This window comes from Chenopodium quinoa, unplaced genomic scaffold (genome assembly GCF_001683475.1).
Source record: "Chenopodium quinoa cultivar QQ74 unplaced genomic scaffold, ASM168347v1, whole genome shotgun sequence".
NCBI classification, from domain to species: Eukaryota; Viridiplantae; Streptophyta; class Magnoliopsida; order Caryophyllales; family Amaranthaceae; genus Chenopodium; species Chenopodium quinoa.
Window position 1 is genome coordinate 1,083,713 of NW_018742441.1, and position 72,089 is coordinate 1,155,801.

At 36.7% G+C, this 72,089-nt stretch overlaps 4 protein-coding genes and 1 long non-coding RNA gene across 9 annotated transcripts; 4 read left to right on the top strand and 1 right to left on the bottom strand.

Moving 5' to 3' along the window:
* The first annotated feature begins 14,902 nt into the window (after positions 1-14,902).
* LOC110716416 (U-box domain-containing protein 44-like) lies at positions 14,903-19,320 on the top strand. The gene is made up of 3 exons (XM_021895031.1): positions 14,903-15,937; positions 16,049-16,349; positions 17,674-19,320. Exons 1-3 carry the CDS (start codon positions 15,158-15,160, stop codon positions 19,119-19,121), a joined length of 2,529 nt encoding a protein of 842 aa, XP_021750723.1. The 5' UTR covers positions 14,903-15,157; the 3' UTR covers positions 19,122-19,320.
* A 4,642-nt stretch (positions 19,321-23,962) lies between these two features.
* LOC110716834 (mitochondrial import receptor subunit TOM9-2-like) lies at positions 23,963-24,286 on the top strand. The gene has a single exon (XM_021895483.1). The coding sequence runs from the start codon at positions 23,963-23,965 to the stop codon at positions 24,284-24,286; it is 324 nt and encodes a 107-aa protein (XP_021751175.1).
* A 5,451-nt stretch (positions 24,287-29,737) lies between these two features.
* On the top strand, positions 29,738-35,929 carry LOC110716440 (U3 small nucleolar ribonucleoprotein protein IMP4-like). The gene is made up of 9 exons (XM_021895059.1): positions 29,738-29,999; positions 30,118-30,201; positions 31,037-31,146; positions 31,250-31,300; positions 32,019-32,162; positions 32,255-32,344; positions 33,387-33,493; positions 34,823-34,907; positions 35,587-35,929. Exons 1-9 carry the CDS (start codon positions 29,888-29,890, stop codon positions 35,683-35,685), a joined length of 882 nt encoding a protein of 293 aa, XP_021750751.1. The 5' UTR covers positions 29,738-29,887; the 3' UTR covers positions 35,686-35,929.
* Positions 35,930-38,323: 2,394 nt separating this feature from the next.
* LOC110716425 (intron-binding protein aquarius-like) lies at positions 38,324-51,202 on the bottom strand. Its single transcript, XM_021895037.1, has 14 exons — positions 50,512-51,202; positions 50,332-50,424; positions 48,790-48,852; positions 48,300-48,386; positions 48,052-48,204; positions 47,769-47,923; positions 45,850-46,084; positions 45,629-45,739; positions 44,450-45,508; positions 44,075-44,326; positions 41,574-41,759; positions 40,313-41,467; positions 39,605-39,955; positions 38,324-39,286 (listed from the first exon to the last, which is right to left on the bottom strand). Exons 1-14 carry the CDS (start codon positions 50,935-50,937, stop codon positions 38,975-38,977), a joined length of 4,638 nt encoding a protein of 1,545 aa, XP_021750729.1. The 5' UTR covers positions 50,938-51,202; the 3' UTR covers positions 38,324-38,974.
* Positions 51,203-65,559: 14,357 nt separating this feature from the next.
* Positions 65,560-69,290, top strand: LOC110716454. Of its 5 annotated transcripts, none has more exons than XR_002510499.1 (3): positions 65,560-66,991; positions 67,436-67,547; positions 68,994-69,290. It is a non-coding gene; the product is annotated as an uncharacterized LOC110716454 (long non-coding RNA). The 5 variants fall into 5 exon arrangements; XR_002510498.1 differs by having other exon boundaries at positions 68,943-68,999; XR_002510501.1 differs by lacking the exon at positions 68,994-69,290 and adding an exon at positions 67,276-67,360 and having other exon boundaries at positions 67,436-68,898.
* Positions 69,291-72,089: the final 2,799 nt, after the last annotated feature.

Genomic DNA, 72,089 nt, shown 5'->3' on the forward strand with positions numbered 1-72,089 from the left:
ACTAGAAATCATATCATATAAATGGATTTTTCAAAAATTCAAAAAAAAAAGAAAGAAAATTAAAAATAAGAAAACATACCTTTTAAACCAAAAATGGCCTTGAATTTCATCTCGAATTTGGTTTAAAACGGTCAAATTCGTTAATGAAAACTCTAGATCTAGAGTTTTCATGGTCGAATTCGACCATTAAAACCTTCGTTTTGGCCAAATTCCGCAAATTTTGTACGAAAACCTTCGTTTTGACCATAAAAATATTTGCTTTGATATAAAAACCTTTGTTTTGGCCAAAATAAGCAGAATTTGTGACGTTGTGCTAGTTTTGATAGACAAAGAGTAAGGTGAGGAGAAAGACAAGAAAAAGGAAAAGAAAAGTGGAGATATATAGAAGAAGAGAGAGTAAGAGGACATCGAAGAAGAGAGTTAGACTCTCAGAGAGCGAAGAGGAGAGAGAAAGAGCAAAGATGAGAAGAGGAAAGGAGAGAAGAATGGCGGAAGGAGGCTGAAAAAAAAATTAGGTTTTTTTTTTCTTTATATACTTTGTAGAATTGGACTAGGGTTTTTTATGGTTGGCCCGAAAATTCGGTTCGGTTTCGGTTTTTAATTTTTCCAAAACCGTAAGCGAACCATATAATTTCGGTTTCTTCATTTTGCAAATTGAAACTGAACCTCTCGAAAAAAACCGAACCATATTTGTTATTCGGTTCGGTTTTCGGTTTGGTTTGGTTTTAAAACGAGTTTGTTTCACCCCTACGTCAACGATGACATCTTAATTATGGCTTAATCGGGTAGCCATTTGAGTTTCTACTAGCTAGTACCCCCGGAGCTCAACGCCGAAAGGCCGAGATCCATTTGGCCATTAAGCATGTCGTATGCAAACAAATTTTCCCCATTTTGAGGAATAAATAACCTCCACGCTACCCATCCATTACCTATATTGGTTAATTAATGGCCATGCACCAATGAATTAATCAATTGAAAACAAATTCAACAAGATCGATCACATCCTCTAAGTATTTTTTATCTATGATAATTTGAAAAAGATGATTAAATAATAGAAAAATGGTACGTTAGATTTGAAAACCTTATTATAGGTGAAGAGAACAAGTCATCAATTTGTACGCCCACTCCTTTTTGTCCTTGTTTTAAAATTTGATCTACTTGACTAGTGCTTTAATTTCTTGATATCATCAAGTTCACCCCAAACTAGAAAACCTTTGCAACTTTTAGCCTCAGCCTGAGGGTTTACATGAACAAAATTTGGCTTAAAATTCACTGTGCATGCATAAAATTAGTAACTCAAAAGTCATGAATTTTTTCCACCACTTCACGTATATGGATGAGGATTTGATTAAAAAAGGAAATTGTTGTATGTTTAGGGTAATTTTACCCTGCCACGTGGCCCAATCAGAAGGTGACACGTGTCACCCCCAGATTGGTCTAAAATGGACCAATCCCTGCAAAACACTTGTCATTCCCGAAATCAAGGGAAAAGGCAGCCTTCAGGCCCAAATCCCGAGAATGCCGCCAAACGGCGCAGCCCACCAATGATTAGGGTTCAGTAACCTAATCAGGGGCACAATTCCCAAAGACCCTATAAATAGGGAGATGTCCCTCATTTTGAGGGCACGTTTTTATCATTTATTACACATTTACTATTTGATAGAGACATCTTGAGCTTGGAATCCTAGCAGATCCCTACCTAAATTTCCGCACCTTTTTTCTCCCTTCAAGTTTCTAATTTGTGCGTCGGAGGCGGAGCACCACCCAACTGGTGTCTCCGTTTGTTTTGCAGGTACAGCTCACCCCGGATCAGCCTTCGTGTTGTAACTCTCCCGAGGGACAAAAACACTCAAAACATTTGGCGCCATCTGTGGGGAGAGTACCTCGAAGATGGTTCAAGAGTTTGTACCACCCCCTAACCGTCTGGGCGAAGACCCAGAAGTCTTTACAGACCATGAGGAGGATGAGGATCCTCAGGTCGAAACCTCTACAGCCGAAGACGGCTCTCTTAGAGTCAAGCGCATCCGGCCCAGAGAGACTCTGGAGCGGGGCGCCTCCCAGGCGGGCCCGAGCAGACCCCCTGGGCAGCCGGAAGGGGCAACCCAAACGGCAGCTGGATCAGCCCCTATCACCCGAGACAAACTCATGAGGTTCATGACGAGTTTTAAGGGTGAAATTAAAGAGCTGATCACCAAAAGCAGGGTTGGCCCAAGTAAAGGTCAGTCGGCGAAGAAGACTCCTCTAGAGAAGGGAACGTCAGTCAGAAACCGGCAGCCCACTCCCCATCCAAAGGAGAAGGCAGCCGGGACCATTGATTGGTCAAAAATTCTCCTTCTTGGGGGGAACACCAATAACACTCGCCGGCCTCAGAAGCCGGTGAGAAGTAAAAAATCAACTCTTGATGCCCGGGAGATTATTAACCGGAAGAGAAACCAATCGCTGTCTAAGTCGGCTTCAACGTCGAACTTTCCAGACAGCTTCAACAACATCTCTGCGGGGAGTGCACCCTCCTTGCATGAGAGCCAGACAGGCGGTAATACCGTCCATTCTGGCCCTCATATGATTGGAGCCGTCCCGTATATGCCTACTCAGGCTTACGGGCAGTATCCTCCTCACTTCATGCAGCCGACCTTCTTTGGGGGTCAGGCAGCATATCCAAATGTCCAGCCATTGGACTGGCAGCTTCGTCTGCTGCGCCTGGGTGAACAACCTTCTGCGTTCACTCGGGAGATAACCGAGGCGGCACAGCCGGCCAAGGTTAAGAATGTGATGGTTGGTACCTATGATGGTACCACCAATCCGGAAGATCACCTCATGGCTTACACCAACCTCATGTATCTGCAGGGGTTGGACGATGCCACTTGGTGTCGATGCTTCCCGGCTATATTGAAGGGCATTGCCCAACAATGGTTTGGCAATCTGCCAGCCGGGTCCATAGATAGCTTCAGGAAGCTTGCCTTCCTGTTTGCTTCCAACTTCTCAATGAACATCCCTGCTAAGAAAACAAGCCTTGATTTGAGCACTGTTAAGCAGGGAGAGAGAGAAGGGCTGCGCTCATATGTTAGGCGGTTCAACCTGATCAGAATTCAGATTCAGGGGTTGTCTGATGAGGTAGCCTTTACAGACTTTTTTAAGGGTCTAAGAGACGGGTCGACCTTTAAGTTCGACCTAGTCAGAAAAGGGGCTTTCACCCTACAGGCGGCCCTGAGGGAGGCGGAAAGCTACATTCAAGCTACCGACCTCTACTCGCCTGGTAGCCAGTCAGACTCCAAGAAGTCTGACAAACAGAAAGACAGCCGGTCAGCTCAGCCGGCTAAAAACAAAGAAGAGAGCAAGAAAAGAAAAGAAGGTTGGGCAGTTACTGATTCTGACCAGCCGTCCCAGAAGAAAAAGAAAGAGTTTAAGTCGTACGTCCCCAAGTACAAGTTTAACAAAGATTGCAACTCCATCCTCATGGAGGTAAAGGACCGGCTATCCATTGAGAAGCCGAATCCTATGAAGAGTTCTGTCCAGTCACGGAACAAAAATAAATTTTGTCAGTTCCATGAGGAGGTCGGCCATGACACCAACGACTGCTTCAGTCTTCAGCGGGCGTTGGACCGTCTGGCTGACAAAGGGCTGTTGAAGTCCTACATTTCCAAGTCCCCAGCCGGGGCAAAAAAGAAAAACAAGGGTCAGTCCTCCAAGACTACCCCCCAGCCTACTAGTAGCTCGGATACCGATAAGGAGCCGGTCTACACTATAGCAGGCGGGTTCTCATGTGGTGGCCCTACCATCCGGGGCACCAAGAGTCATCTTCGAAAGATGGACAAAGATGATGATGAACAGGCGGAAGCCAGCTCCTCCTTCCCAGACGTCTTGATCACTGAGAAGGATAGGGGCAGCGTTCGCCGCCCGCATGATGACCCGGTGGTCATTGAATGTAAGGTTGCCAATCAGCTGGTTGGACGGATCCTTATAGACAGCGGCAGCTCATCAGACATCATCAGTCTCCGCTGCCTGCAAAAGCTGAAATACAACGTCAGCAGCATGCATCCGGTCACCCACCCCTTGGTTGGTTTTGGGGGTGGGATGGTCTACCCAGCCGGGAGAATTGACTTACCCATCCGGTTGGGAGAGAAAGGTCAGGGACGGCATATTGTCGTCAGATTCTTGGTTGTTGAGGAGTTGACCGCCTATAACATCATTCTTAGCAGGCCAACCCTCAACGTAGCCAAGGCAGTAATCATCCCGTCCCTCATGCTCATCAAGTATGAGAGGGATGACGGCTCTGTTGGTTCCTTGAATGGGGATCAGAAGACGGCCCGAGAGTGCTATCTCTCAGCCGTCCGAGATACCGTGGCCCCAGGCGGTCAGGAACCAATAGACCTTGACAATGTCAAGGATGCCGACCTAGCTCCTGCCCCACCCGTAGCCGGAAAGAAAAGAAAGGCTCCTCTGCTAGTGGATGTGAAAAAAGAGAAAAAATAGCAATCACTGACCGGTGAACGGTCAGATGAGCTCCGTCCCCAACCGGCTGGCGAAAGCATTGATCTCGTTCTGGACGAGAGCCGTCCAGAACGTACTGTTAAGGTTGGGATGGTTGCTCATGCTACCTTGGGTGCAAGCTTGCATCTTCTGTTGAAGGAATTCAAAGACATTTTTGCCTTTGAAGTGGAAGAGATGCCAGGCGTCAGACCGGATCTTGCTGTCCACAAACTCGTCGTGGACCCCAAAAAGAAGCCCATCCGGCAAAAGAAAAGAAACCACGGTGAGGAAAGAAGTCAGGCGGCAGCTGCCGAAGTCAAAAAGCTGCTAGACGCCAGGTTCATTCGGCCTTGTAATTTCCCCGACTGGGTGGCCAATGTGGTCCTTGTGAAGAAACCGAATGGGACCTGGCGCATGTGTGTTGATTACACAGACCTCAACAAGGCGTGTCCAAAGGACAGTTATCCGCTTCCAAAGATCGACAGTCTGGTCGATTCTACAGCCAGTCACGCCTTGATGAGCTTTATGGATGCCTACTCCGGCTTCCATCAGATACCCCTGTGGAAGAAAGATCAAGAGAAGACGGCCTTCGTCACTGATCAGGGGCTATTCTGTTATACTGTGATGTCGTTTGGCTTGAAAAATGCGCCTGCCACTTTCCAACGGATGATTAATACAGTCTTCATTAATCATATTGGGAGGAATGTGGAGGCGTACATTGATGAAATGATAGTCAAATCCAAGCTACAGATGGATCACCTTGCTGATCTGCAAGAAACATTCACCCCTCAGGCGGCATAAGGTTATGTTAAATCCTAAGAAATGCGTCTTTGGTGTTGAGTCTGGGAATTTTCTCGGATTCTTGATTAATCAAAGGGGGATAGAGGCTAACCCCGAAAAGATACAGGTGGTGATTGACATGAAGTCACCCCGCTCTGTTAAGGAAGTTTAGAGACTCACCGGTTATCTGGCCGCCCTGGGGAGATTCCTCAGCCGGTCAGGTGACAAATGCCTCTACTTCTTCCAAGCAATCAGGAAGAAGACCAGATTTGAATGGGGGGATGATGCTGAGGCGGCGTTCCAGAGGTTGAAAGAGCATTTACATTCTCTGCCTAGGTTGGTCAGTCCTTTGCCTAGGGAGACGTTTTACATGTATTTAGCCGTCTCAGACCATGCCCTCAGTGTCGTTCTCCTTGCTGAGCGAGACGGTGTGCAGCTCCCGGTTTACTTCATTAGCCATGTTCTTAAAAATGCTGAACTCCGGTACCCCATGGTTGAAAATTTTGGCCTTGCTTTGTATATGGCATTCAAAAAATTGAAGCCTTACTTTTTGGCACATCCGGTGGTGATTTACACGGACCAACCACTCAAGCGGCCAATGTCTACCTTGGACTTATCCGGGAGAATGTTGAAATGGGCTATTGAAATGCAGAGCCTTGAAATCACTTACGAACCAAGAAAGGCAGTGAAAGGTCAGGCGTTTGCCGATTTCATTGTGGAAATGACTCGTCCGGTGGCTCCGGATAATCTTGATCAAGTTTGGAAAGTGTACGTAGACGGGAGCTCTACAAAGAACGGTTGTGGTGCAGGCGTAATTTATGAGTCTCCTGAAGGAGACAGATTTGAATATGCACTACGCTTCAAGTTTCAAGCCTCTAACAATGAGGCGGAATATGAAGCCCTGCTAGCCGGCATACGCATGTGTAAGGCGGCAGGGGCCATGAAAATTAACGCCTACTCTGATTCTCAATTGGTTGTTAGCCAGTATGAGGGAAGTTATGAGGCTACCCATCCGGCTATGATTAAATATCTTCAGCCAATCAAAGAAGAGACCAAGGCACTTGAGGAATTCCGGCTGAATCAGGTACCTAGGTCGGAAAACAACCAGGCGGATGCATTGTCAAAGCTGGCATCTTCCGCCTGCCATGATACGCCTCGGTCAGTCTTCTGGGAAGTTCTTGAAAAGAGAAGCATCTATGAGGATCCCGTTGGAATTCTGGACCAAAGCTCTACCTGGATGGATGGAATCCGAGCCTATCTCTCAGACGGCACACTTCCTGATTCGCCACAGGAAGCAGCCGTCCTGAAAAAGCGAGCTGCAAGATTCGAGTTGAAAAATTGAGAACTCTTCAAGGCGGGGTTTCTGAAGCCTTTGTTGAAGTGTGTCACCCCAGAAAAGGGGAAAGAAGTTCTCGAAGACTTGCACTCGGGATTCTGCGCCTCTCACATAGGCGCCAGGTCCCTAGCCGTCAGAGCCAGACGACATTACTTTTGGCCCACTCTTGAGGCAGACGCCAAGGAGTTGGTGAAGAAATGTGACAAGTGCCAAAAATTTGGCAAACTCATTCACCGTCCGGCTACTGATCTGACGGCCATCCACAGCCCAATCCCGTTTGCAAAATGGGGCATGGACATTCTAGGTCCTTACACGCCTGCTCCAGGCGGAAAGCGCTACATCTTGGTGGCTGTGGATTACTTCACCAAGTGGGTGGAGGCTGAGGCGGTTAAAAACATCAAGACCTCAGACGTAATTTCCTTCATCTGGAAGAATGTTATCACCCGGTACGGGGTACCCATGTCTATGGTGTTTGATAATGGTCCTCAGTTTGAGACACCTCAGCTAAAATCTTGGTTGGGAGATCAGGGGATCTCAAGCTATTTCGCATATGTTGGCCGGCCCCAAGCAAACGGCCAAGTTGAAGCTTTCAACAAACTCATCTCAGACGGCATTAAAAAGAAAATAGAAAGAGCCGGTGGCTTATGGGCAGAAGAATTAATCCATGTCCTGTGGGCCATCCAGACAACAGCGAAAGGGGCAACCGGTGAAACCCCATTTCTCATAGTTTACGGTGCTGAAGCCGTCTTGCCCATCGAACATTACGAGCCGACTCTCAGAGTCATGCTGTATGATGAAGAGGCAAACTGGGATGCAATGCGCCTGGCATTGGATTCACTCCCAGAACGCAGGGGCAATGCCACCTTGAGTCATGAGATTTACCGTCTGAGAAGGACGAGAGCCTACAACAAAAAAGTACACAAGCGTCCTTTGAAAGTTGACGACTTAGTGTTACGAAAAATGGAGGCAACCGGTAGGGCCAATGAGCTGGGAAAGCTAACCCCAAATTGGGAAGGCCCCTACCGGATCTATGAAGAAGTAAGGGACGGCACCTACCGCCTGGAAACTCCAGACGGCAGGCGCCTGCCTAGAACTTGAAATGTAGACAATCTAAAAAAGTACTACTTCTGAGAATGTAAACTTTTTGTAAACAGTGAGTCAGTTAATGAAGATTCAGACTTTGTTTACAAAATTATCGTTTGATTATCCATCCGGGTAATATCCAGGCGGATTCCCCATTTACCTAACTAAGTTCGATACTTAGTGAAGGTTACATTTGTTTTTCCGCCTGGGTAATACTCGGATCTCTTGTTTATTTAAGTTTGATACTTTGTTTATTCAACTGCTTGACTATCCGCCTGGGTAATACTCAGACGGATTCTCCATTTATCTAACTAAGTTTGATACTTAGTACGATCAAATTTTTGCCTGTCCGTCTGGATATTACCCAGACAGACTCGTATGCTTAAAAAACTAAGTTCGATACTTAGTGTAAATTCAACACTGATTAAGAAACTAAGCACAAAAACGTTTAGTGGCTACACAACCGGTCTCAAACAGGATCAGAGGCTAAAATGGCCGGATGGTTGCTATTTTTATAAAATCGCCTGTCCCAACATGGACAAAGGCGTCCGGCGACACCCCTCCGGGTGCAATCGTCGCAGAGAACAGATTATCTGTCGGTTCTGTGTATCCATGGAGACGGCAAAAATTGAACGACCAAATTGGTCAACTCATAGCCGTCTGACTAAAATAACCTACGAAGAACGAATAAGTTCCTAAATACCAGATGCCCATAGGCATCAGTCGGTAACCAGCTGAAGTTCTCACTTAGGTTATTTATTTTAAAATTGCACCTCACCCCAATTGGGGCAAGAGTTCAATGGCTATGAAATCTCTACCAAGACGGGCATAAGCCGTCTGTGTAGTGACCGAAACGCCTGTTGGTGTACGGCTGTGCACTTAGTTTGGGGCAATCACTACTGTGATTGATTGACTTACAAACATATCATGCTCTTTGCAGCATTAGACGTTTTCAAGTCAATCAACCAGCTCCAATTGAAACCAATCACACAGCCGTCCAGGGGCAAGGACAGCCGGACTACTGTCTAGTTAGGCAAGAAATCGCCGCATGCTTTTGATAAGATAGGCAAAAATTAAAAATTCAAATGCAAAATATTCAAAATCGACTTAGTCGGTGCAATTCATAAAAATTCGTCCAACCAAACAGTTGTAATGGATCAAATGTTAACCAGATCCCGTCCAGGAGAAAGAAATTGTTAATTAACACGGCTCCACAGCCGGTAAATACAAGAATACTCGGCACGCAGGCCGGAAAAAGCAAGTTTTGGCATACATCCGCTGAATAAAAAGGAATTAAAAAAGCAAAGACTGGCATACTGCCGCTGAGGGGTTACTTCTAGCTTGCAGACGGAGCCTCCTGGTTCTCCCCCTTCTCCTCATCATCTGAGGGAATTTGGTGCGCTTCGCCGGGACCAGGAAGCTCAGGCGCGGTTGGCTCATTGTTGCTGAGCCAGGCTTCAAAGGAGGCAGGCTCTGGCTCACCTTGCTCTCTCAAGTGCACCACGTACTCGGCATAGCTGTGTGCCATTGCCCAGATGCTATAATCAGCGTCTAGGTACAAGGCAGTCCAAGCAATCTTCATACGGGCGTCGTTGTCAGCATCACTCTCAGCAACAAGGCGGTTTTGCTCCGCCTCCAGGGTTGCTGCAAAGTTTTTCTGAGCTTGAGCAACATCCTTCTCCAGCCTCTCAACCTTGGATTTCAGTTTGCCAAGGTCCGCCTGGGTCTTCTTGAGCGCCTCTTCAGCCTGTTTGGCGCTCTCGTCTGCTTTCTTCTAGGCCTCCTCCGCCCCCTTCTTGGCCGTCTCAGCATCCGTTACCCGCTGGTCGGCCGCCTTCAGATCTAGCTCCAGCTGCTGGATTTTAGACGCCTGTGTCATAATTATTGCTTTAGTTTCAAGTTCATTTACGATAGTTGAGTGGAAAGCAATATTATCAGCGTCTATGGCGGACTTCTTGGCCCTTTTTACCTCTTCCCGTTTACGGGAATAAGGACGTTTGAGCCCGTCCACCCGCAGCATGGCCTGCAAAAAGCAGGCGGTATAAGAATTAAAGGCGGGATAATTACTTGAAAAAAACAACATTGAATTGACAAGTTTCTTACCTCAGCCAGAAGGGATAGAATGCGTTCAAGATTGAACGTCTCTATCCCAGGGATATTGTCCTTATCCCTCTTCCGGACGGCATCCAGCATGGCCTTGGCGTGCTTCTGGACGTCTGGCCAGCGGGGAGATTGATCTGCACCACAATCAATACGCGATGAGTGCGAAACTAAGGCAGCACCTATCTGTTGTCGACCGTCTGAGGATGACGTCTGTTGGGAGAGGGATTTCACCCGTAAAGGCCACCCCAGCTCAAGCGGGGATTCAAAAGGGTTCTTACCTTCAGAGCCGGCCAAGCGGGAAACGCTTGTAGGCGTGGTGAACCCCGCGGCTGCTGAGGGGTTGGCAAGATCAAGGCACAGGCTGCCGCCTACCTTCTCGAGTCGCCCCGCTATCCGCATCGTCTTAGCCCCGGCTGAGGCGCCAGGAGTTGACGCAGAGGCAGACTTTTTTATTTTATTGAGGACGGCTGGGGCCTCCTCTCTAGCCCGTTTGAGATTCTTCTCAAACGATTTCCCAACTTCTCCCCCCTGTGAAAATAAACAAGTAAAGGTTAGTATCCGGGCAAGACAGTTTATAAAATAAACTTAAGAAAGGGTCAGGCGCTAAATACCTTGGCCCTTAGCTCGGCCGCAGCTTTCTCCGCAAGATCTTTGCGGATGGTCGCAGAAGACCGCTTGGGAGTTTTCTCCGACTGCAACATGTTTAGCGCTTCTTCTGCAAAAATAAAGAAATTGATCAGAATCATAAATCAATTCCGATAGAAAAATACTACAGACGGTGTGAACCCAGGCGCATACGTTTATTAAACATGTGCCCTAGCCCGCAAGCGGCTAAGAAACATTCATCCCTGAACCAGGCGCTCTTGGGAATCCAATTCTTAGGGACTTTTATTGTTTCCCCGGTTGACAGAGTTGCGTCTGTGAGGCCGAAAAAGTCTGCCTCGATTATTTTGTCAAAGTCTTCCTCTCGGATCCGGGGAAGAGCGCACTTCCTTCCTAACAAGTCGGGCTTCTTATTGTACAGACGGAATTCATAATTTTCCCGTCTGGTTGGGGCTGACATCAGGTAGAACCTGTGCTTCCAGCCATCGAACTTGGAGACCTTGTCCAAGGTCATCATGTATTGCGGCTGTGTGGTTAGAGTATACCACGCCCTCCAGCCGCCTGGGCTTCTGCTGAGGTAATGCATGCTTGCAAAGGCCTCCCAGCCGGGGTTAAGTCCTTGGAACTCGCAGGCGGCAACATACCCCAGAATGTTGGTCCAGGAGTTGGGGGTAAGTTGCCAGACCCCAAGGCCGTAGCCTCTCAAAATTGCCTTCACCGCCTGGTGAAGGGGGAAGCGAACGCCGGCTTTGAACGCCGCCTCATAACAGCCAAAATAGATGTTGGCGTTCTCTTGATCATCCCCCCAAGCGACGGTGCCCAGCTCAGGCGGCACCCGGATCTTATACCCGTCTCCAAGCGGGTGCATTTTCTTAAAGTTCTCTAAGTTCTCCCCCATCTGGATTTGGTCCTTGGAGGAGACGTGGATGCTGAAGGGATTGTCCTTCTCACTCCACTTTTTCATTTCTTCCTCCTCGCTATCCGGAAGAGGGGGCAAGTCATCGCTGCTCTCGGAGGTAGAGGCGGAGCTGCCGCTCTCCGTCTCCCCCTCACTTTGGTCCATGGGGGCAGAGGCGGCCTCGTCGCCGCCTTGGTCACACTCTTCCAAAAAAGAGTCTGCAGGGGTTGAAGGGGCGCGCAGAGGGGATCTCTCCAGAGCGGTCTGGTTTCCCTGACCAGACGTTTCTCCCTCAGGCGTTTGGCCGCCTGAGCCTTCGCTTTTGTAATTCGGGTCCGTGGCCGTCTGCATTATCCGAGCCATGGTGTCCTGCACAGACACATAACTGGTCAGAATCCATGGCAAAGGGTGGTCCCAACACCCCGAGCCGGCACTCCCGTCCTAGACTCAGCCGACCCTGGTGACCGGCTGGACTCTAACCTAGGTTGTGTCGTGTGTGTTGGTGATGCATCCATTTATTGCAAGAAATATGTACAAGCGGTGAAAAAAGAAAAGAGCTGAGAGAGACAGAGACGGTACCTTTTGATTTGGTATCTGAACGTAGACGGGACCGGCTGTATTGCTGAAGAACAAACTTTCTTGCTCGCGTCTGCCTCAAACAAGTGACTTCTGCTCTCTCAGATTTTTTCTCTCTAGAAAATTTTTGTAAACGTACAAAATTATGAGGGTAAAAGGCTATATATAGAGGGTAAATTTGGGGACATTTCCGTAATTTACCCGGAAGGTGAACGGTTACTCTGTAACGGTAAAATCACCGCCAACCGGAGCGTGACATGTGTCACAGATGCCACGTGGCGTGCCACGTCACATCTGTGAGGGGCAAATGTTTAGGGTAATTTTACCCTGCCACGTGGCCCAATCAGAAGGTGACACGTGTCACCCCCAGATTGGTCTAAAATGGACCAATCCCTGCAAAACACTTGTCATTCCCGAAATCAAGGGAAAAGGCGGCCTTCAGGCCCAAATCCCGAGAATGCCGCCAAACGGCGCAACCCACCAATGATTAGGGTTCAGTAACCTAATCAGGGGCACAATTCCCAAAGACCCTATAAATAGGGAGATGTCCCTCATTTTGAGGGCACGTTTTTATCATTTATTACACATTTACTCTTTCATAGAGACCTCCTGAGCTTGGAATCCGAGCAGATCCCTACCTAAATTTCTGCACCTTTTTTCTCCCTTCAAGTTTCTAACTTGTGCGTCGGAGGCGGAGCACCACCCAACTGGTGTCTCCGTTTGTTTTGCAGGTACAGCTCACCCCGGATCAGTTTTCGTGTTGTAACTCTCCCGAGGGATAAAAACACCCAAAACATTATACATAGCCCTTAGGGCTACATATAAGCATTAAATTTACACTTGAAAATCGTAAAAAGTTAGGAAATCATCAAAATATGAATACTAATAACACTAATTTACGCGTGTTCTTAAAAAAATATAGTATAACTTTAGTACAACGTTATTTAAAAAAAAAAAAAAATTCTTTTTTATTTTTACGACAGGACAAAAAAAATTAGGGATTAAGAGAGTAGTTATCTTGCTATGCATACGATGTCCAATGGGCCGAGGGAGTGAGGGCCATATGTAATACAGTACAAGGGTGGCCAGTCTGGCCACAAATCCATTATGGCATTGATTTCTATTGGGGGAAGGTACAAACAAAATTGCAATCGATAGATGAAAATTAAATACTACGTATAATTGAAGCAATCAAGGAATTTACATTTAATATGGATGCATTTTTATTTTTATTTTTTTTGTCCAAAAAAAAAATGTATGGCTGCGTTATGAAAGTGACTTGGTGATTGTGACTTAGCCTATGACTTGGTCTTCCAACACTACCTCGAACTTCACGACAATATTGGACCATTTTTACAATGTTACGGAGTCGAATTTTACAATTATTCCATTACATGTAACTTTTCCACTCAATTTGATTGTATATTCCTCTCTAATCCGAAATTCAACCCCCAAATTCCACATTCTAATTGGTCGTAACTCGTAAGGGTGCCAAAATCTTTGTTCTTCCTTTTTTTTTTCTTTAATCATCTGCATAAAAAAAAAAAAAAAATGATATTATATTATAGGATAATTTCGCTACAAAAGTTTGGACATAAAATTCTACATGGAATATCGCTATATTAGATTAACAATTCTAGGAGAACAACAAAAATAGAATTAAATATTGTAACAATTGTTGAAGGACTAACTCAATCAAAAGGTTAAGTTGATGGTTGAGACCCAAAAATATGTTTTATACTCTATCACTTCCCCTCACATAAAAGACCCTTTGAGTTTGAATGTGGATGCTGTTGTTGGTAAAATAACTGTTGAAATCAATAACAAACAAAAAGATTAGAACTTTCCTGCATTGAAGATCTCAAACTCACAGTCGCGCCGTGGAACAAAATCAACTGCCTTAGAAGCGAAATACGCCACCACCGGTACAAGTTTCCTAGTGACGCACGCCCCCCAAGTTTAACGCAACTCTCTCCGTAATCCGTGCACCCGAACTCGAAGAGTGGAATTGCTCAAGAACTGTTCAGATCTCAAAAGGTAGGTTTGTGTTTTCGGCTAGAAAAGTGAATAATAATCATGAAAAGGCAAGACTCGTATTTATATGAGTCCCGGAAAAGGAAACACGCAAAGCAAACCGACCTAGGAAAAAAGGCGGGCCCGATCGGGCGAGCTCTCGCCCGATCGGGCGCGAGATCGAATTTCTCCAGACGCTGTGTCGCGCCCGATTGGGCGGACACCGCCCGGTCGGGCGATCTGAAAACCCCATCCCGGGCGAGCCATCGGGCGAAGCCGCCCGATCGGGCTCGTCAAAAACTCGAGTCCGCCGCCCGGTCAGGCGGGCAGCGAAGCCCGCCCAATCGGGCGCGAGAGTTCTCGTAGAAAAACTCTTGTCCGCCGCCCGGTCGGGTGAAGCCCGCCCGATCGGGCGCGAGAGTTCTCGTAGAAAAACTCTTGTCCGCCGCCCGGTCGGGCGAAGCCCGCTCGATCGGGCGCGAGAGTTCCCTAATTTTCCTTGACCATCTCCGCCCGATCAGGCGAGAGCCGGCCGATCGGACGCGAGTCATCCGTTTGCATTACCTATTTCCAACAGCTGCACAGGCCCTTCCTTACTAGATGCGAATTAATTTCACTTTGAAAACCAATTAAGGATTCCATATGTGTGTAGAGATCAATTGTCCCACGTCAAAAGAGTGGTAGGGAGGTGACTATCTTATAAATTTTGTAAAATTGTAGGTCTTTTTTTTTTATCGTCATGTGGTTTTAGAATACAATCTTCTTATCTTGTGCGTTAGTGGTCTCTCATACTATCCCTTGTACATGACTAAAGCCAAATGTCATATAAAAAGAACCCGTAACATAAGATTGAATCTCTTCCACCGTTCCATGCGATTCCCTTTACTTCACTATAAACCAAGAAAAACATGTTGAATCCCCAAGACTTCAGTAATTTTAGTGGAGTCAAAAATTTCTACCACACTTGATACGCAACATACTTGGAAAGGAATAAAGAATTGATACTCTTATAGTCTTATAGACTAACTTACCAAAAGAAAGAGTCCAAGGTAGGCCCTTTCTTACCATTCCACTTCATTTCTTGGCCACAACAGTCAACTTAATCTAACAAAACAGAGTTATACCATTCAATTTTCCTGGAATTTCATTTTAGTCTTGTTTCTTCATCACTCGTTTTCTTCTTCTTCTTCTTCTGTTCTTCATACCAGAATTTTCATTCATCAGCCAAAAATAATACTATAAATAGTTGAAAAAATTAAAAGGGTGATCCCAAAAAACCCAAAAAAAATTTTAAAAAAATGAAGAAGATTAAGCAAGTTAAAATGGAGACTACAAGAAGTTTCTCAGAGCTAGTGTTAGAGCTTGTTGCATCAGCAGATGAAGTGGTTTCTCTAGCAAAAGACTCTGAAATCGACACGGAAGTTTTAAATGAGTTTGCTATCTACATTGAGAAGCTTTCGCCGATCTTAGACACTCTAAGAGAAGATAAGATGATTATGGACACTCCAAGTATAAGGTCAGCCATAGGGTCCGTAGAAGCCGAGCTTCAACGAGCTCGTAATTGCATTGTCAACAAGAATACATGCTCGAATGATCATCGTTTCGATGTCATCCAACAATTGACTCATGATCTTGGGAGATCATTAGGCCTTTTATTGTTTGCTAGCATTGGGGTGTCCTTAGACTTAAAGGACAAACTTGGGATTTTGCATAAGGAGATGATGAGTGCTAAGTTTGATCATCATTCTTATTGTTGTTCGTCGAGTGAGAGTACTAGCAGGGAGATTGTTGAGGAGATCATGAATGAAGAACAGAGTTACCGCGAAAAGGAAGAGATTATGATCATAGAAAGAGAGGATGTTGCATTACAACTTAAGTATGGAAATGATGATGAGTTTAAGAATTCTCTTTTGGGATTAGAGATAATGATTAGGGATAAAATCGTTGATTGCGAGTGGATTACTGATGAGGGTATTATCCCCATTTTGTTTAATCGAATGGGTTCGAGCAAATGCATTGATAGATTAAGTATAATCAAGGTGCTAAGAAGCATTGCACATGAAAATCCTCAAACCAAGGTACTTACTCTCTTCTATTAAATTTGTTAAACTGTTTTTTTTTTTTTTTTGTTTTTTTGTTTCCTAGTGTACTTAAGCACAATTAGGTATTGTACTAACTAAGTTTAACAGGAAAAAATGGCAGATATTAATTCCCTAACAACATTGGTGAAGTCCTTGGCTCGAGATGAGATGGAACGAAGAGAAGCAGTTGGATTGCTGATGGATCTTTCTCAGTTATCTTCAGTTCGACGAAGAGTTGGGAGGATCCAAGGGTGTATAATTATGTTGGTGGCTATATTAAACGGGAATGATCCAATTTCTTCAAATGATGCAGGGAAATTGTTAGCTGGTCTTTCATGTAATACTCAAAATGCTCTTCTTATGGCTGAGGCTGGTTATTTTCATCCTCTAATCCAGCATCTTAAGGAAGGTATAATATACTACTATTCTTTTCCTTAACTTACTTCTTTTGAGGTAAAAGATTAATGCATTAGTTAATCAAGAGACAACTTCTCCATGAGTACATTCGAGGATACATCTCTAGGACCGTGATTTTCCCAAACCTACTACTCGTGTTTTACTAGCTGCTTTACTTCCTTTTCTTCTTTGTTCTTTGTTCTTTTTCCCCCCTAAATCTTTTTTAAATTTTAAGGTTGCTTTAATTTTTAAGATAAGATTGATTTTAAGGTTTTTAATTATATATAAAGGGCTGAGTTACTTGTAACTTGGGCGGTCTGATTTATGACTGAGATACATTACAAATTACATATCAAGGGTTCTAATTTGATATTCAGGGGAAAATACAGGAATTATCAATGTTTAGGCAAATTTTGAAGATCTAGATTATAAAATCAAGTTGTCAAGAACTTTGGCAAAGTTAGTAAAGTAAAGCAACTTGTGAAGACATTTTTTTTAATAAAGGCATGTTTTACACCTTTGTATTGTGGCCAAATTAGCTGTTTTATGAATTTTTCATCTAAAAGATTCAAATGGATATCATTTAACTGAGATACTTTTCTTTCAAAAGAAGCTTAGGGAAGAATCACTGGATTTGAATCAAACTTTAAACTTTGGAAGGTGGGGATGAGATCAAGCTACTTCACTGCTTTATAGAGCGAGTACCATATAACTTTACTGCAGTATGACTACTCTTTTTAGGATCTAGGGATCAAGTTAGATTGAACAAACTTTATAAAATAAGGATTGCATATAGTTGTATACTAACACTTTCGGTTTATCAAAAGTTATTTTCGGCTGTGTTCAGTTTAGAGAAAACATTCTATACTGATTTTATTTTCTACTTAAGATATACTTTGATGGAAACTCACTGAAGGTAAAGGCTCCGTTTGTTTTGACTGAAAATATTTTCCAGCATACCATCCTCTATTCATTAGGTTGCAAATTATGGAAAACGATATACATTGTAGAAAATATATTTCATCACAGAAAAGCTACTATCAATTTGAAATTATATATTCCACCCCTTCAAAATTGAAAATAGAAAAATGGATTCGCTCCTAGGAAAACGTATCCTTCCAGCCAAATAAAATCATAATTGGTTAACAGTCTGACTTAGGTGGAAGGCTTCTTGTTCTGCTGAACTTAACAATAGTAAATAAAAAGGACTATTGATTGCAGTATTAATTTGAAAGGCTCTACTTGCTGTTATGAATTGGTAGTATGAATCTGTAGTTTGAGTGACTGTAAGTAAGCAAATCATACACCAATATGATGACAGTCATATATTCTTGCAGGTTCAGAAATGAGTAAAATTCTAATGGCAACTGCACTTTCAAGGATGGTATTGACAGAAAAATCTCGAGACTCACTTGGAGAAGACGGTGCAATTCAACCATTAGTCATCATGTTTAAGACAGGAAAGCTTGAAGCAAAGCTTTCAGCCTTAAATGCTTTACAAAATGTTTCCCTCACAACCAAAAATATATCGTACATAGTTGATTCCGGTATTCTTCCTCCTCTGCTTCAGCTCCTTTTCTCTGTTACTTCTTCTCTCATGAGCCTCCGGGAACCTGCATCTGCTATCCTTGCAACCATATCATGTTCGGATTCTGTTCTTGAACATAGGGATTTGCCTGATCAACTTCTGTCACTTATAAACTTGTCTAGTCCAAAAATCAAGTGCAATATCCTTCTAGCTTTAAACAACATTCTTTCTCAGCCTAATGTAGCTGAAGTTACAAGCAAAACAACCCAAAATGGCGCTGTGCAGCTTTTGCTTCCTCTTATCAATGAAACTGACACCAAAATAAGAGTGGCAGCCCTGAATCTGTTATTTACCATATCGAATAATGTATCCATTGAAGAAAATTATCTTCCAAACATAGTGAATATAATCTCATCTTCATCGTCAGAGGCTGAAAAGGCAGCTGCAATTGGTTTGTTGAGCAACATTCCTCTTTCTGATAAAAAGGCAACTGATACACTCAAAAGGATGAATTTGTTACCTATGCTAGTCTTGTTAATTGGTTCTTTGTGCTCTTCAAGTTCAACCACCACTACTCAATGCTTAGAAGAAAGTATTGCAGGTATTTTTATCAGGTTTACACTACCTTCAGACAAGAAACTACAAGTCTATGCAGCAGAAATGGGAGTTATACCTATTCTAATAAAGATCCTCTCACATGGATCAATTAAAGCCAAATCAAGAGCTGCAACATCGCTAACTCAACTATCACAAAATACCCTTTCCTCTAGAAGGCTAAGGAATTTGCGGTGGGGTTATTGTGTTCCTACGCCTTCTGCAGATGGATTCTGTAAAATCCACAGTGGATATTGCAGTGTGAAAGGAAACTTTTGCCTAGTAAAATCTGGTGCTATTCCTCCTTTGATCCGTATTTTGGAGGGTGATAAAAGAGAAGCTGATGAAGCAGTGTTAAATACCATTGCCACTCTATTGCAGGATGAAATTTGGGAAGATGGAAGCAATTTCATAGCTACAATATCAGGTGGAGTGATGGCTATTATTAAGGTTTTAGAAGTAGGAAGTGTAAAGGCTAAAGAAACGGCATTATGGATATTGGATAGAGTTCTTCGGATTGAAGAATTTAGATCGAAGTATGGAGGTTCAACTCAAGTGGTGTTAATCGATCTTGCTCACAAAGGGGAGCCTTCTTTGAGACCCCTGGTGGCTAACATATTGATGCAGCTTGAATTGCTACAAGATCAATCCAGCTACTTCTAGTCAATGCTTTGATAGGATACATCATGTAATATTTATACTCTTTATTACTCCTGTATAAATGTTTTGTGCAGTGGATTGGATCATTTAGGCTTGTGAGCATATATAATAGAGGAAATGTAAGGAATGGTATTTATCAATGGATGTAAATTATGTGCGAAATCAGTCTATGAAAGAAAATGACACGATTTGGAACCTTTTATTGATCTTACTAATACTTGTATATTTATCAGTGTACGACTTTATGATACACAAAACAGCAGCATCAAGCACCAGTGCAAGCACCTTTTATCTTCCAAAGAAAGAAGAAAAGTTTACTCCAACATAAGAAGGTCAAGAAAAACTACGCCATCATAGAATCAATTTCACAGACTGAACTCTTTTCAAAATAGCTTAAAAGCAGGAAGAACTGACCAGCAGGGCAGCAGGACACAATTCTCTGACTAAGAGCCAATTCTAGCAGAGGTGACCATGAGTCCATGATGGATTCCATTGCCTCGGCCTTGCTTTGTTCGTGAAAAAATGTACTCTGTAGAGTTGATGCAAAAACCCCTATGTTCATATGAGCACACCTAGGAGATCAGACCACAAATGGACCAATGTTAAATGCAAACTTTTAGAAGCACTATCACTCCATGACATATGTTATGTATGATAGCAATTACATAAGGTTTGTTGTGCAAGAAATGCTGGCTATTTGGAATCAAACTTCAGTCATGAAAGTATTATTGACAAAGCAAGCAACTAAGGTATAGAAATCAGCTAAAACTAAGCGTGACAGAAGAAAACTCGAAAGCCAAACTGTGAGTTGAACTGTTGCCCAGGGATGCTCCCAATCATTAGTGCTCAGATGTGTAGCAATCCAGAAACTGGATTGCTGCATAACTTGATCATAACAAAAAATACCAAGTATTTGCCAAGCATGTATTTCACAAGTTATTATGCTTCCATGAGCTTAGGTAAGGATGTAAATGAGTCAAGTCGAGCTGAGTATAACACCATCATACACCAAATTCCAGCCTAAAACTTGACTCATGGTCCCAAATTCTAGCCTAGACACGACACTTAATAGTTAATACCAACGGAAGATACTAGTCATTTATGACTCAAGTTATTATAGGGTGAAACTAACTCCTTCAATGCCAATAGGGAGACTAGAAAAGTAGACCTTTAGGAGTTAGGACATGGTGTAATACGTAAATCAAGAGTAACACGTACATTGACAGGGTATATTAAAAGTATATGTATGTGTCCGTTGTCCTTTAATTGGTGGTGCATTAATTAAATGTGTCATCGTTTTGTATTATGTACTTCGTATGTATCAATTGGTGTTGGTAACCAAAATTATTATGTTTTCGTGAGCTTTGAGGTATTTAGTTATTTAGCTCTCTATTTTTTTTCGAAGCATAACGAATTTATCTTGTGAGGGTAATTTCTTTTTTCTTTTTTTTTTCTTCTTTCCCTTCTCCACCTTACTTAAAAAAAAAAATACTTCCTCCGGTTTTTTAGTTGACATCGTTTGACTTTTATGCTATTCGCATAACACGCTTTGACTCACTTTTGCAGTTTATAAATACGATGAAACATATTCATGTGAAATCTTGTTTGAATCGTTTCAATGTACTTCCTCCGTTTTTAATACCTGCAATACTTCTCTAAAATGGAATTGCTACAATACTTACAACACACTATAAATGGAAAGTTATTTTAAGGGAAAACCTCCTGTTTCCCTTATCTATAGTACATGACTCTCTAAATTACACTATTAGCAACCACTCATCCCATATTAAAGTGTATTATATTATGTAAACCCTACATTTCTTAATTATCGTGAAAATATATGTGCTGCAACTATAAAAAAACAGAGGGAGTATATTTTATAAATATTCATTTTTTTTATAATTTTACTTAGAGATATCCATACTTATCATATAACTAATATATAAAGCTAAACTTTTAGCCAGGCAACGAGATAGCGACACTTGGCGTTCCAATTTTTCGCCAAGTGTCACGCCACGTAGGACAGAGTTATATAGAATTCAATTTGTAGGATAAAAAAGTTAATTTAGAATTATATTTTCAATTAAACTGCATGAAGCCTGTGCGATGCACGGTTTGTTTGATTTTTTTTAAATAATGTTTTTTTTTTGTATTTATGAGCCTAAAATTTGTTATATATTTAGATAAAATTCCTAATATTAAAAGATAATATATAATATTTAATTAATTTAAACTTAAAAATCTCATTCGCCAGTTTTGCTTACATGGCATTTAAATTATTTAATTCTAAAAGAAATTAATAATCTCTTATTTAATTGGCTACTACTAAGATTTATAATCCTACATGGCGCGCTGAGAAAATTAGATCCTACGTGGCTCTCTAAAAACTCGGGAAAAAACTCCCCTTTATATATATACTAGTTTTGTGCCCCGTGCGATGCCCGGGTTATTTATTGAAGATAAATTTTTAATATTTATGTTAAATTTTTAAATATATCATTGATACAAAATTAGTTAGGAATTGATATGATTTTATGACGATTTGCTAAATTTTATCCAAAAAAAAAAATTAACAAAATTATAATTTAATTTGTACCTCTAAAATATTGGTATTTTATTGAAAATAAAACTCTAAACTAACAATTTTATCCTAAAATTATATATCTAAATAGAATTTTAAATTAACTTTTTAATCATCTATTTAAATCCATCCAACGTGGTGCGACACTTGGCGTTTAACGCCAAGTGTCGATGCCTCGTGAACTGGCTAAAAGTTTAGCTTTATATATTAGTTATATGATATATTAGATTTGGATAGAATTTTAGGATAAAATTGTTAATTTAGAATTTTATTTTTGATAAAGTATCAATATATGTACAAATTAAATTATAATTTTATTAAAAAAAAATTATAACTCTCATAAATTATCATATAAATTTATTTTTTGTATCATAGTATTTTTTTGGAGCAAAGAAATTAGCTCAAAATGCACCACATCCATTATTTATAATATATTCTAATCAATTAAAATAATATACTTTGCAATCTAATATAATTTGTCAGACGACGAGATAGCGACACTTGGCATTCCAATTTTTCGCCAAGTGTCACGCCACGTAGGATAGAGATATATAGAATTCAATTTGTAGGATAAAAAAGTTAATTTAGAATTCTATTTTCAATCGAATTTGGATAGAATTTTAGGATAAAATTGTTAATTTAGAATTTTATTTCGATAAACTATCAATATTTCATATGTACAAATTAAATTATAATTTTATTAAAAAAAAATTATAACTCTCATAAATTATCATATAAATTTATTTTTTGTATCATAGTATTTTTTTGGAGCAAAAGATAGCTCAAAATGCACCACATCCATTATTTATAATATATTCTAATCAATTAAAACAATATACTTTACAATCTAATATAATTTTATTACTATGTGTAGACTTGTCAATCGGGTCGGGTCACGAGTCATTTCGGACAGGGTCGTTATTTCAGGTTACGGGTCAAAAAATGTTTTTCACCAATGTTATTATTATTAGTCATTACATGCCTATTATATAGTTTAAATCATCACAAAAACACATCAATTCCTAACTAATTTTGTATCAATGATATGTTTTAAAATTTGACATATAGATTAAAAATTTATCTTAAAATTCAATAAACAACCCGGGTATCGCACGGGCACAAAACTAGTCTATTAAAAGGCGTTTATAAAAACGTCCACGTGTCACGTAGACTCCCCTCATTACACCACGTCACCTACTCAACTAATCATTACGCCACGTCATGCACAAGGCATTCCTAAGAACGTCCACATGTAACGTAAACTACCCTCACTACGCCACGTCACCTACTCAACTAATCATTACGCCACGTCATGCACAAGGCATTCCTAAGAATGTCCACATGTTACGTAAACCACCCTCACTACGCCACGTCACCTACTCAACTAATCATTACGCCACGTCATGCACTTATAATTAAAAAAAAAAAAAAAACCCTCTCCACAAGATTTATTTGAACACACAACCTCTAAATCTAAAATTAAGTGTTTTATCACCAAACTAAGTTATTTTTTATGTATTATTTTGAATACAAAATATTAATATGTAACAAATGACAATTCAATATGAACAACAAATTTATCACAAGAAAATTGAGTTATAAATTACAATGTATATTAACGATCAACCCTATGTAATAACCCAGGGCATCGCCCAGACCCAAAAACTAGTTAATCGTTAAAAACATGTGTGGATTGATAATAGAAGGTGTCACCTAAAAAAACAGAAGAAGTACTTCCTATGTTATTTTTTACTTGACCTGTTTCTTTTATTACGCTTGCCAATGCAAAACTTCAACGATTAATAACTTTAATTCTCCATAAGTAAAAATTATAAAAGTTATATATTATGATAGTATTTCTTAAGACGAATTCAATATATCCAACATGAACATATTTTTCCTTACAAATTATTCACAAAAGACGGTCAAAGGAGGAGTGGTGAATAGTGTAAAAGTCAGAGCGGATTAAGTAAAAAAAACGGGGGAAGTATATATTATCAAAAAGAAGTTAATTTTTGTATGAAAAGACTAAACAGCCCTTGTGCACAGGTAAAAAGTCCTAGCACAGTTGCAAGTCTAGACAGACTCAAATTCTTGTACATCATATGATTCTATAACAAATCCCTAAACCCCAAACCCCAACAAAAACCCTTCTTCTCTTCTTCCTTTATTACCTTTCTCTTCTGTCTTTTCTTTCTTCTTCTACACCAGAAAAACAATCACAAAAATAAAGTCCTAAATTCATCAATCAATCAATCAATCAATGGCATCAAAAAACATCGGAAGAAAACGAATAGGATCAAGCAATGACAACAACAATGGAGGGATATTAAGCAGAGTTACAACAACAGTTACAAACTCACCCATCTACCAAAAAACCCAGCAAACTGCTAGCAATGCAGCAAACAGTACAAAGAAGCTGCTTAAGAGCACTGGTAAAGCTGCTTGGATAGTTGGCACAACACTCCTTGTCCTCGCTCTTCCTCTCATCATCGAGCTCGAGCGCGATGCTCAGTTGGATGCTTTGGAGCTTCAGCAGGCTAGCCTTCTTGGCACCCCTCCTCCTGCTGCCCCCAATTCTTATTAGATTTTGTTTCTTTGGTTTTAGTAATTTTTGGGTTTTGTTGGGGTTTTAGGGTTCTTGTTTTGGTATAATTTAATAATTTATGGGTTTGATTTGATATTTTAGTTTGACTAAAAGTATGAAAGAACTAAGGGGTTGATGGTTTTTTTTAATTATATTTTGGGCTTAATATTCAGATATTACTTCTATGTGATTTAGCCTTTTTCAATGGTATAATAATAAAATTGGACCTGCTTACTTTGCTAATTGGTGCTTATTATTTATGATGAATTATTACATTTTGATTTAATTTTTTATGGGGGTTCTGAATATCCATCTGGTATGAAAGAATTGAAGGTTAAAGGGGTGTTCTTGCTTAATTTTGGGTTTGTATGATATTACCTTCTTTAGTGAATATCCTTCTGCTATGAAAGAATTCTGATGAAGGTGCTCTTAGTTATTTTGCTATTTCATCTGTAGTGTGAATGTGTGATGATTTTGATTAAAGGCCTTGTTTTTGTTTAACCTTATATTGATTTTTGTTACAGACTTGCAGGGTTTTTATGTTGGGATCTTGGGGTTTTAGGGCAATGTAATTTTTATTGAAAAATTTCTGACATTTTGGTGTGTTTGTATTATTTTACTGCTCTTATGTTTTGATGAATAGACATTAGACAATGAAACATTACCGATTGAAAGACTACTTATGAATAGGAAAATTTGCTGTTGTGGTGAATTTGATAGTGAGTTTCAAGGGGCTATGAAATGAAATAGAAGTGTAAATTCTTCTTTTGGATCCCATATGAATGGACCCTGACATCCATTTAGTTGATTAGTTGAAGGAGGATTACAGATATAGAGAAAAGAAGCCAGTGATTCGAGTTCTTTTGCTTTCGAGGTCTATTGAAATTAGGCAATGGTTGCTATGTTGAATACGGCAGCACCTAGGTGTGTTAGGAAAACTTTAAGCTGTCATTAAACCAAAATTTAAAGAGGGTATAGTGGTATACAAACTAATATGGCATCGGTTAATCTGACATATGCTTGTTTTGAAACTGTGATTCTTGGGAAACTAGAAAATTAATGTGGGAAATTGATGTTTGGTACTTTCTTTTGTTAAATGAGGGGGGCTTGCATGATGCAACTGGTGGATATACTATGAAGTATTGGACTGTTGATTTCGGTCATGAATGTGACTTATGTGAGGATCATATCAGAAGGGCTTGTTCATTTGCACCTCTTTCACATGCCAACTAGACTTATATATTTGTGTATATATTTTATAACCGAACAGTTTCTCGTTATTGAAATGAGATGAGGAGATCAAAGTGAGAGTAGAAGCAAACAACTTAATCACCCTTCAAATGACCTTTCTGCAGGATCAAGAATCTGATGTTAGCACTCATCAACTCTATGCAAAAATTATATGCTTTGTGACTTTGTCTCCTCTGATATTTATAAATATCTTCCCTGATATGGTTCTGTACCCATTACTATGTAGGCTCCTTGTTCTCATTAGCCTTTCATGGCCATCAAAGATATTTGTCCTGTTCCAAACCCTTAAGGAAATCATAATGACCCGATGACCACATCACAGTTTTATGTCACTTGGCTATTGTATAGTCCGTATTTAGTCTTATATTGGGATTGCTCAAGTATGGTTATGCTCCGTATAATTTTTTCTTAGGATTCACATGATTTACCATTGCTCTTAAGCGTGGGTTATGGGTATTTGGCTTAGTTTAGTCTTTGAAATAGATGGTGTTTTGGGACCTTTTGGGTGTCCTGTTGTTATTTAGTTAGACTGTAATTAACATGTTTAGTTTGGATTTCAGTTGTGTGTTGTATGATTATGTTGACTCGAATGAACAATACAAGAGGAGGGGTGAATTGTATTGTAGAGGAACTAGGGTAATTTTTGCAGAATTTATAAAGGAACTCAAACAAAAACTAAAAGTGCAAAGAGAGATTTTACGTGGAAAACTTTTTGGCCCTAATCAAGAAGAAAAACCACGATCACAAGGGATTTTAAACTCAACTCTTAATAATAATAGGCAAATTAAGACTCTAAACCTAAGTTCCTCAACGAACTCAAGCTCCTTTCAACTGATCCCTCAATCAGTTGATCTCGCTAACTCTCTCTTTCTCCTTGCTTCACTCAAAGCAATAAAACACTCTTAGAGTTTTCCCAAACTTTATCCCAATACAACTCAAGATTAAACTTTAAATTGCTAAGTACAAAGACACTCAAGGACTTAAGTGGATTATGACACTTTTGAAAGCTAAAAGACCGTAATGCTCAAGTATATTTTTCTCAACAGAAAACCGAAGCTATTTATAGAAAAATTAGGAAGTTAAAATAATCGTTGCCTCAATCACCACTCAACCACAACTTCCTTAAAACTAGGAAGCGCAAGGAGTGGGATCTTGGGTAGCAAGTAAAACAAAATACTGGGAAGTGGTTTTACTGCTTCCTAAATTATCTCAACTTATTTTGACAAAGTAAAACACACGTTTAAGATAATATTTTTCCAAAACAGATTTTTCAAAGAATAGGATAAAATCAAAACAGAAAATCTTTTCACAAAAGATATTTTAACTTAAAAGATATTTTCGAAAATTAACAAGTTAAAATATGAAAAATAAAATCTTTATCATAAATAAATTTAAATCCACTTAAATCCTAAATTATCATTGTATTATCATGAATACAAGAAGCCTAAAATAAAGATAAAATACATTAGACTCCTTGAACTCTGCTGAAGCTTCAGTTCCTCACTCAAGGAACTTGCCTTCGAAGCTTCAACTTTGTAGCTTCAGTTCCTCACTAAAGGAACACGACTTATGATTGATTTCTTTATCCTCACATAGCTGAATTAGACCTTGTGTCATGCTCCCTTCTTACTCCAGAATTTCATAGCATAAACTTGTCATTAATCAAAGCTAAAAACGAAAGTTAAACTTATATGGGTTTGCTTTGGTTCCTTGGTCATCATCAAAACATAAGGTCAACAGATTCATTGCCTCCATGTTTAGGCATGTTATTACTCTATCAGACTATCAAGGCAATTTATATTCATTAGGACTTTGTTTAAGAGCTATTTTGATTTTGTTTTGCATTTGTGATGGTCGTGTTATGGATTATCTTACCCTGAAAAATTATGCCTTATTTTTAAGGAAATGATGAAAGAAAACGATGAGCTTATGCTTATTTGTGAGAGATGTGCTTTGGCGTAATATTGGACTTAACATACTTGTTGACGAAGCTTGACAAGAATCCTTCTTTTTTTTTTGTTTGTTTTTTTTTTTAAAATGTAAGAAAATTTACACTTGGTATGTCTGTTGGGTAATTGTGGCCCAAATTTTATGGTCCAATCCTCTACAATGTCGGTGCATGCATATTATAACTTTTGGTTTGAAGTCTTGATCTTGATTATTCTAGACGAAGCATAATCTTCTAGAATAATACACATTACTCAAGTAATGTCGGTCAACTCAAGGAAAGAAGCTAATACGATCATATGCAACTTTGAAATTTTTTATATCTCACAAATAATACCCAAAATTGCATATATTACAATCGGAGGTAGTAGATGATTCTAGTATTAAAGGTTCAAGAATAATCTTGAAGGTTTTTGCCGACTTTATCTACTACTTATGCACCACTATATATATAAAGGAGTTTGACATATACAAAAACAACAAGAAACCAAATACACAAAGAGCCACACACAACGAGAGTGAGAGATAGCTCAAGCGGTTAGAGCTCCCCTCTGGATTTCAGGAGATTGGGGAAAGATAATGGTGCATTGGTGCGTGTGATAATTAGAGAGACGAATGGAAATTTAAAAAGGAATGAATATATTTGTTGCACAGAATGTGTAACAACCATTTTTGATAAATTTTGCACATAATATGAAATAGAGGTAGTTTATTAAATGTTTTAAGGATTATTCAAACTTATTATTGTTATAAGGATTGACAAATAAAGCGTGTTATTATTCTTATTACAAAATTTTATATACATGGTTGTTTACCTGTTATAAGGTGAACTATTGACATGTTTGATGAGATAAGATACATATTTGAGTTGCGCATTTGAAGTATTATCAATCACTTATTCCATAAAATAACTCCTTATATCATTTTTCTAATTAAAAATTGAGGTTTGAGCGTTATTATTTTGACAAATATGTCATAACTTACCCACAAAATAACCAATTAAACACTCATTTTATATATCAAAAACTTAATTGATATACCAACATCGCTCACTGATGTGAGCGATTAAAAAGCAAGTAATCCTCATGTGATTCCGTTTGCCACAATCTAAATCACCTACTTTTTTCTTGCCCTCATCCTTCCAACACTTTTGTCTTACCCACCAAATCATTTGAACTCATTTTTTTTTAATAAAATATTCTCTTTTAATTTCCTTTGAATAAAGAAAAAAAATCTTATCAGAATCAGTAATATTGTTAGGATCAAAATGTCTAACTATTTTACCTTCATCAATATTGGTATTATAGATTTTCTTTGATTTTTTTGTTGACATCCGACAATCTGCAAAACACCTAGTAATATCAGTCCATAAACTAGAGAAAAATTTGAACTAAAATCTCTAAATCATTTCGACAAACACTTTGCATGCAATTAATAATATTACAAAGAAACACAAAACAGAAATGGAAACCCTAATATATAAGACAACATCAGTCCAGAAACTAAATAAAAAGATGCACTAAATTTTCAACAAACACCTTGCATGGAATCAAAAATATCGTAAAAAAAAAAAAAAAAAAAAAAAAAAAAAAAAAAAAAAAAAACTCTAGTAAATAAGACTCGGCATTACTTGGCCAAACATCAAAACTAAATTAAAAAATGCACTAAAATCTCTAAATCTTTTCAACAAACACCTATTAAATAACACTCAACATTATTAAGCCAAATATCAGTCTAGAATATGAATAAAAAAATAAATAATTAATAACTCAAAATCTCTAGATTATTTCTTTGTAGTAAAAAAGTTAACTTATTAATAATTAGTAAATATATAGTATAAGATTTTGAATAAAAAAAGTAAATAATTAATTATGATCGGGTTAAATTCAGATCGGGTAAAAATAAAATTGAGTTAAAATTGGATCGGGTTAATATCAATTCGGGTCAAAACAGATCGGATTAGATCAATTATTTTTCGGGTCAATTTCGGATCGGGTTGAGCTCGGGTCGGGTCAAATCGGTTCGGTTTGAGTTCAGGTCGGGTCAAATCGGATTCGGGTTGAGTTCAGGTCGGATCAAATCGGTGTCGGGTGAAGTTCAGATCAGGTCAAGTTCGGATTTGGGTTGAGTTCATTTCGGTTACAGATCGGGTTTGGGCCTTGAATTTCTCGGATCAAATCGGATCGGTTACAGTTCGAAACGGATAATTTTTTTCGGGTTGGTTCGGTTTTGACACCTCTAACCACCAGGCCTCCTTCCTGCTAGGCGAACACAGTCACAAATTGCAGACTGCTGAACTGCCTAAACCCTAAACCCTCTTCCATTACACTCGCCTTTCTTTCTCTCTCTTCAACGACGCTTATCAATTCCCCAATTCCAAATTAGGGATTCCAATTCAGAAAAATGTTGAGAAGGAACATTCGATTGAGGAGAGAGTATCTCTACCGAAAAAGCTTAGAAGGCAAAGAGCGTTTGTTGTATGAGAAGAAACGCAAAATCAGAGAAGCTCTTGAAGGTTTGATTTTTGTTGTTTTTCTGGGTTTAATTCTCTTTTTAATTTCTGGGTTTTTATTTTCTTATTCATTTCTGGGTGTAATTGATTGAATGGGTTATTATGGGTGATTTTGTGACAGATGGGAAGCCAATTCCAACGGAATTGAGGAATGAAGAAGCTGCCCTTCGCCAAGAAATCGACCTCGAAGACGATTACACTGCAGGTATATTCCTTTTCCATCTTTTCATTGATCAATTTGTTTTGATTTTATCAGAATTTATTAAGAGATTATTTGATTTTATACATATCGAAAGACATTTGAAATTAAATTATGCTACTTGTTTGCTTATGCCTTTTCATCTAAAATTTGTTGGCTTTTTGGGTGTTATGGGGTTTGTGTTTACTTTGAATTCAACTGAGAGGAGTTGTAAGCCTGTAACCTTATTGTTATGTACTTATGTTGGTTTTTCGTTTAAGGCGTTGTTTTAATGGGATTCGGGTGTTGTAGCTGCTTAGTTATTTTTAGCTAGAAGATGAACTTCTTAGGAAGTTGTTGAGAAAGGTAATGTGAAAAAAATCTGCATTTTATAAAATGATGTTCAGTTGCTTTATACTTCCCTTTGGTTAAGTGCAAAACATGCATTGTAACCTATTATGCACGGCTTTGTTACGAGTATAAAATTCAGTGTGTGTCTGATCGTCAATCCTGACAACATTTTACATAATTATGTGCTTTTCTATTTTAAGTGTAATTTCATGCCCCCATATCAGCCATATGCAAGGATAAACATGGGTGCCTTATGTGAAATGAAAATTTTGTATTTTACACCGTATGGCTAGCATTGTTAAAGGATGGGCTTTAAAGGTTGTAGATTTTATAATTTCATAGCTCAGGTAAGTTGTAGCTAATAACACGTTCAAGATGCAGACTGTTGATATTTATAGGCTTGTAGTTTATTATCCACTTGCCCCTGGGAAAAATATTGGTCTGTTAGGATTATTGCTGATTTATACCTTTATATGGAGTATTTTGTTATTTCATTCCCATCATTGCACAGTTCCTAGGTCACTTATTGATGATGAATATGCCAAGGCAACTGAACGAGAACCGAAGATTCTCTTAACTACATCAAGGGATCCTAGTCAACCCCTTACCCAGTTTACAAAGGTTTGTCCAAGTTTCAGTGATCATCTTTTGCTTCTGACGAATAAACGTTGCTTTTGGTTTTAGAATTCAGAGTATCACTGATATAGGGAATGCTTTTTTGTAGGAGCTGAAGTTTGTCTTTCCTAATGCAGAACGTATGAATAGAGGTGGCCAGGTTTGTTATTGACAACTTATGATCTAGAATTGAGATATATAGTAGGAATTTGTTATTCTGCAGCTATGTGCCATCAATTGTTTGTTTGTGTTACCTTTGTTTCTGTCAGCTGTATATGTATCAAGATTTGATGGAGCAACGTATTGCATATACTTGAAAATGTTTGAACTATAGATACATATGATAGGAAGTCATAGACCTTTGCATTTAGCATGTACGTGCCCTAAATATGTCCAATCTTGGATGTGTGAAGACTGGACTATGTGAAATCTAATTGTGAAGCCTTACTCCCCCCTTACCCTCCCAATTGAGGGAAAAAAGAAGAAAGGACACGTCTATGGTCGTAAATATGTAAAGAAGACAAAACATCTTAAGTTGCACAAACAAATTGAGTTTCTTGTCACTCTTATGATCTGAATACAATGTACAGAGTATTAGCTAATTCTAGGTTCAAGCTTTATACTACATATTTTTGGGACCTATAAATATGAAGAAAAACTGTGAGTAGCAAGTGGCTTTCTCTTGATTAATGAAGATATTGGAAATGTAATTTACTTGTCCTGCTTCTGTCTATTTTCTATTTTGTTCTTTCATTGCTTTGCTTCTGAGTGCATTAGTTGACAACTATTGTTTGGGAATGGTATCTTAGGATTTATTCAAGGTTTTGTTTGTAATTTTTTTGTTTACGTTAGCCTTTGCTTTATTATTATGGCTGCAGATTATAAATGAGATAATTGAATCTTGCCGTGCACGAGAGTTTACAGATCTTATATTGGTGCATGAGCACCGTGGTGTGCCTGATGGGTTAATTGTTTGTCATTTGCCTTTTGGTCCTACTGCATATTTTGGATTACACAATGTGGTAAGTATTCCGCTTTTAATTTTGTACTTGAGGCCCTTACACAGTTTTACACCTGTGGCATGGAAGGAAGATCCTTATCATATCACCTGCAGGTTACCAGACATGACATCAAAGACAAGAATTCAATTGGAACAATGCCAGGGGCTAATCCACATCTTATTCTTAATAATTTCACCACCAAGGTATGACATAATTCTTAAATTTCTGGCTTTATCTTTGGTGGATTCTTCATAACAGAGACTATAAGATGTCTTGTTATAGTTTTAAACTTCTTCAAACTCACCCCAAGGATTGACTGTCTGGACTGAGATCCATTCCCCCTTTTTTGTTTTTTAAGTAATGTATTTCTAGATTTTGCTCGCATGATGTCCACATGTAACATTATGCAGCTCTGCTTGTTTCCTGTATTAAAAAATTATTGACTCTCTTTGGGCCATTTTGCAAGTACAGTTTACTGAGGACTTTGCAAGTATTGTATATTGACTATCATGTCTAATAAGTATGTTCCTCTAAATTTATCTACTGCAGTAGTCAATCATGTTAACTTCAGGATGGGTTTGTAATCTAGTAGAAATGTAGAATAATTGTCATTAAAAGTACATGTATATTCCAGATTTCCCATTTAGTTCATTCATCTTCATTACTAGTTGGAGAAGGTACCTGAACATTCAGAAGGGCTTTACTGCTTTAAACTCCACTTTACTAATTTGATTGCTAGTAGGCCTCAGACCTCTTTTTTTTTTTTTTTTTTTTTTTTTTTCCCCCCTAAAATCTACGATGACATAACTCATAAGTGCTGTGATTTTGATGAAGCTCCTTTACTAGAGGACATAGGCTATATTGTGCACTTTTTAGATAATAGATCTTCCCGTGACACATTTTGCATAGAGCGAAACTTTAATTCTGCTTGATTTCTCAGGGCTGACTCTTGGATTTATCTGCAGCTAATGAATACTAAAGCTGAAGATTGTGTGTTGAGTATTTGCAATGTGGTTCAGAGATCCATCAATTTTACTCTATTGAAGTGTCTTTTTTGTAAATTAGTCAGAATCAAACCTCATTGATGTGGCTTATGTATATCACTCAACTATGGGTTTATTTATTTCAGTCACATAGCTGATAGTGGGATTCTATTTCTTTAATAAATTACCGCTGTATATCATGATTTAACTGTCAAGCGTACAAGCTGATCATATTTTTGTTGTTGTATTTACTATTTTCTAGCTAGGGGATCGTACAGCAACCATCCTGAAGCATCTGTTTCCGGTACCAAAGCCAGATTCTAAGCGAATTATTACTTTTGCAAACCAGTCTGATTATATCTCATTCAGGTTAGATCAAAAGTGCTTAAAGATAATTTTTATGTTGTGGTATCTTAATCTAGTCATTGATGGAATACCTTTGTATTTATGAACCCTCAAATCACACCTTGACCTCCCAACATCCTCGCTGAAATGAATACATTTTCTTGCCTTTACATTTCAGCTGTGTTTTGTTTGACAAAAGATATATTATACGAACTTGTTTAGTTTATCAAGGGGCGGAGAAAATGTTTCTCAAGGGTGGAAAACAGCTCTCCAAGAGTGGAAAACTTTTTCCTTTTGTAAGAAAAAAATTGCCATATTATGTATTTCTCCCATCTATATTTCCCCCTCTAATTCCAATTTCCTTTTCTCAATAATAACTTTTTCTTGTGAGGAACCAACAAATAAAATCTAGTTTGTAGTTGTGTCTTCCCTAGCAGCAATATTTTCCATGGAAAATCTTTATTTATTGAATATGTTTTACGTCAAACCAAGCATAGCCTTCAAGTTTCTTGATTTTTCAGTCGTTCCTTGTCTTCATCCATGTTTCCATTCTTTGTTTGAGTTATGTTTTTTAAAATCACTATTAAGACTTAGGTAACTAGGATTGGACCATCTAGATTAGTGCTCTTTTATTCTATCCTATATTTCAAAGCAGGAAAAGATGGGAGGAAAGCTATGCCAAAAGTGGAAATTCTATGTATGAATGATAATTTCACTTCATTGTATTGCATATACCTGAATTTGTTTTAAGTAAAATTAATTTCTGTTCAGTAAAAATATATTCTGTTCATTAAAAATAATCAGGGAGTTCAGCAAAAATAAGGTGAAGAGAATACAGCCTTACACTAGCCATTCAGAGCAGGAAATGTAGAGATCTAATGGAGCAGCAGCATAACTCTGCTCAAGCTGTAGTGTTGTGCTTCATTATTGCTGCATGCCCTAGCAGAACAATTTGTGTTCCAAGTAGTAGACCTGGATTTAAGATATTACAGCCAAAGACTAAACTTTGATGCTTATGAGCTACCTGGCCACTATCGCCAGATCATCCACTGATCCATCTTACAGTTATCCCTAATTTTATCACTCCTACAATCCTACTTAATGACTAAGGAGACTAGGAGAGTATTGTTTTTTTTTTTTTTTTTTTTTTTTGAGGCTTAGTAATGAGACATGTTCTAGGGAAGTAACCTAGAACACCAACAATCACACACACACACAAAACGAAGAAAAAAGATATAAGAAAAGAGAACAAGTACCATGATAATGATATCTCATATCTACCTTCAACTTGGCCTGTCTCATTAAATTTTTACTTTTTTTGTACTTTGCTAATTGTTCTCAATTATATTGCAGACACCATGTTTATGACAAACAAGGGGGTCCAAAATCAATTGAACTTAAGGAGATCGGTCCTCGGTTTGAGCTACGATTATACCAGGTGAACTTGGTGATGCCAGTTTTTATTATAATTTTGTGAATGATATCATGCCTTAATTGCACTTGGTCATAGAGGCATAGTCATATATATGCTTGTCTCATCGATGCCTTCCTGACAAAGTGACAAGCTCCACTGTAATTTCAGTCTCTCTTTTGTTCATATATAATATAATAAAAAGCAACTGCTACATGCAAATTTTTCCTGATTATTCTTTGGAGAAAAATGGCTTCCCCATTATTTTATAATTATTTTACATGAAATTGATGACTGATTGGGAAGTTATGAATACTTGTGTAATCTTTCTTTTAACTTTTTTTATCAAGTGCAGAATCAAGGGTTTTTCAATATTATCAGTATTGAAGCTGCTACTCCATTTCTTGTTATTTGTCTTATTTTTCTTATTACTTTCCCCATTTAGCAAGCAATGTAATATTCCTTGCCCCTTTATTATATCAATGAAATTATTACAAATTTCTAGTCTGGAATACTGAAGTAATAAGTTCATAATTTGTATCCATAGTCATTAAAGGCATGTCCTATGGAATGGATTTACCAATGAACTACCCTGCTTCTGAGGAACTCTAAAGCTAATCTTATACACTTAACTCTTCTCATGAAAAGATTATGCTAGGACAATGTTTCTGTCTGCTAATTAATTTCTTACTCTCCCCAAATGCAGATTAAGCTAGGGACAGTGGAGCAAAAAGAAGCCCAGAATGAATGGGTACTTAGGCCGTACATGAATACTACGAAGAAGAGAAAGTTCCTTGGCGATTGATTGCATTGATTGACCTTAGATCTGATGTTGGCTGTTGTCATTTCTTTTCTTCTTTAACAGGAAAATACCTGTAATTTTTCCTTGCGATGCCTCACACTTCCCATGGGTAGATGAATGCAACTTTATGTTGTAATTTGTAATCAATTTTGACACTATGGAACATTAATTTGATCATGCTATAAAAATAGGTAAAATCTCTGTCAGATTGACCATGAGTAATCTACTGCTTTCTTTGGTATTTATATTTGCTAATTTGCGTTCACATATGCTATAATGTACAACGTGGTCTAGGTAATGTTGAGATGGCCTCTCATACTTACTATCGTCATTCATATATGCTGCTACATCCGGTTTAAATTATTTGCAACGATTTGAGTCTCAGCCTTTTTTTTTTCTTTTGTTTGACAAGTAAACTTATTTATACTCAATAATTTGCCATCATCGTATTTTAAGTATTAAATTTTAATTTACATTGCGTTAATCTCATTTTATATTTGTAGGATGTCAATTTATTAAAAACTCCTCTACACTTTTTTTTTTTTGAAACAAAATTCCTCTATACTTTCAAGTATAGAACGGTGTACAAACATTGTGTAATTGGGGTTTATTGTGGAATTGAAAAGCATAGTAAGGGCCTGTTCTGTTCCGTTGAAATTCAATTCAGTTCAGTTCAGCTCAGCTCAGTTCAGCTCAGCTCAACTCTTAATTTATGTCGAATGATATTGCTAATGATATAAAGCCAAATTTCATTCTTTTAACCTCTTGTTACAACGACAAAACAATAATAATAATAATAATAATAATAATAATAATAACAATAATAATTGAAATAATAATAATAATACTAATAATAATAATAATCAATAAATAATAATAATAATCATCAATAAATAATAATAATAATAATAATAATAATAATAACAATAACAATAATAATAATAATAATAATAATAATCAATAACTAATAATAATAATTATCAATAATTAATAATAATTATCAATAATTAATAATAATAATAATAACAATAATAATATTGATACAATTCATTGTTCAAATGGTTCTATTTTTTTGAAACATATTTCTAATGTTAATCTCATTGAGAAAATTAGAATACTACACAACTTAAACTAATTTTAGCTAATTTCAGCTTTTCTTGTTGGTTTTATATATATATATATATATATATATATATATATAATATTTTATTTAAAATTTGTTTAAATGGGTTAGATACATGTAAATGTTTTGTGTTCTTTTGTCCTAATACTATTTTATTTTTAAATTAAATAGTATATGTATTTAAAATGTTTAGCGGTTTCAAGTTTTTAATATATTTTCCATACATTTTATAATTATAATTATATAGTATATTTTTCGTAAATATTTTAATATGTACATTTGTATATACACATATGTATAGCAATAAATATCAATAAATAATCAAAGATCACTAATCCGTAGTTAAAAATCACTAATTAATAAGTTTAGTTCAGTTCAGTTCAGCTCGGTTCAGTTCAGTTCAGTTCGGTTCAGTTCAGCTGAGTTCAGTCAATCGGAACAGGCCCTAAAGATAGTGGGAGTGGGGATATTAGTTTGATACTTATTCTTTTTCGTTAGACAAGTTTTGACTTTTTACATCACTTAAGTTTTTTTTTTAATCAATTGTGCACTACTATGACTTCGTGTTGTGATCAAGATCTTTTCTCGTTATAACCGTTTTGTGATCAAGGACTTTTCTCGTTATAATGATCAAGATCTTCCGGTAAAACTTTCTTCATTCACGAGTAATTCCTAAAAAAAATGGTATCATAAATGAAACTCGTTTAGTTCTTTTTTTTTTTTTTTTTTTTTTTTCTTCCTACTTGCTACACCAAGAAAAGGAGGGAATTAGTGAAAAGTTAGTCCCTTATTTACTTTTTTGGATAGTAAATTGTGTATAGAAATTGATTTTACAAAGTATATAACATGTGGATTATGTGGTGAGATGAAAAGGATAGGAGTTGTAATTTACCATAAAAGAATAACGAAAAATTAGAAAAAAATAATATAATAATGGAAAGTAAAAAAAAAAAACATAAATATTATTACTCACCTCCTTCACTGATATATTCCCTCCGTTACATATTACTTGGAACAAAAGAATATTTTATGTCTCACAAATAATACCCTTTTGTTGCGAGTAATATGTAACGGAGAGAGTATTATACCTGTGAAGTAGCTCTCTCCATCTGCGTCAAGAATAGTTTGTTTGCAACGGAAAAAGTTACAATTCATCGGAAATTATTTCCCTTATCTAATTCCTAGAAAATTGACTTTATTTGGTTGACATTAAGAAAATTACAAGGGAGATTAATAAATTAATTTCCATATTATGTGAAGAATAGAAATTCCTAGGAATTTCAATTTCCTCCATTTTGCAAATTTTTTGTTTAACCAAACAACCTACATTTAGTGCACTTCCTATGAATTCTGAGTGGAAATTGGTGCAACCAAACAAGGCCTAGTTTTAGAAATTGCCCACTGTAACAAAATTGTTTATAAGAGCAATAATAGTGAGAAGGAAAATAAGTAAAACATACATATAAAGATTTTCTTTAGAGTTAGCTATTCAGAACATTGTGACAGCTGCTAACACGATTATTACTCAATCTATGCATTGCAATCCTATATATTTGAATGTGCAAAATTTTTAAGGCATGGACATAATAATTAGAAAATTGTTTTTTTCTCGTTATACTGATCAAGATCTTCAGGGTCAGTAAAACTTAAGGTTACATCAACCTGTATACAGTACAGTACAAAATTGAATTGATCTAATCTACAGCTAAAGCCACTATGAAACAGACTGTCTTTTCCTAACCCCTCCAAAAACGATTCTACTTCTCTGCTGAAATTAACAATCCCATGATTGCCATTTTGCCTAGCTCATTGAGACATTGCCGGATTGCACCCTCCAGAATATCCTGCTCAGTAATTTTCACGCTACCTCGGCTACATAAGAAGAAATCCATTTACAAGAAATCATAGAGCTGAAGGCTTACATAGTTGCATCATAAAATATACTCGATTCCTCAATAAGCAGCTCAAATCATCATGTATTAGGGGTTCAGCAGTCCCTATTATGCGTGGCATTTAAAACAAAGAGCTAACTGGCCACTTTTGTTGAACCTCTTTTGTTGACATGGCTATACCGACTAGTGAAGGATTAAAACAAGGTTGAACATGGCTAAATTTAGCTGCATAACATATCAACCATGTAAAACATCACCTTTTGATACTTCCATCAACTTACTCCTCCATATTGGAGGCAGCAAGATCAGCATCACCATCTGTTACAGCATTTTCTGTTACACGAGCCTCAGAATTCTCTACTTGCACATCTCCGTTTTGACCAATCTTATCTTCTTCCATAACTGTACTTTCCTTAGAGTTATTTACAGACAGGACTTGCCCTGATTTACCATTTTCCAAGACAGATCCTTCTGTCTTCATGTCATTCACTGAGGTTAAGTCTTCCTGTCCATTCTGGGTGGGTTCACCCATAGACAGATCTCCTTGTTCGAAATTAACTGAATTATATTGAAGGATCATCATCCTTGCCTGCAACATCAGCATATACATGTCAGAAAATACCCAAAATTCGTCACCCAGCAAAATATAAAACAGATTTTCAATATACTATACTCCCCATCTTAAATTAGGGCTTGCCTAATTTTCTCTTAAAAACAATTAATAAAAAATAAAATCAACTATACTTTCCCCAGCCCAACAATATTTTCCTTGCTTTAAAATCTGGGACACAAAATTAAACTAGGTAAACTTCAACTGGGAACTTGGGAAGGAAGGAGTAGGTGAATTCTAAGGCTAGAAACTATCAACTTTTGTAATTATACAAAAATACAAGACAAGTCAGCTCACCTGGTCAACCTGATGTCTTTTGTAGTTCACAATATTAGCCATCTCTTCCACACCACTGACAAGATAGGCTGGACCTGTATCCTCAACATGACGATCTGTGAAAGGCATGTTCTCCGTCAAGTTTAAAGCAAGGTGATCAGGTCTCTGTAGAAGACGCTGAAAAGTAGGTTGTAGTTCATAGCACTGCTCAAACAATGAACGGCGGCAGAAAACATAGAGGCCGAGTCTTGCACGAGACATTGCAACAACCAATCTTCTCACATCGCGCAAGTGACCCACAAATCGACTACGCACCAGCGACAGTAAGATAAAATCATTCTGCTGACCTTGAAACTTATCCACTGTTGTGACCTGAAATTAAAGTCGAAAGGGGGTAAACATACAGAAATAAAAATACTAAGAGTCAAGAGCTAAGCAAAAGTCTTTTAGAGATCACATCTAGTGATATACATGTCTATAATCTATGAATAATAAAAGGCCAAAAGGTAGCATAACTAATCAGTTAAACATCATTTAACAGCCTTTACAGTAAGAATTACCTGTGATAAAATACCACTATGACTACGGGATGTATTCATGCAAATCAGAAAACTAAGCCTAGCTTGAAAGATGGATACTTTCCATTATAGCTGTTTGTGATTTAATGCAATAAGAATACTAACTTTTTCTATTTTGAACAATGAGTAAGACATTAGAGAATTGGCTTACCTTGTTTGGGGGGCCAATAATGTCGTATGGAACACATCTTCTACTGATAACATCACGAATGAGGAATTTTTGTCCGTTATAAGTAGTTAAGATGGATATCTTATTTGCAGGATAACCCAACAGGCGCATGTATATGTAAACGCTAACAATGTATTCAGCCTCTCCCTCATTCTGATAAAACCAGGGTGAAGGAGCACTTTCACCTTTGCCATTATAATCCGGCACATCCACTAACTGATAATCATAAGAAAACCCAGCATTTGCTCTATTAAAAATAGTTTCTTCCTTTACATAGGGAAGGTCTCCCAGCTCTCTATACCTCCAGTTGTAAAGTTTGGCTATGCTTGGTCGTGCTCGACCCTGAGCATTAAGCTCAATATAGGGAATGCCTAGACGAACAAAACGAGTAAAAAGACTTTGATCCATGTGGCTATACTTCTGAAAGGCCATGTTTTTTACAACTGGAGGCAGCTGGTGATGATCACCAATTAATATGCAACGTTTAAGACGTGCATAACCATCTTCCTGTCTCTGCAGCAACATTGGAATAAAAGTTTCAATTTCCAGGATTTGTGCACTTTCTTCCATCAATAGGTTGTCATATTTAAATCCAATCTGAAGGAAATCTTTTCTCTTGAGAGCTGCATGTGTGCAAGTCATAGCAACAATTTTTGCCTGCTTAGTCATTAGGTAGTTAGCTCTATCCACAGTTGATTTCAGCAATTCAAATGCCCTACACTCTTCAAGCTCCTGAAACACGGTTTTGAGATGGCGAAAACATCCTTTGGCAGCCCGCATATCTTTATCAAAGGACTTTCCAGTAAAGATTGGCTGAGGGGCATCAGAAAAAAACTCTTTAAATGGGAAACGGTCCTGAACAAATGTTGGTTTATCTTTATTATCAGAACAGGCAGCTAGAAATTGTTCCCAACGTGAGTAGACATGAAGCAGCCAAAAGTACCCAGCTGTTTCACAAGTATAGCCTACATCTTCAGGAAGCTGAAGAGATCGCGCTAACCTCTCCACCTCATTAAGCAGTTCCAAACGTCGCACAAGCATTGCATTAACACGACCTTGACGACTGAAGTCCAGATCAGTTGCTAATTCCTGTTCACCTTGTCCTAATCGAAGAAGATAACGAGCGGGCACATCTCTCTAACCAAAACAACAAAAAAGCAATTAAACGGCGGATTAAGCAAGCAAAAGTAAACAAGTCATCCAAATATTATACAACATATGACAGCCAGCAAGCTAAAGCTACCTCCATTATCTTTTCAAAAAGATCATTCAGAGCCTGATTGGAGTGTGTTATAATTAAAGTTCTCTGGGAAGGACAATTGTGATATAGAACATTTAGGATCTGCACAGCTGTATCAGTCTTTCCAGTACCAGGTGGACCTACTACCATAGTCAAGCCTGGCTGAACACCAGAGATAATTGCCCCGACCTGCCAAAGAAAGGTACAAACAGAAATTGAGGATTAGAAATTAATTATATATTTTGTCTTACAAGACATGATATATAAGTCAGTTCCAAGGTGTGCTTTATCATGAAGATGAAGCTGCAGTTTTGAAGCGACAGATTCAAGTCTAGCAGCTAAATAAAAAGGATAGGTGGATAACACTAATAAAATGAGGAAACAAAAAACTTCGTATCAATAAAATGGCACAAGCAAACAGAAGATAGACACCTTCAAAAATTAGAATACTGGAGGGCAGAAACTTATCCAAGTAACACCCATTCCAGTGTAAAGGGTCAACTACGGGACCAGAACTTTCCCACTGTTAAGGACTCAAGATTCAGCTCGCGTTATCTTAACCATTAAAATAACAGAAATCTATAAAAGATTCATATACAAAATAAATTTATATTCACTACTCTCATCCTCCCCCCCCCCAAAAAAAAAAAACACACAGAGAAACCCTCTCTGCATTGCGTATATATTGGTCACCAATTCACCATCTTATTCAAAAATAAATAAAAAATAAAACTTAGTTTGAAGATACAGACCCAAATCTTGATTATTTTAATGATTTGTGCATGGAGTATATGTGAACATAAAAGGATATACATTCAAATTACCATCCATGTATTCTGAGCTATAACTACTTCAAAGTTTAAACAACGCTTCCACAAAAGATAAGGCTTGCGCTCTCAATTCCTATTCTCTGCCCCATTGATAAAATCAAAAGCTCTTACTCTTTAGTACTTTGTATATGTTTGATTTTCATGGATGACAACACTTGCATTATCTGATTTCTGAATCAGGTGTTTCACTGTAATGCTGTCAATCATAGAAAATTTTTGGGATGAAATTTTGTAATTAAAATTTTAGCTGTGAGCATTTGTTATTTAAGTAAACTTAATGCTGTGCTTCTAATTCAAATTCTTCAGTTGGTAATGTAATCTAGATGACATATATTTCATTTCTTAAGATGATGGTTGTCAATTGCTTCGAAGCAAAACTAAGTTACTAAGGATTTAATTGGATAAGTTTGAGGTCATTAGCTTATAGCCTTATATGCACTATAAATACAGAAAGAGTAGATCATATTTTTTTTTTCCAACATGTCTAGCATCTTGTGTTAAGACTTTGCACGACTTTTTCTTGCCCAAGTGACTAACAGCTACTTCCTGTATGTACTATCAGTTGCAACATATTTATTTTGTTTTAAGAGTTTAGAGTTAGCAAAAAAAAAAAAAAAAAAAAAAAAAAAAATGATATCAATATATAGTCATGCAAAATCCTGTTAGATTCATATCAATATATATACTAACAATATCAAATAAATTTTTTTACTAATCGACAATTAAACATATTAAAGGTCAAAGATGTGCATCAGCAAAATTGAAAGTCAAAACGTGACAAAAAGTTAACGGATGAAATATTATCACAATAATGAATCATCAGAATGCTAGAAGTATAGGGAGGACAAAAGGCAAAAAAAATAAATTTAATTAAATAAAATGAACCAATAAAAATTATGGTCGAAGTTTTTGCAAATTAAGTACTGCCATCTACTTCCCCCAACTTATGTTGTATTTCATGATCTTGGGTTCTTTGAAGGGTGGTGATTATTCTAGTTGGTTTTTCTATATCAACGTAAACTTTTATGCTGAATATCTGAGTTATGAAGGTGAAGAAATAGAGAGAGACGAGAAAGAATAAGTGAATTAAATAGAGGGGGAGAGAAGGGGGGGGTGTGGGGGGGGGGGGGGGGGTTTGAATCCAACACATTCTAAATCAATCAAAGCCTTAATCCCATATTTTAAATAATTTGCAGGAAATTATAAACTAGTATAATGCAACAGGCAGTTAGTAGAATCAGAAAGTCAGCAGTCAGGGTTGTTAACCAAGAATTAAAACTAATAAAGAATACCGTCCTTGATAAGTTTTAATAGAAGGTCCCAAAAGTACCCTAAACTCACATACATCAAAGATTAAAAGAGCACAAGCAAGAGACCATGCCAGGGCAGCTACCATTGGCACATGAAAATCAGAGCAACGAATTTCTTTTATTAAATAGCACAAATCGATCACAACTAATAGTCTACTACATCTTAGGTGTAGTAGAAAATTCTCAATGTCACACAAAGATGTTGATTTTTTTAAAAGAAGCTTTCATTTAAAGTTAAGTGTAATGATGATTTTAGATTCAGAAACCAGCAATACAGTAATATTCCCAACAAAAAATGCAATGCTGCAAAAGCATGAAGGAATCCTTTAACGCATGTCATTATATCATATGTTAAAGTATGCACCTGAGTAGGGGTAAATCTGACTGTGTTCTGTTTTAGCTTGTCTTGGGGGTATGGACCTGGATCAGGAGGAATATATGTCTCAACAATGAGCCTTTCTTGAATTGCATTGACATCACCATCACAGGAAGCTGTTATATTAGATTTGTTGCCAGGGAGAGCTTGAACATTGCTTTTCAGCGTCTTTGGAAGCTTAATTTGAAATGGAGGCTCCGGATGCAAGTTCTCTGAACCATCAGGATTAATGAAAGAAATCTGAAACCAAAAGGTGAAATGAAAGCAAAATATTTTTAAGTACCTTAATTGTTCTGGGGGACCAAAACAGAAATGTATGATTGATTCAAAGAAAACAGCATTAAACTATGGCAGATATCATACCTGATAATTTGAAAAACTGTCCTTCAAATGATTTGCATCCAGAAAAGTATCCTTAAAATCTACAGTCTCCAAAAGATCAGGCATGTTAGTCCACTGAGCAGCTGAAGGATTCCCATAACCCAAAAATATGTTGTGCAACCAATCAGGAACTATACACGTTTCATTCATAAGATCTCTAATAGATTCTAAAATGGCCTTGAAATTATTTTCCTTAGGTTTTCTCCGCATTAAAATGTTAAAAGTTCCATACACATCTTCAGCTCCTTTCTCTGCAATATCTGTGACATCCATGTGGTACTGTGCTGCGTCTAGTGCAACAGTTACAGTTCTCAATTCACCCTTGGGAGGCTTCCACTCGTCACGTTTAATTTTTCCAGTAAAATCATTCATCAGACCTCCTTCCTCATCCCGGATCTCTATCACTTCACATCCACGTACACAATGAAGCCCAAGTCGTTGAGGAACAGTTGCCTTAGATGCTTCCTCTGTGCTCAATGGCTCAAATGAAGGCCGTATAGAAAGCAAAAATAAAACATCATGCTCTTTTAATCCATCCCATTCAGATCTTATGTGTGATCTATAACTGGAAATGCTGTAAGTAACTTTTGTAGTAACTGCTGCTGGTTTTACTTCCCCAATGTTAGGCTGCTTCACCTCACTAATCCTGAATTCCCTAATGGGTACGGCCATTCTCGACCAACCACGGAAAGCTGTTTCCCCTTCATTATTGATATAGGCAAGAAGGTGCGGCACAGCTTCCTGAATATCCTCCCGGATTTCATATGTAGACTCCAGACGGAAAAGATTAAAATTTCTCAATAAATAATCATGAAGGGTCAAAAACTGCAAATTAAGTTTAGGGAGAGCCAGGCATCCTTCTCCAGAGTAGTTAATGTTAGGTACAAGACTTTCATCCCACATAATTTGCTCATTTGGGTAGAGTGGAAGAGCATTTATGGCTTCCTTCTGAGACTTTTGTTTCTCAAAAAAGGATACCATAATTTCAATTAGAAAATCAACCCTGTCTGACCATGGATCATTGCTTGAAATGAGTTTGAGCTGTGCATAAAAGGAAAGAAGAGAAGGAAAAAATTAGCAAATATATTACATAGAGGTACACAAAGGGACGCAGTCTGGAAACCAATCAACACATGTTACTTTAATAAAGCATAAAATAACCTTAGAACACACTAGGTCTTTGAGCTCATTAGGCGAAAGAACAGAAAGTTTCTTAGAAAGATCAACTCGCTTGTGTATTGCACCAACATTCGCTAAAGCCAGCTCCCGCAACTGAGGAACAAAAAAGCATACATAAGGTTACATGAACAAGTAGCTTACTATTTTAAAGGACAAGTTGTAATCACTTCACAGCTTTATTAACACAATCGAAGTCCACAAACCTTGGGAACTTTCTTAAAAGCAAGCAATTGAAAGGATTGAAAGCGATCATAATGTGCTTGAACGACCTCATCATCAGTCAGTTGAGTCCCTTCGTGATCATTGATCTCAAATGTTTCATAGAATTGTAACAAGTCAACCAGTTGTGAAAACAGCTTTCCTCTTACATGAGTATAAAGTGCACTCAAGTGACATTTGGCAACAACTGCAACATCAGCCACCAAAGGCCTCAAGTATCTAGCATAGCCAACAGAAATGAAATAAGGAAAATGACTTAAAGCAATAATGTGATTACGTTAACATCAGTATTGGGGAAATATCAGTAAGGAAGCTAATACTCTGTACAAATTCAAAACACATAATGACAACTAGATAAAATATGACATATACAACCAATAAACACAAGTTAAAATAGACAGTATCATCTTCACGTACAAAGTATAACCCCCTCCTAAAGAGTCAAAATAATTATTGTGCTTCCTACTTTCTGTTCTTTTTTTTTTTTTTTTTTTTCTAGAATCCTAACGCTGAGAATTCATCTAGTTTTCATGAGAATACACATTATGAAACATAAAATGAGAATAAAAATGAAATTAAAAAAGAGAAATGCATATAATCAAAAGGTAGGAAATGCTGAAAAAATGAATTTTTAAGTTAAGGAAACTAATTAAACAACTACGTAGTTCCAACAAAACCGTTACAAAATAAAATAGTTCCAATATTTCACATATACTAGGGTAGCCAAAGCGCGTGTTGTGCGCAAGATGGTTAGCCCTTTTGGCTTAGTTTTTCTTGGCTTGTGTTTGCACTTGACATGGACTTAATGGATTGATAAAGAAATATCTCTCCATTCCTTAGCCTTAATTTTCCTTGGCTTGTGTTTGCACTTCACATGGAGTTAATCGTCCGCTGCCGAGGGCTCTTGTCTTTGATGTTGTAGGATATTATGGGAAATTTAATACAATAGGTTGTACCCCTTATTTAAGTAGTGATAAAAAAAACAATGTGCTAAGTGCTAACCCTTTATATGAGAATTTATGATACTAATATATCTTTTGCGCTCATTGGCCTAATTGGAAACAACAATGGACAACATATAGCAGTATAGGGTGCTTCACAATACATATTAGAGGCATAATTAAACCATAAACCCCCACCCCCCCCCCCCCCACCCCAATTAAATATAGAAAATATTAAACTTTATTATTCCATTCTCCATTTAATTTCTAATTTATTGATGAGTCTTAAGAAATTACAAAATTACACATGTGGGTAAGAAGGTAAACAAACATTTTGAGGGGTATAATGGTCCGTGCACTATTTATAAGAGCAATTTCATACTTTTTATAAAGTAGGGTAAATAGAGTGTACATCATTCTCTTATGAAAACAAAACTAAATCATTTTCATGCATGTATGTAAAATAGATCCCTGGTGCATGTGATATGGGGACTGCCAGTAGGTGAGATATCAGTAACTAAAGCCACAGAGAAAGCAAGATATAAGTCAATGCGTTCAGATCTGCAAGTGCAGAGAGATATTTTGAATAATATGGCTGGACAAAATCTACAGTTTTGTGGAAAAGAGAGGAAGAGAAGAATTGCATTTATAGCTTTAAAAAAGGAACATTTCATATCTGCAGATTTACTTTGGAAGGAGAAACATCAGCAGCCAGAAAGGTCACTATTAAACAGGAAAGGAAGTCAATATTGAACAGGAAAGGGAGTCATTAAGTGTACAGGCATACTGCAGTTGAATAAAGATATACACTCCAAAGAATTCAGACTAAAGACCTCACCAGTCACCCCACCACCCTCCCCGCAAATTTCCCTCTAAAGCGGAACACAGTTTATGTTATCATGGTAAGCCCATTCAAAGCAAGAATAAAATAAAATTGGAATCCTATCAAAGCACAACCATACCTCCTTGTTGGCAGTTGGCTTAGTAAATCAATAAGGAACTCCATAAACCTCTCACAGTACAAGACACAAGCATCATCAACTTCTTGTAAACCATTCGTACTAATTCTTTCTGAATCATCATGCTGCGTGGAGAAAAACACCTCAGAATCCAATACCTGCATAGGTGTACATGTGTAAGTACTTACACTCTCATAAGTATGCTCAAAAGGAACAGAACTATCAACCTCCAAGCATACATATTAGCAATCTAGAAAAACAAATAGAATCCTTCAGAGGTACATACCCCCAAGAACTCCACGATGAGACTTCTCAAGAATGTTGCTTCCAGAGATTTTGATGGATCAAAATTTTCTCCCCGCTTCTTAGCCTTCTTGGCTTCTGCCTTAGTCATCTTTTTCCATTTCTTTATTAAATCAGGGTTTAGACAAAGCTCCATCTGATCAGCAGTAAAACCAAAATGATCAATAAATAGGGAAGACCAAAATTATATATATATATATAGTGTGAAGCAATATAATCTTTTAACTCTACCTGAAAACGGCCATATGACAAGCTATGCCAGCATTGCAGACTCGCCAATCTTAAAGCGGTATCACTGACAACTTCATCCTCCAAACTCTGCAAATACAAGTTCCATGAACATATTTTTGTGAGATAACAGCTTCTCCTTGGCAACATTTTCATAACAGACTATTTCCTTTCCCCATTTTCTGAACTCTACTTCAAGGATATCATGTTTAAGACAAAACAAAAGGTAGAATTCAGCACATGTGTCGTGGTTTAACAGTGTGAAGCACTACAAATACTACTAAAAAATAAATAACTGTTTTAAAACATAACTACTTAAAAGAGATTCATATAGCACACCAATTAGCACAAAGTATTGCTATTTATAAAACATAAACCTGGCACTTTGTCTGAGGCAAAGACAACTCAAAATTCTACATGCTAACATGATGGATATAAGTAATTGACACAAGCCAACTCCCAAAAGCAACAATAAGGTGAAATGTTAGCACACCTGAAAGACATTAATCATGAAAACCAAGTAGTTGGTCTTCTCCGCAATAGTAAAGCGTTCCCCCTGCACCAAATATTACATATAGTAAAATACAAGTTAGAAGAGGAGTGCCTAATGTATCTATGTTATACATATAGTTAACATATTTAGGGGAAAAATGAGAAAAATCATCCATCCAATCTATATATTGTGTATATATATTGTATATGATAAGATAAATATCGTGTATTACATTACAAATATTGTACTCCCTCTGTCCCAAAATGAAAGTCCCATTTGCCCTTTGCACCACATTTTAGAATAGTCAATAAAATTATAAGATATTGGGGTTTTGTTGATTAAAGATGATTCAAAAAAATTAGATACTAAAGTTTGGTTAATAAGAAGTAAATTTAAAAAGTAAATAGTGGGGGTTTGGTTGATCAAAAGTGAATAAATTAACAAATAAAGCTGAAATTAAATTTTATTGAGGGACAAGAGTTTTGGGTAAATTGGTTAAATGGGTGCAAAGGGATAATATGTTAAGATGCATATTATTACGCAATTTGTAAACTATTGTAAGAATAACAATTTGGAAACTAGATTCATGTTAATCGAATGAATGTAATGCTTTTTTTTTCCCCCTTTCTCTTTGTTTCTTTGTTTCAAATTTTCACTGTATGAGTGAATTTGCCATGAGATATGTTTCTTACACATTAGTTGTTTTCCAAGTAAGGATGCTAAGAGAAAAAAAATGAAAAATTGACTGCTTGTAAGTTTGTGACCATCGGAAAGGGGAGATGGCTGATGGAGAGAGTGCTAACATTCACATTTTTAAAGCAAAGTAATTTACTCCATACGATATTAAATAATAATGCAACATGCCAATCAACCAGCTACATATATGTGATATAACAGGACTTCAACTTCCAAGTTTTCCTTTCTTAATTCATTCCTATTCAAGGGGGGCAGAGATGATTGTTAAAGTAGATATTGTTTTCTAGATGCTAATCCAACAACCCACAAGTGTACATAACTGGTACACCAAACAGCTACATATAACAGGACTTCAGCTTCCAATTGCTTTGCTTTCTTAATTCTTTCCTTTCGAGTGGCCTAGAGATGATTGATAAAGTAATGATTATCTTCCAGATGATATTCCCAATAACCCGCAACCCACCTCCACAAACGAAATATATGTTTACACAAAGGGTGTGTTCCATTCAACTTGACTAAATTTAATATAAGTTCCAATAAGTTCAGTTCACAGCTACAATAAGTTCTGGCAAGTTCATTTCACAGCCAAATTCAGTTGAATAAAACACACCATAAAAGATCATAGTCTTTCATTTGCCATAGTTAGGCTTATAAACGAATCTCGCCTGTATTTTACAGAACTCAAAGAATACAATCCGTGTTATACTTTGTATTTTTACAAGCTATAACTATACTCAGTAAATACTAGAGCTGCATTGCAAGCAGTTCCTTAATAGCATACATGAGCTTAAACAATTGCAGAATCAATGCTAGTATCAAAGCAACACATTAGAACAAAAATCAAACCTGATCCTTAAGCCGAAGAACCCGCTCCAAGAATGCCTTGAACACATCTTTCCTGTCATGAAAACACACCCAAGCTGCTACATTCTCTCTGAACTGCAAAATATCCAACAAAAAACACCCATTAAAATTCCCAAAAATAATTTAAAAACACGAAAAATTCAATCAACCTAACCAACCAACCTTCTCATTAATCATGAGTATCATAGACATAACATGCTCAAAACTAGCAGTTTCAGAGTCAAAATAAGGCCAAAGATAGTTCTCCAAATACTGACTAATCTCCAAAATCATGACCCTTTGCAAGGGCACGGGTTTTCGGCCCGATTTCACGAGCAACTCCTTGCGATAAATATCATTGACAAGCTCAGCATCAAAGGGTTTTCTGGGGTTGGAATCATTTACACCAGATTTGATCCAATTATCAGCAGCAATTTTAGTAAGAGGGTCTCGATTAATTTCAGAAAGACTAATTGAATTGGGGGCATTTGAAATTGGGATTGAATCAGGGGTTTTTTCAACAGCAATTTGATGGGTAATTTCAACTGGGTATTCCGCCACTCTATGGCGTTTGAAATCGTAGGTCCCAGTTCCATATACTTTCGTCATGTAACTAGATTGGGGGTTTTTCTAGGGTTTTTGAGGGAAGAAGATGAAAATTGAGGAGAGAGAAAGTGAAAGGAGGAGAGAGAAAATATGGGGTTTTAGGTTCGAAAGGTTGAAATTTGGTTTAAGCCATTTTTGAGCTTGTTGAGGCGGTAGTTATGGCGGAGAAGAAAGCACAATGACTACTAGTGTGAGAGTGTGTTCGAGGCTCCTTTTCTTTCTTAATTTTGCGATTTTGTGTTTTCATTCTCCCCGCCGGCCCGCCCTAGATATTTTTTGGACTCGAAATGTTTTTCAAAGGGGTAATTTAGTCTTTTTGCACACTTTGTTAGGGATACAAACGTCTTTTATTTATTGTTATTAATTGGCTTGGAAGGTGTTAATCGGGCGTTATCAATGAAGTCTGAATCCTTTATGGAGCTAGAATTTTTCAATGGAGGCCGATGAAATTAATGGAAAAAGGCAAACACCTGCCTTTTAGGGGTTAACAATGCCCTTCATTTTGTATTGTTTTTAGGTATTCGTTAAATTTGGTGGCGAAATTGGGGGAAATGGTGGAGTCAGGTTGGGAATGTTGTGTGGTTGTTAGCTATTTTACATGGACTCGTACGTGTGTCGGACGCAGACACGTGTCCGAGTGCCCAATTCGTTAATTTCCAAAATTTTAGGACACGGGGATTCTGTCCTATATTTGGACACGGGTGCGAGTACACGACACTTTCATTTTGTGAAAAAAAATATTATAAGTAAAAAAGTAAAAAAAGTTAAAAGTGAAGAGGTTGAGTAGTTAAAAAACTAATAAATATAGTCACTAGTCAGTAACTACAACTTTCTATGAAATCAAAATATTAAAAGTAAAAAAAGATCTTGAGTGGTTAAAAAATAAAAAATATAACCCAAATAAAGAGCATCACACAGTTGTCTACCCTTTTGCTTTATCAATACAGCTGTCCCACACTCCCACTTACCACAAAACCTCATTCTTATCACTTTATCAGCCTTCACTCCTCAATCTTTCGCTCTCTTCTTTCACTCTCTATTTCTTTATCATGCATTCATGTGGTTGCTACACGCTGGCAACAATGGAGTCCACCACAAAACTCCGACCAACTCACGAATTCAAGTTGTTTTGGGGGGTTTAAGTTGTCTATTTGCCGAAAATGCGGAGTTTTTATACTATGGTTTTTCCCCTTTCCTTCTCTCGGAAGTGTCCGAGTGCAAATAGCCGAATCTGACACGAATTTCGTGTCCGCCGTCGTGTCGTATCGACACGGACACTCCGGAATTTCAGCCGAGTTCGGTGAACATAGGTTGTTAGTGTTAGACATTATGTGTAGTTGTGGTTGTTTAGGTTCGTCTGCTATTGATGATTGGTGATGAGAAAGGAATAAGGGAAGTTGAAGAATGTTGAAAAAGATGGAAGGAAATGAAGTTGAGGTTAATTTTTCAAAACTTTTAAAAAATAAAATTAAAAAAGTTGTTCAAAATTACTATATTGTCATTTGAGATAATAATTTTGTTACTTAAGTTGAGACCTAAGACAGGACAACCTCCAAATGTGCATCATATATTCAAGACTATGTGTACAATATATATGAATCTAGTTTGAATTTTTCTAATCTAATACTTCCTTTGTTCTTTTTTACTTGATCTGTTTCTTTTATCACGGTTGTCAATGCAAAACTTTAAAATTTAATAACTTTAATTCTCTATAATTAAAAAATATGTAAGTTATATATTATGATAGTACTTATTGAGACAAATTCAAAATGATCCAACATTAATATGTTTTTCCTTACATATTATTCACAAAACACGGTCAAAAGAGAGGTGGTGAATAGTGTAAAAGTCAAAGTGGGTCAAGTAAAAAAAAACGGAGGAAGTAATGATTTTGGATATATGATTTCATTTATTGTTTGAATGATATGATTAATAGTTTGGATGGAACCTTTTTGTATCTAGGTGCAGTGTGATATGATTGATTGGTTGGATAACATGTAATAGCAGTAATTGTCTAGATGATATACAATGTAACACCCCAATAATTCTCTCTTTAAACCTGTGAGGACCCTGAACAATATTCAAGAGAATTACTGGCATGCTACCGCCACGTGTTCAAACGTTAAGGCTTTATCAGAAAATAGCAGCGGAAAAACTAAATCAATTATAAATAAGTTTCAAAACCAACGAATGAAACCAAATTAAGTCATACAACTTGGAACCATTAAGGCCCTTATTCAAAACCCAATAAAAGTAATAAGTGATTAATTTCAGTGTTCAAATAAATTCAAACCCAAAAGAAATTGTGTCGAATAAAATCAAATTAAAATAAATTCAAACTTGCAAAAGAAATAAAATGCAAACAACCAACTCTCTACTCAAGATCCCACAACCCTGATGAATGCTGCATGTGTAAGAACCTGTGGTAATTCTGCTCCCCAATATTACAAGTGTAAAAATTGGATCGTCACAGGGTCATTGAAAGGCGAAGGCCATGACCAAAGAAAGACACACAAAGCACGCAATCAGCAAAGCTGAGTACATACAAGCTGCAAAATAAATTAAGAAATCCATAACATGCTACTAATAATCAATCATCATGCATCATTAAATTATAGACTCAACACACGACTCAGCTATTTATATTACTAAGACTCCATTAATTAATAATAGGTAAATCATTATTTTTATTCATTGGATTACGCAATAGACAAGGTTGTCCAACCCATGCTCCATTTGGAACATCAATAAAAGAAAAACCCCATGCCTTCTTTCGGAAACATCAATAAACATCCAACGACCACGGGCGCGACTCCGTGACCGTAGTTAGTATGAGATCTCACCTAACTCCTAGTTTTGAAAAATATTTGAAATAAGAGACTCGTAGATCAGACGGCCTCGAGAAAAGTACACGGCTAATACCCCATGTACCCCAACCCCTGATTGTCATTACTCCAGAAGTGCACCAATCCAGAGTTTTATTGCGAATCCATCTTGCACTTTACGTGATTGACAGGTTTAGACTTGGTGATGACTCATATGCATAACAATACAATCAATCCAATATCAATTCAATCAAGTAAAACAACTTTTCAATTTCAATTCTTGATTTATTAGTGGCAAGCAACATTTATTATTTATTCCTTTACTACCTCGGTGTATAAACACCTTGAGTGCATAAGGCACCCCAAAACCTTAACCTCGTCTTAGAAGACTTAAATTCTTCCTTTACTCATCCTGCTTGCATAATCATGAATGAGTAATAAATTAATCATTACACCAATCATATACCTTTGCCTCTAAGCGCACCTTGCATAATTAGAGCACAAATAATACTTGCAATATAAAATAGTGCACGTCATACGAAATTCACAATGTATAACCAAACAATTTAACTCAGTCATCCCTATACATGATACTAAGTTCTCGATCCGTCGTCCTTAAACATGCACCTAAAAGAAAGGTTTCGTAACTTGTACGTACCTTGAGCAAACGAATTGGTATGCCACTTTACTAACTAGAAATCACCTTCAATAAACTCCTCTCCTAAGACAAATAATAACATCTCAATCAATACCCAATCAATCAAATTTACAGCAATACTAACTTACTTTAAAACCTTCAAAATTCAAATCAAACAACACTTTAAAACCTTCCCTTTAGTTAAAATTAAAGGCTTATATATAGTTCTTTAAATTTTATTTATAAAAACCTTAAAATACACTCTTATACATGAAATTACAGCAAGTTCAAAGTCTAACAAAAATCTGAAAATTATATAAAAACCCTTAAAAATCTCCCTTTTCAATGGGTGATTAAACCCTCTTTATAAAACATCAAAAGTAGTACTTAGAAACTATTTCCAACACTTAAAACTTCAATAAAAACATATATTTATGCTTAATTAACTTTAAACATAATTAATTTTATTAATCAAACTCAAGGATAATATTTTAAGTATAAAAAAAACTTCGTTAAAATCAAAAACTGCCCGAAAATCATATTTAGAGGCTGAATTTGGCCACGAGAGGGTGGTGCTAATTACCAAAAGTAGTGAGTCTTTCTTAAAACGTTGTTTCCACATGGAAAACACTACTTTTTCATCAAAATCGGATGAGTTCAGAATCTGATCGGGATTAAAACGGGATTAATATTAACGAACGAAAATCTAAAAATTACAACACGAATCTATGTTTTCAAAATAATCTGGAATTAAGTTAAACTAATCAGTAGTTATAATCACCAAAATTTCAAAACATCATTACTATAAAAGCCCTAAATCAATTGTTCATAAAAACCCTAAAATCATGATTTTTAATAAATTGAAACCCTAGGTTTATAATTCATAAAATATGAAATTTATAACATAAATATAATCTGAAATTTATAATCTTTATACCATTAAAATATAATTTGATACTAAAAATATAATCTTTATACTAAAATCAAAACCCAAAACAATTAAATTAACATTAAGCAAAATAATGAAACAAAGGAGGATGAAAATAAGACTAACCTATTTGTGTGGGAAATTTTTGGAGATTCATGGGGTATTTATAGGAGAGAATTATTGTAGGGTAAAAATAAAGATTGGGCCTCATAAAAATAATGGGTCGATTAAGTAAACAAATGGTTTAGGCTTGTGTGATAGGACATAAATTGTAGAATAAAGGTGAATAAAATAATTTGTTCAAATAATTTTCGACCCAGGTTAATAATTTGAAACTTTTGAAATTAAATTATGAAAAATAACAAATAAATATTATAAATAAAATAAATTTAGTCTTATTTTCATCCTCCTTTGTTTCATTATTTTGCTTAATGTTAATATAATTGTTTTGGGTTTTGATTTTAGTATAAAGATTATATTTTTAGTATCAAATTATATTTTGATGGTATAAAGATTATAAATTTCAGATTTTATAAATGTCATAATTTTCAGATTTTGTAAATTTTATAACCTAGGGTTTTAATTATTGAAAATCATGATTTTAGGGTTTTTATGAACAATTGTTTTAGGCCTTTTATAGTAATGATGTTTTGAAATTTTGTTGATTATAACAACTGATTAGTTTAACTTAATTCCAGATTATTTTGAACATGTAAATTCGTGTTTTAATTTTTAGATTTCTGTTCATTAATATTAATCCCGTTTAAATCACGGTCTGGTTTTGAAGTCATCCGATTTTGATAAAAAAGTATTGTTTTCCATGTGGAAACAACGTTTTAAAAAAGACTCACTACCTTTTGTAGTGAGCACCACCCTTTCGTTTCCAAATTCAGCCTCTAAATATGATTTTCGGGCAGTTTCTTTATTTTAACGAAGTTTTTTATACTTAAAATATTATCCTTGAGTTTGATTGATAAAATTAATTATGTTTAAAGTTAATTAAGCATAAATATATGTTTTTAATTGAAGTTTTAAGTGCTGGAAATAGTTTCTATGTATTACTTTTGATGTTTTATAAAAAGGGTTTAATAACCCATTAAAAAAGGGAGATTATTAGGGGTTTTAAAATAATTTTAAGATTTTTTTAATAAACTTTAAACTTGCTGTAATTCCATGTATAAGAGTGTTTTTTAAGGTTTTTATGAAGAAAATTTAAAGAAATATATATAAACCTTTAATTTTAACTAAAGGGAAGGTTTTAAAATGTTGTTTGATTTGAATTTTTGAAGGTTTTAAAGTAAGTTAGTATTCCTATAAATTTGATTGATTGGGTATTGATTGAGATGTTATTATTTGGTTTAGGAGAGGAGTTTATTGAAGGTGATTTATAGTTAGTAAAGTGGCATACCAATTCGTTTGCTCAAGGTACGTACAAGTTACGAAACCTTTCTTAGGTGCATGTTTAAGGACGGATCGAGAACTTAGTATCATGTATAGGGATGACTGAGTTAAATTGTTTGGTTATACATTGTGAATTTCAAATGATGTGCACTATTTTATATTGCAAGTATTATTTGTGCTCTAATTATGCAAGGTGCGCTTAGAGGCAAAGGTATATGATTGATGTAAAGATTAATTTATTACTCATTTATGATTATGCAAACAGAATGAGTAGAGGAAGAATTCAAGTCTTATAAGACGAGGTTAAGGTTTTGGGGTGTCTTATGCACTCAAGATGTTTATACACCGAGGTAGTTAAAGGAATAAATAATTTATGTTGCTTGTCACTAATAAATCAAGAATTTAAATTGGAAAGTTGCCTTGTTTGATTGAATTGTGTTTGGAATGTTTGTATTGTAATGCATATGAGTCATCACCAAGTCTAAACCTGTAAATCACGTAAAGTGCATGATGGATGAGCAATAAAACTCTGGATTGGTGCACTTCTGGAGTAATGACAATCAGGGGTTGGGGTACACGGGGTATTAGTTGTGTACTTTTATCGAGGTCGTCTGATCTACGAGTCTCCTATTTCAAATATTTTTTAAAACTAGGAGTTAGGTGAGATCTCATACTAACTACGGTCACGGAGTCGCTCCCGTGGTCGTTGGATGTTTATTGATGTTTCCGAAAGGAGGCATGGAGTTTTTCTTTTATTTATGTTCCAAATGGGACATGGGTTGGTGATGTAGACATTCTATACCATATTTTACCCTCGATTTATAGCTATTTTTGTATGATTTCTAAGCTCTACGGAGCTATTTCTCGCTAATATCCTTCTTCTAGTGTGGCTTGGTCTATTTGATTGATTTTTGTAGGCATATGAAGACTTTCGGATGAAATGGAGCATTTGGAGTGATTATGAGCATGCCACGACATTTTGAGGTGGATTGGAGGGCTTTATAAAGTGATTTGCAAGTCATGATAAGTGTATTGGAGTGTTAGATGATGATTGATGATAATGCTACATGGTCGTGTACCCTTAACTACACGGTCATGCGAAGGTTCCAAGTTCGAGTGTTTGCTACACGGTCGTGTACCACGAGCTACACGGTCGTGTGATTCCATCTCCGTATGAAGTCCGCCTACACGTTCATGTACCTCTCAGCTACACGACCGTGTACGTATATGATGAAATTTGAAGATCAAGTATGGTCAGCTACACGGCCGTGTACCCATCAGCACACGGCCGTGTACGTGTGCGCAGGAGATTTATTTTATTTATTATTTTATGTTTATTTTTAGGAAAGTATAAATAGGGGTTTTAACCCTATTTTAAAACATCTAATTTTTATTATAGCTTTTTCCATTCTACGTTGTTTTGTGAGAGAACACATAGAACTCCATTGAAGCATTCATCTTAATTCAATATCAAGTATTTCACTTTCAACCTTAATCTCTTTAATTTATTATTGTTATTATGTTTTCTTTAATTATTTGTCTTGTTATTTCTATTATCATGTGTGAGTAGTTTGATAATCTAGGGTTAGGTTGAACCCTAATATGGATTGATGTGTTATTTGATTCCCAATTCCTAATTTAATTAATTTGTAATTCCTCTTTGTTAGGGTTGGTTTTATTATCAATGATTAACTAGAAATAGTATTGTTGAATGTGATTAGGTTTACAACGAAAGTTGATTCTTAATTGATTTTAGAACCCTAATTAAAAGTAAGAGTTTTTATGCATGAAAATAGCTAATTGTTCTTGCTAGGACTTATAGGATGCTGTTCTCAATGTCTTTAATATGTATGATTCCATGAAAATAGGTATGATTGCATGTTAGGGAAGCTATTAGTTGATCGAAAGAAACTCTTAGTATTGTTTTAGGGAGCCTGTGGAATGTTTATTGATTTAATTGAGGGAAAAGGATTGTTCTATTACATTGATTCATATTAGTGGGGATACTTAATCTTAGATGTTTTTAGTTCTTGATTAATTCCATAGTGTTATTATTCATTGCTTATTAGTTGATATTGTTCTTAGTTATTAATTCTCACTTATTTGATTTGGTTACTTGCTTAGTAGTTACTTGAGTCTAATTAATTAGTTGAACTATAGTCTCTTGGGATCCGACCCTTACTTGCCCGTCTACATAGTAGTGGTCTTGTTAGGTTATTTTTGTTAGGTACGCGACACGCCTATCAGTTGGATAACCTTGTCTATAGCTAAATTCAATGAAATAAATAAATGAGTTAGTTAATATTAACTAGTGAAGTCTTAATAAATTTGATAGTTGAGTCATGTGTCGAGTCTATAAACTAATGATGCGTGATGATTGACTATTAGTAGCATGTTAGGGATTTCTTTTATGTTTTGCAGCTTGTATGTACTCAGCTTTGCTGATTGCGTGCTTTGTGTGTCTTTCTTTGGTCATGGCCTTCGCCTTTCAATGACCCTGTGATGATCCAATTTTTTCACTTGTAATATTGGGGAGCAGATTAACCATAAGTTCTTACACATGCAGCATTCGCATCAGGGTTGTGGGATTTTGAGTGGAGAGTTGGTTATTGTTCGCAGTTTGTTTCTTTTCATAAGTTTGAATTTATTTAAGCTCTAGTTTTATTTATTTACTACTTTCGTGGGGTTTTGAATAAGGGCCTTAATGGTTCCAAGTTGTATGATTTAATTTGGTTTTGGTTATTGGTTTCGAAACTTATTTATAACTGAATTAGTTTTTCCGCTGCTATTTTCTGATAAAGCCTTAACGTTTGAACACGTGGCGGTAACACGCCAGTAATTCTCTTGAATATTGTTCAGGGTCCTCACAGATTTAAAGAGAGAATTATTGGGGTGTAATACCCATATATTTTATGATTTAATAAAAGATAAAATTTGAGTTGTACTTTTTATTTGATAAATTTGTCAAACTATAAAATTCTACTTTTTCGTTGGAATCTTTATATGATAAATTAGATTTTTATATGTATATATAAATATTTATCTTTATTAAAAAAAAGGGCTGCCGTTTTATTTTGATTACTATGCGTAAGTTTGAAGGGCAAACCCATCTTTATCCTTATTCATATTTGTGTTATGCTTTGATTCATTTTATTCACCCATATTTTTGGAAAACATTTATTTTGCTAATACTTTCAATTTGGTTCACAAAGTTTGGTTGTGCAATCAAGTACTTTGATCTACAAGGTAATCACACGAACCTATTTGGAGATGTTTGTATTACTAGCATATGTAATCACACTACCTTAATTAATTTTTTTACTTGTTTGATTATAAATTGTTTGTATTAATTGTACTCCGTATTGTTATGTGTAAATTTTATAATTTGTGAATTATATATGATCATGATTTATATGTATATGATTAGTGTGTGGTATTATATGATTCTAATTGCCGTATTATATTTGTGGTATTGATTGATTGTGTTATTTTTCTAGGGTTTTTAATGTTGTTTCTATAGGGAGTATTGTTTTATCGAGGTTTTAGGGTTGTTAGTGCAGAGTATTATTTTTGGGTGGAGATTTGATTATATTTGGGTCATTAGTATTTTTTTTAAGAGTTGAGATATTATGAATTGAATTGTTATGTTATTTGGGAACATGTGCCATTGTACTGTTGAGATTGTATATGAATAATTATTCGATCGAAGTATGAGATCAAAAGGTTGAGAATTATTTATTTTGTTCTTGGTTTGAGGCTCAGTGTTATAGACCTAGTCCTTGGTATGTTGGTAATGAGATAATAATCATGAGTTAAGAACGAGGTACAATCTTTATTTATATTTTTTTTCTATGGTCTCCTACAGTGGGAATTGACCCGTATGTGGTCTGGTTCAAGGTGTTTTCTGGTTATTGGGAGTATTCAAGTTTTTATACTCGTTGGTTTTATTCGAATTACCCATGTCCAAGGCTAAGTATAGAACAATGAGCATGACACACTTATGGGATAGAGTTGAGTAAAGGTTTGTATTATTATTCGAGATTTATTTGACAAAGGTTATTTTCAGAGTACAATGTGTAATGTAGTTTCGAACTACATTGTTTAATTGATATAGTAATGTTAATTATTATATTATACTCTATATTCTGATATGTGGTGATTACTCAGCTTTTTGCTGACGTGTGTGTTGTTTTATTGTGCTATTTGTATTTGCGGCCATGTCTTTTTCTTATGGTGGCCCTGCGACGATCTATTTTGGAATTTGTCCTTAATGGTGAGCAGTCAAGTTTGTCTAAACAGGTTTATTAAGTGATCGTAGCTAAAGGAGTTCAAGTGTTTCGATTAGTATGCTGTCATGAGTTTGTAAAGTTGTATAAATAGCTAACCTATAGATTTATTGGTTGTAATTACTGGGATTTTTGTAAGCCTTAACGCTCAACAGGTTGATGAGTGTGGCGGTAATACCTCCGATTTAGGTGTATGCTTCCGCAAATTTTATTTAAAGGTTGTTAATTTTTCCTTTATTTAATGTTTATTATTAGCTAGTAAATCGGGGGTGTTACAAAATCTACCCAAAACCCGCCCAAAATCGGGCTGGGCCAACGGGTCGGGCTAACTTTGATCACCTCTAACAATAAGTGATAAGGCCCCTATTTGTTAATTTTCCCCTAGGCCCCTAAAATGTCATAAACGACCATGGCTTTAACACCTACCGACTAAAATTCTGCTCAATACCCGCCCAAAATTGGGCTAGGCCAACGGGCCGGGCTAATTTTGATCACCTCTACCACTAAGTGATAAGGGTCCCTCACTAGTAGAAAATAGTTATGGGAAGCCTCCAACGGGGAGCGATTATTAAAATCCGCTTTGAAATCCCTGCAAAAACCCACCCAAAAAAAAACATTAGACATCAAATGGCAAGCGGTTTGGGTTTGAACCGCTCCCATAAATGTAATTGAAGCGGTTCAGACAATGAAATACTCCCCATTCGCTAAAAAACCCTAACATTTCTCTCCCCTCCTTATTTCTTACGCCTTCTTTTTATTCTCTCTCCTCTCTCCTCTTTCCCCTCATTTCCCACGCCACTCCATTTCTCACGGCCCTTCTTCTATCTCATCTACTCCATTTCTCACGACCCTTCTTCTTGTGAAACGCTAAACATCGCCCGCAATTTACCATATAAAGCCCACAAATATGATATGGTTTGACCATTATGCCCTTTTTCTAAAATTAAAATAATCTCGGTGTAAAAAATGTGGAGCCGTACTGGCTCGCCGGGGGAGACCGGAGGGCAGGCCGGAGATGCGGGGGACGCCGGAGGTACGTCGTCGTCGACGGAAAACGAGGTAAGTCACCGTTAAAATTCACGGTTTACCGTCGGAGTGGCTCCGGCGCCTAGGGTGGACGCCCAAACCGTAGCCTGGACGTCCAAGCCAGACGCCAGAACCACCAGAGTGACGTCCAGCCCAGACGCCCAGACCACCAGACTGGCGTCCTGGGCAGACGCCACTACACTGGGTGAGGCGGCCCTGCCAAGCGCCAGTCCAGTGGCTGTGGAAGCCCTGGCAGACGCCACCTTTAATAATTAATTTTTTTTTTTCTTTTTTGATTTTATTGTTGTTTTTTATTTAATTTTTTTGTAAAAAAAAAAATCGAAAATGATTTTTAAAAAAAAATTCGAAATGGGTTTTTTTTAAATTAAATTTGAAAATTCGAAATAGGTTTTTTTAAAATTAAATTTGAAAATTCGAAATGGTATATTTTTAAATTTAGTTTGAAAATTCGAATTGGGTTTTTATAAAAATTAAGTTTGATTATATATAATTATGTTTTTTTTTGTGTTAATTCTGTGTAAATATAGAAATTAAATGTATTATCCGTTAAATGTATTTATTGTAATATATAATTGATGCAGGAATATGGTGGAGACGGAAATGATTACAGTGGGATATTTGGACATGATGGTCCATTCGAAGAAGCTCAACAGGCGATTGATTGGGCAAAAGAGGTTGCAATTGCAGCTGGATTTTGCTTGGTAGTAGAAACTCATAAATCTCAACGGGATGGTAGAATGGATCGCATTTTTAGATGTGACCGTTATCGCAAAAGAGAAGAAAGAGATTTTCGTACAGCCACTCGGTTTGATACAAAGCGGAAAGGTTGTGGGTGTGAGTTCAGAGTAAAGGTTCGACAACTACGGAGTCGTGACGGTTGGGAAGTGATTGGTTACTCTAAATGGGGGTATCACAACCATGAGATGATAGTATATGAAGAGGGTCATCGACAACTGAGCGGCTTAAGTCCTGCTGCGAAACTAGTTGTGAAAGAAATGAGTGATGCTCAAGTGAAGCCTGCTAAAATATTAGCATCTGTGTTAGAGAAATTTCCAGAAGACCATCCAAACCGAAGACACATCTACAACGTCAGACAGCAACTTAGGTTTGAACGGTCAGAGGGAAGGAACCCTATACAGCAGCTGCTACACCAGGCACAATCACGTGGTTACCTTTTCTGGTTTGATTCTGATGAAGATACAGCGGAGGTGACTCATCTTTTCCTTGTGCATCCTGATTGTGCTAATATGATCAAGTCTTGGCCATTTGTGATTTTGATCGACTCAACGTACAAGACAAACAAGTACAAGTTCCCACTGGTTGAGATGGCTCCAACGAACCAGAACTTTCTGATTGGTCATGCAATCATCAGGGATGAGACGGCTCCAAGTTATTATTGGGTGTTGGAGAAGCTGAGAAACTACATCGGGCCTAATGTTCATCCAGCAGCCATCGTCAGCGACTGTGAGGGAGGTCTCTTTGCCCCCATAGCAGAGCTGTTTCCCGAATCGAACCACTTATTGTGCACATGGCACATCAACAACTGCGTGAAAGTGAAAGCCTACAACCTTTTCAAGAAGAATTTGGAAATGGCAGAGAGATTGGTGAATGGTAAGTGGCGGAAGATCCTACAGGCTACCACAGAGGAAGCTTATTAGACTAATTATTTGCTAAACTCATATCCAACCATGAAAAGACATAAATCCAGTTCAATGTTCATCTATTTGCATAAGGAGAAAAACTTAAAACTTTTATGCAATTTTTGCTCCATCTATACAAATATAAAAACAGTTACACTTGTTCAAAGATAATAGTTTCTGTATGGATTCTTAAATGGGGGCTTGACGACCCTCATACTACTTAGTATCTAACCCGTACCTTAAAGAAAGGTGAATTTAGACATTAAGGATCCCAGTATCACCTGTTGTCAAGAAAACCTCCTCCAGATACTTGTTCATATACTTTTTGACATCCATATCTATGGTACATCTATCCTTATCGTTCTTATAATTTACCTTAGCATCGGAACATGTTTCCTTTACAAATGCTCGAGGGTAGCTAACATGTTCTCTCTTGCAACCTTCTAGCCCACTACTAAGAAAGACAGTACTTTTCCAAAATCGTCTCATCCTTATACCCTTGACTGAACAGCTTCTCTCTAAACCATATTATCACCATAAAAGGATACAAATTATAAATGAACTAGCAAACAAATACTAAGTACATAATCAAACCATCTAATTAACCAATAAGAAGTTGAATTATAGGCTTATAGCCCGTACATACTCCTGCTGTCCTAAATTAATTGTCACATTATAGAATTATTTGAAACATCAATATGACAACTAAATCAAAACCGAGGTATTTCGAAATGAATACCAAAACCTTCTCTTCTTTTATATTCCATTTTACAATCTTGCAAATTCAAAACACCACTCTACTCTAACATTTCCCAAAATAAGTTCCAAAATAAGAAAAATCTCTAGGGTTTTAGTAGTTAAAAAAACAAATAATTGCCCACAAATTAAAAAATAAAATAATTGAAGAAAATAAAAATTGAAATTGGCTAAAATTACCTTATCAAAAGGAAGCACAGAAGTAGTATGTAACTTGCGATTCAGGAAATCAGTAAAAGAGAGATTGGAACCACGTTTGTTCTTGTTTGAAAGTACACCTGACCCATCTGAATGATTGGTAGAGCTGTAATGAAATTAGGGTTCTTCAAAAAATACCCAAGTCACTGTGGCTGGGCGTCCTGCCCAGACGCCAGGCCGGTGGACGTGGCTGCCGGACCTGGCGCCACCACCAGCCACGGGCCGTCCTGGCCAGGCGCCCCAGCTGCCTTAATTTATTTATTTTTTAATTTTTTTTTATTTTTTTTTTTTTTGGAAAATCAGAAAAATTTTCTAATTTTTTTTTTAATGTGTTTGATTTTTTCTTTTAATTATTATTAATTTTATGTGTTATTTTTTATAAGTCTAGTATATATATTTTTTATAAAATCAAATAAAAAACATAAATTTCCACATCCTAAATCAAAACATAAATTTAATAAACATAATTTAAAAAAAAAAAAAAAGGCAAAAAAAAATAAAAAAATTAAAAAGTAAGGGCGGCGTCCAAACCAGACGCCAGTGCACTGGTGGTGGCGCCTGGCCTGGACGCCAGTGCACTGGTTGAGGCGCTTGGGCTAGACGCCAGTGCACTGGTTGTGGCGTCTGGCCTGGACGCCAGTGCACTGGTTGTGGCGCCTTGCCTGGACGTCCTTGCCATGGTTCCGGCGTCCAAACTAGGCGCCACCTCGTTTTCCGTCGAAGACGACGTATCTCCGGCGACCCTCGCCTCTTTGGCCTCCCTGGGCAACCCAGTACGACTCCACATTTGTTAGATCGAGATTTGTTCACTTTAGGTACGATTTTAGAAATGGGCAAAATTGTCAAACCATGTCTAATTTGTGGGCTTTATGTGGAGATTTGCGGGCGATGTTTAACAAATCCCTTCTTCTTTCTCCTCTCTTCTCTCCCTTAATTACTCATGGTCCTTCTTCTTCTCTCCCCATCTTATTTTCTCTCTCACGTCCTCTCTTTATCTTCTTCCCTTTATGCTCCCTTCTCCTCGCAAAGCCTCCCTTTGTTTTCTCTCTCCTCTTATCACCGGTCACTGCAACACCACCGAGGTACAGCAAAACACCAACCCACCACCGAGCAACTACCCACATCAACTTGCCTCATTAATTTTTTTTCAATTCTAAATTTAATTAGGTAAGTATTTAGATCTAGTTTTGATGTAGTTGTTCCTTTTTATTTTTTATTTTTTATGTTGGCTAGAATATGCATGTTTGCAAGTGGATGGTGGTGGAATCAGTGGCCGGTGGTGGAAGAGAGTAGCAAAAAATTATTAATTTATTTATTTTTGAGTTTTTTTTTTTAGATTCATATGCATGGTGGCATCAATGGCGGTGGTGGGCAGGTGGCGTCAGATGCGATGGTGGCGTCAGATGAGGTGGTGGCAGAATAGCAACAGTTGAATGATGTCATTTAAATGGGCAATGGGAAGCCCCCTAAGCCCAAGCGGTTCAAAACCGCTTGCCATTAAGGGGTTTGAATCGCTTGCCATTTACTTTTTTTAGAAGTGCCTATTTGTTAGTTTGCCCCTAGGCCCCTAAAATGTCATAAACGACCATGGCTCTAACACCTACTTGTTGCTGCACACCTTATCCTTAACCACACTCCATCGTTAACCTTCACGCACCATAACATCACTGCAAAATCTTCACCAACCTGAAACACCTTAAATCACCAATTTACCGCCACTCAACACCCCTTTTGTTTCATCACGCACCAAATAAAACCCATCACCAACTACAAACCAATCCCAACCAATATCATGCCACAGTCCCTAAACCTCACTACAACACTAACAAGCAGCAACATTGCTCTACCAACAAAACCGCCAATCAACTCCCCTACACTACTACAAAAGGAGCTATTTTTCGACGCTATTACTTCGACGCTACGGCTAGGGCGTCAACTTTAAATTATGATATCCGTGTTTCCTCGATGCTTTTTAGTGTCTAAAGTAATTTTAGACTATTTTTAGCGTCGAGAATACGGACATCTGCCCCGCACGTGAACTGAATCAGGTAAACCCACGAATTAAAATACCACCCAATGTCACAAACCCGGAAACCCCCAACCGCCTCATATTCTCTTAACCCTAACTAATTTTTTTCCCTTCATTCGATCTGAATTCTACACAAATTCATGGTGTCATGGCTTAGATTTCGAATTCAGATCTCATTTCCCCTTGTGTTTCTCATTATTCTATCACAATAATTGATATATTTTGCCGAAAATAATTGTCTTCCTCTCAGATCTGATGGTTTGCGTTGAAAATTGATATGCGATAGCTATTGTTCGTGTTCTCCTCAAAGGTTACATTTTTATATCACTCTTTGTTGATTTTTAACTTCTAATAGTACTTCTTTCAATTTCTGTGTGAGTTTAATTGATACTTGCAAGTTGCAATTACCCAATTTTACTCGTTTCAAAACCCTAGGTTATAGATCTTGTTGAACCACTATTTCTTCAATTAAAACTCTTATTGGATTTCAAATGTAAAGATCTTTTTTATTACGGTATTAAAAGCTTGACATTGAAATTTCTTGTTTATTAGAGAAAAAAATAAAAAAAAATCAAATTACTCTTATTGGAGCAGAGTCGAATGGTTAATAGGGTTAGAGATTATATCGTGGAGCTAAAGAAACTCCTGGAAAGAAGAGCTTGTATGGAACTAATTAATGGTGATATATTGATTGCTTTATTGTTTTCACTGGTTTTGAATGATTTTGATGATAATATTATGAAGTTGTTGGCAGGGCATTGCAGTTGGATGCTAATTAAGCACAGCTGATCTTGACGAACTATATTGGTCCTCAGTATGAAATAGAGTATACTGGTCTTCAGTATGAAATAGAGACACGAACTACGGTAAGTTTACTCAAAACATGAGAATTATTAATCCATTATAGCTAGGAAAGTAATGAGATAATTATAAGTTCAAAATTGCACAATTAAGTTGTGTACTATACTTGCTATGAGCTTTTGTTTTGCTTACTGTTGTTTTTCAAATATTTGATTTTTTTTATCAAGTTATTAATTATCCTTGTTGTTGAGTGGTATGGCGGTATTTTTTTGTCCATGTTTCTCTTGATTTATTCTACTTCTTATGCCTAGAGTTGAAATATTTAAAATAGACTCTAAAATGGTTGTATTGTTGTAAACGTTTGATTACATTTGGACCTTTTTGAAACCTTGTTTGTGATAGAGACTTACTAGTTCTTTTAATTAAAAATTTATGAATTCAAATGAATTTAGTTTTAATTACCATACTGGTTATGTGAATACTTCTAGTTTAGCTCCCAGGATGAGGTTAGTCAGTTAAAATGTCTCAATTTAAAAGTGACACTTAGCCTTACCTTGGCAATTGCAGTGAGACTATTCCAACTCTACACATTCTTTTTATTTCTGGCTGTGTAGGTGTTTTATATTTTGTTGCTGGTAATATTACCATGGTTTGGAGTTTTTTTTATATGTCGCAGCTATGTATTGTTGATGATGTTATTTTACCATTGTCCTGCAGTTGCAGTAATGTTCATCCCAAAAATTATAGATCTACAGTCATTTTTAGCCTCTAATCCCTTCATGAAAGTTATAGATCTAAAAAAGTCATCCAATTTAGGCTCAAGAATCTCTCAATTTGGAATTGTGTGCTAGGAGTTATGCCTTCTGGAAATTTTGTGGTATTCTGGCTTGATTCTATCGCTGCGGGGCTGTTATATTTACTTGATGCCTGTGTGTGTGGGTTTTTTCCCTGTAGTTGGGTGGGCTTGCTAAAATGAATACATTGGCTTCTCTTATTTGTTTTAATCTGATTTTCCTCTAATTAATTATATATTAGTTTAAAGAAGTACGGTTGTGTTCTTGCATTGTAAGCAAATGCTTGATTTGAATATGAAGTGAATGGCTTTAACAGGGGAAGGATTCGTTACATTTTTGTAATTTTTTCAGCTAGAGGTGTATGCTTAATTGGGTTCTTCACAAGTTTATCAAACCCACCAATGTATTATTAGAAAAAATTGCAGGTTGATTTCTATTTTCTAATTATCAACTTATGTATCTAAACATAATAATATAAAATGAGTTAACTACTATCAACTAGTGAACTCTTAATAAAATAGATAGTTAAATCGTGTGTTGAGTCTATAATTAATGATGCGTGATGATTGATTATTAGTAGCATGTTAGGGATTTCTTTTATTTCGTAGCTTGTATGTACTCAGCGTTGCTGATTGCGTGCTTTTGTGTGTCTTTCTTTGGTCATAGCCTTCGCCTTCCAATGACCCTGTGACGATCCAATTTTTACACTTGTAATAGGGGAGCAGATTAACCGCAGATTCTTACACATGCAGCATTCACATCAGGGTTGTGGGATTTTGAGTGGAGAGTTGGTTATTGTCCGCTGTTTATTTCTTTTGCAAGTTTGAATTTATTCTAACTCGGTTTTATTCTACACTACTTCTTCTGGTTTGAATTTATTTGAACTCTAGTTTTATTTACTTACTACTTTTGATAGGTTTTGAATAAGGGCCATAATAGTTCAAACTTGTAACACTTAATTTTGGTTTTATTTGTTGGTTTTGAAATTTACTTTTAACTGATGTAGTTTTTTTCGCTGCTAATTTCAGATATAGCTTTAACGTTTGAACACGTGGCGGTAGCACATCAGTAATTCTCTTGGATTTTGTTCAGGGTACTTACAGGTTTGAAGAGAGAATTATTGGGGTGTTACAAATCATGGATCCCCAAGAACCCTATAATTAAATTACTCGCACATAATTAAATCTAAACTAATCAAAACAATTAAAGAAAGCATGATTAAAAGCAACAAGAAATTGAATAAAGCATAATAATAATAATAATAATAATAATAATAATAATAATAATAATAATAATAATAATAATAAATTAATATGAAAGCAGTAAATTAAATAAAAGGAAAAGAAAGTTATGAAATCTAATTCATAAAATCTAAATAAACTAATAAAGGAACAAAAAGCTAAAACTAAAGACTAAAACTAATCTAAAATTTAAACTATGAGACCCAACTACCTACGTTCTACCTCCCTTTAATAGGAAAAGTCAAAATCACTGATCCCACTCAAAATGAAAGTATTGTAAAACACAAAGTTTCATATACGGCTGGCCATACGGTACGGCCAGCCATATATATATATATATATTTTATTTTATTTTAAAAATTCTTCTTCACTCTCCTCTTTTCTTCTCCCATCACCATTTTCTTCAGCAATACCTTGCCAACGTTCATACTTTTCGGCGACCACCCTCAGCCTCTTCGTCGCAACATCTCCTTTTCCCCCCAATTTTATTTCTCTCTCCTCTTTTTTCTTCAAACTTCATTAATGGTGTAGTCTTCTTAGCCCAAATTTCTTCAAACTTCAGTAATGGTTTACTATTGGAAATTAATGTTCTACGAAATTTATGTTGAATTCAAGCTTATTTGCAGAAGATTTTGATTATATAACTTGTAAGTTGTTCAATTTTATCACTTAATTTTTTGTTTAATTGAAGAACGAAGAATAAATTGTTTTCGTGGATAGTGGTGGTTTCGTGGGTGGGTAGTGGTGGTTTCGTGGTTATGGGTTCTCGATATGGTTTCGTTGGTGGTTTAGGTTGGTAGTGGTTCGTTGTTGGTGGTTGTTGGTGGTAGTTTTTTGTAGGTTGTGGGTAAGGGGTTACTAGGTCGGCGGTTAGGGGTTACTAGGCAGGGGGTTACTAGGTCAGTTAGGGGTTACTTGGGGTTACTAGATCGGGGGTTACTAGGTTGGTTAGGGGTTACTAGGTTAGTTAGGGGTTACTAGGTCGGGGGTTAATAGGTCGGTTAAGGGTTATTTGGGGTTACTAAGGGGTATTAGGTCAGGGGTTACTAGGTTAGTCATGGGTTATTAAGTCTGTCAGGGGTTACTTTTATCTTGGGCTTACTTTTGTAGGAGATAATAGGTACTAATTGCGAAATAAACATCAATCATATTCATACAGTACCTAATCCCAAGATCTAATGCATAACACATAAAGAACATATAATTGTACCTTTGAAGCGTGATTCCACGTGCGATCGAACAAGAACAAGGGAGACAAAGAACCTCAAGCGTGATTCCTCTACTTGGTCCACAAGCACAGATTAAGACCTCCACTAATGCTAGTTAGTTGCAATCGAACCCTTCAATTGACCTTCTATGGAGAAGAACGAGCAACGAACATATCACGAAGCACCACACGCGCCACTAGGATGGCCGGCCGTGAGTCCAAGGGAGGGGGGGAGGAGAGAGGCGTGAAACACAGAGAGAAAGACAGAGAGAGTGAGGGTTTTGGGATTACTGGTTGCTTAATGCATAATTGACTGTTAGTTATGTTGTATCATACAACCCTAGGCATGAACCTTATTTATAGATCTCATCTCTAAATAAGAGTCCATGACAAAGCCTAAAAGCTAACTCTAATCTAACTATGCTAGCCCAATCCAATTCATGATTAGTTACTTGTTCATGAGGCCCATAAATGGGCCTCTAACTTGCTTAACCCAATACCTTTGTTGTGTGACCTCATAGGATCCATTCTAGTGGGCTTTGGATTATTTGACTAGCCCAAAGATCAATGATCATAGTCTAGCAACAGATAATTATGACCCAAAAGAAAGAATATTATCTCCATAATAGTGATCCTTGATATATATAGTAATTGCACTTATCGATGACAAAACTCCTTCAATCTCCCACTTGTCTGAGACAAGTGCACAATATTCAAATTCCTTAAGTCAATGTGTGTCGATTTGATGATATGATTGCATCTTATGTCTTGATCATATTAATCTACAAACCTTTTCTTGAGAAACTGAGTTTGAATTACAAAACAAATTATTACTATGTAATTCATTTGAGCACGGCCATGCATTTTCTGAATTCTCCCTCCTCAAGGGGACAAGACACATTCCTAACTAAATAGGTAGACTCAATCCAATCTTGTGGCAACTAAGGCTCCCACTCAAATCATGAGGTAACAAGGAAACACCCTTTATAATCTCCAGTTACGGGAAGACGTTTGAATGTACACAGTTACATCAATCATTAAATGAAATCAATTCCACTCATGTAAAAGGAATCCACTAATATATCCAGAAGCTCTATACTTGAGCTTCAAAGTAGGTCTATAGTTCGATCATGCCTCATTCATGCATATCCATGTGATTGACCAAGCTTCACTACGCTCCTATAGCCTAAGAAACTGCGCTATCCAATCAATCTTACATGCTAGTCCATTTATTGAAATCATTTATGTCCACTTTAATGATTTCGAACTAGGAACTTTAAATAATATATGAATTTAATTCACCTGTGGGGTTTCATTCACCAGCTCATCAACCTGATGAGCCCATCAATTAATAATTATTTTGGA

What these genes read in the sequence shown, in the direction of transcription:
- LOC110716440 (XM_021895059.1), top strand. Translation starts at nt 29,888, where the DNA reads ATGTTGAGAAGGAACATTCGATTGAGGAGAGAGTATCTCTACCGAAAA. An exon ending in AATCAGAGAAGCTCTTGAAG is followed by an intron (nt 30,000 to 30,117) that starts GTTTGATTTTTG and finishes ATTTTGTGACAG; the next exon opens with ATGGGAAGCCAATTCCAACG. An exon ending in GTATGAATAGAGGTGGCCAG is followed by an intron (nt 31,301 to 32,018) that starts GTTTGTTATTGA and finishes TTATGGCTGCAG; the next exon opens with ATTATAAATGAGATAATTGA.
- LOC110716416 (XM_021895031.1), top strand. Translation starts at nt 15,158, where the DNA reads ATGAAGAAGATTAAGCAAGTTAAAATGGAGACTACAAGAAGTTTCTCA. An exon ending in ATGAAAATCCTCAAACCAAG is followed by an intron (nt 15,938 to 16,048) that starts GTACTTACTCTC and finishes TAAGTTTAACAG; the next exon opens with GAAAAAATGGCAGATATTAA. An exon ending in AATCCAGCATCTTAAGGAAG is followed by an intron (nt 16,350 to 17,673) that starts GTATAATATACT and finishes ATATTCTTGCAG; the next exon opens with GTTCAGAAATGAGTAAAATT.
- LOC110716834 (XM_021895483.1), top strand. Translation starts at nt 23,963, where the DNA reads ATGGCATCAAAAAACATCGGAAGAAAACGAATAGGATCAAGCAATGAC.
- LOC110716425 (XM_021895037.1), bottom strand. Translation starts at nt 50,937, where the DNA reads ATGACGAAAGTATATGGAACTGGGACCTACGATTTCAAACGCCATAGA. An exon ending in TACTCATGATTAATGAGAAG is followed by an intron (nt 50,425 to 50,511) that starts GTTGGTTGGTTA and finishes GATATTTTGCAG; the next exon opens with TTCAGAGAGAATGTAGCAGC. An exon ending in TTCTTCGGCTTAAGGATCAG is followed by an intron (nt 48,853 to 50,331) that starts GTTTGATTTTTG and finishes TATTTGGTGCAG; the next exon opens with GGGGAACGCTTTACTATTGC.